At 45.3% G+C, this 72,089-nt stretch overlaps 1 protein-coding gene across 1 annotated transcript; it reads left to right on the top strand.

Moving 5' to 3' along the window:
- Positions 1–16,178: 16,178 nt before the first annotated feature.
- On the top strand, positions 16,179–65,401 carry ADRA1B (adrenoceptor alpha 1B). Its single transcript, XM_027604294.2, has 2 exons — positions 16,179–17,672; positions 64,306–65,401. The coding sequence occupies exons 1-2, from the start codon at positions 16,724–16,726 to the stop codon at positions 64,911–64,913; spliced, it is 1,557 nt and encodes a 518-aa protein (XP_027460095.1). The 5' UTR covers positions 16,179–16,723; the 3' UTR covers positions 64,914–65,401.
- Positions 65,402–72,089: the final 6,688 nt, after the last annotated feature.

Below are 72,089 nucleotides of genomic sequence, written 5' to 3'. Positions count from 1 at the left end.
AAGCATTTGTGTCCCTTTCCAAGTTGATGCCTTCCAGGCTGTCAGATAGGGCTTCCCCCATTTCATCCCAGCCAGTAAAACTCCATTTTGATTCTCCTACAAAGAGGGGGATGGAGGGATAAGACAAGAAATTCCCCAGAAACTACCACACCCAGCTGCAGGTGTGGACTGTGCTAGAGCCGTGTCCAAGGTGTGGTGGGAGGAAGGAAAAAGCAAGTCTGCCTGCAAGGCCAGGGACCAGGTGAGGGGTGGGGTGTTCCTACAGGGACTTAGCCAAGCCCCAAAGGCTGAGTGAGATTTTAATAAGTGGAGAAAATTGGGATTATTAGGGGGGAGGCAGCTTGGAAAGAGTATTTCTAGCTAAAGAAACAAAATGGGTCAAATGGATAAGTACAACTTTAAGGGAGCCCTAAATAAAAAAGCCTCCCATCTTGATTCCAGATTTGGATCCAATTGACTCTGTCCTTCCAATTTTTTTTTTTTTTTTTAGGAAAGAAGGACAGTTGATTACATGTCTATTGTTTAAAAAAGAGGGGAAAGCCTTTAGGAAATAGGGGAAATTATGAAACCACCTAAACTCCCTCCACCTACTCAGATATAATCCCAGCTAATATATTTGTATATATGTTTATCACGTCTTTTTAAATCATCTGCACATATGTATATGTGTTGTAAAAGCAGACTTTAACTATTCATAGAGATGGCATCCTGTTTTTTTTTTTCACTTTCAATATTTTCTGGAAAGACTATTCATTAAAAATATACTACATCATGACTTTCCATCACTGTCCTTTAAATGGCTGCATTGCCTTCTCCGAATGCTTTAAACAATTCCCTATTAGTGGACATTTAGGATGCTTCCAACTAAGTGTGAGTGTGTGTGTGTCAATTTGATTTCATATCAAAACTGTGATAAACAGATCTTTGTGCATGTGTTTGCTAGTTACCTTAAGGTAAATTCCAAGCAGTGGAATTACTATGTTAAAGAATACACGTTTTCAAGTCTTTTGACACCTGTTATCGAACACCCTTGAGAAATGTGCCGATTTACACACCTACCAACACTGTATGAGATGATCAATTTTCCCTCAGCCTTTCCAGGCTTTTCAGATTTAGTTTTATTCCTTTCTATCTGCCCAAAAGGTAAAAATTAGACATCGTTGTGTAATTTACATTTATTGCTACACAAATTTGTATATGATTATTGATCATCCATGTATTTTACTTAAGATTTATCCATTCATGTTCTTTTCACATTTTTTATTTGGATGTTATTCATTTTTTCCTAGTTGATTCATAAGGATTTTTTTAAATATCTAGAATATTCATTATTTATGATTCATATAAGTTGAACATGTTTTTAATATATCCTTTGTGTTTTAACTTGATAATGTAGGAAGTTTTGTTATAAGTTTCATAATTTTGTTTGTATTCGGACTTGTTTCTTTTATGATTTCTGGTGTTGACTGTTAAAAAGAATTTCCCTAACCCTAAAGAGCTAAAAACATGTACCTATACTTTCTTCTAATATTTTTATGATTTAGATATTTACATTTAAATCTCTAATTTATCTGGAGTGTATAATTTATTTAAGGTGACAAGTAAGGCTCTAGCTTTATTTTTTCCAAATATTCAAATTTGACACCATTTGTGAAAAATAGAAATGTCACCTTTATTACATATTAATTTTTATGCATAGTTGGACCTGGTTTTAGATTATCTATTCTATTCTGATGATCTGCCAGCCTAACCCTCTGCCAGTCACATTGTCAAGCATTTTAATCCAGTAGGGCAATTCCCTGCACATAACCTTCCTTTTTCCAAATTTTCTTGGCTATTCTTAAGCATTTATTCTTCCAAAAGCACTTTGGAATCATTTGTTAAGTTCCCTCCAAATCTCATTGATATCTTTTTTATGTGATTGCCTTAAATTAATAGATTAAACTGTGGGACATTGACATCATTATAATACTTCCAGGCGCATAATATATCATTCCATTTATTCAAGTCCTCTTTCATGCTGCTCACTGAGGTTTTGTCATTTTCTCCATAGAGGTCTTATACATTTCTTGTTAAAGTTACTTCTGGGTATTACATGTTCCGTTACTATTGTGATCGAGATCTTTTTTCTATTGTATTTTATAGCAAGTTCATGCTGGCAACTAGCAAGCCATTGATACGTGTGTGTATAATATATATACAAATATATTTATATATTTATACTATTGGATCTGTCTGGTGGTGCAGGAGCCATGAGGTAATGAAACTTTACCCGAGAAAGACAGAGAGAGAGATGTCCTAACTTCCCTATTTCTCTCCTTGCTGCCATGCCCCCTACTGACCAAACCCAGCTGGAAGCAAGGGAGATAGCAAGGGACCCTGGGAACTGTAGCCTGGAGGATGGGGGGTCAGCCCCAGCCTTATAAAACAGCACAGAGCTAAGTACCTTCTTAGGACTATCAATTCTAAAAATCACATCTGCTCTCAGATAATGAGTGTTTGACTCCGCCATGATGGACGCAAGAATGTGCATTGGTTTGAGAACAATATTGAGAGAGGAGGAAAAAATAGTTTTAATTGGATTATTGAAACAAGTGTATTGCCTGCTGAGGTTACTACTCTAAAGGAGAAAACCCACATTTGGATGTACTGACATTATTTTTAAAGTAAGCACATTAATGTAGATTTATTTACTATGTAAACCGTGTGTGCTTTTCCAACAAGCTCCCAAGGAGTGGAGACCAAAGATGGTTCACTCTCTACAATAACCCAGTCAAATCTTATTTTTCTCCCTTCTGCCTTAGAGCAGCGTGCTCGCCTTCCTGAGAGGGAAAAGTGAGGGGACTTCTCAGCAGGTGCATCCCCTCCTGTCTCCAGCACCAGCCAAACAGGCCAAATAGAATACCGGTAGGAACAATACTTTAAAAATGAATAAAGACTTGCTAAATACCCACATGAACTGATGAACCTGCTGTAAAATGTAATTTCAGCTCTGTAACATTCAACTGTCTTAAAATCATCCAGATGTTACCTTGTAAAAAATTCCAAAACTTTTCTAGAAGCTTCTTGAGGGATTTCGTGTTTATCTCGGCTTTCCTTAGTATCTAGTAGATGCTAAAAGAATGAAGTGAAATTGAACCTACTTTTTTTTTTTTGGACTGGCAATATGATTTTTGTGTTGACACTTAGTTCTTATAATAACATCCAAAATGTGTTCTGTTCTTATAGTGCTGCCGCTAGGACTTCATCTGGTCAGGGGAGATGTTGCCGGAGTCTCCCTTGAGAAGTGTGGGGGTGCTGGTGGTGAGAGAGACACACTGGTTTCTTTTTGGGACCGCTATGCGGCCAGGTGGAGAGCTGCAGCAGGTGCCTTGGCTCTGATAGGAGGTGGGGAGGCAATCCCAGCCCGCCCGCAAACACGGGGGCAGAGTCCCTTGTCCCCAGCCCCAAAGAACACGTGAACATATTTAAATACAAACGACTGGCAGGCTGACTCTTGAGGCCCTTCCACACTTTAACATCTCACCCTGGTGACAATTCCCCATTCCACAGCTTATCCGCCTTGCCTAGTCGATAGCATCCTGGATGGCAGAGTCTGGGCTTTTTCCATGTTTGTATTCCCCACACGATCTAACATAGGCTGGCACCAAGCTCAACCAACGTTCGTGAAATCAATAAAGGAGCAGATGGAATAGGGCCTCAGTGTCCCCATCTATACAATGGGAGCCTTGAACGTCGCCTTTTAAACAGTCTGTGTGATGGAGCAATTCCTCTCAGTCTCTCTGCTTGTGGAAGGTGAGAGTGGGGGTTTTCCTTCCTTCTGTGCCACCCACACGTGTCTCTTCCCCTCCCGATGAGTCATCTGGGAGCCAGACACCATCGCTTTCGGACAGAACACATCAGGTACTTGCTCGGGAACGGCAGGGCCATAAATCTGTGCTGCGTCCCCTGTGGTTACCTAGGGAACACTGGGACACGGCCAGGAAGGGGGATGCTGCAGAGACAGAGAGGGCTCTGGCCAGTGTCCCAACCCTCTCGGCAACAGCCCAGCGGGCACTTCCCAGTCTCTAGTCTGGAACCAATGTCCTGCCCCCTGCAGAGGGCAGAGGTGGCCCCCAGCCAAGACCCCTGGAAAAGCTCCGAGATCCCCCTACCAATGTTCAAAGAAGCAGAAAGGATCCATCAGCAAAATGACTGTGACAGGAACCAGGCCAGCTGGTGTCTGGTCCCGCACCTCAGTCCCTCACTGCCACACAAGCAATCACACACAGCAGATCCCCCTTCCATTCTCTGCAGGTGTGAAGATTAAATGGAACAATATATTAAACTGCTTGGCCTAAGTCCTGACCACAGCAAACAATTAATAGAGGCAGCTGTAAATTTAATCATTATTATTGCTAGTGGTAGCACTAGTGGTAGTATATTATCCTCACTGTAATCTCCCAAGTATTATCCCATTTTACAGGGGCAGAAATTGGGCACAGAGAGATCAAGTGACTCGTTCAAAGGCCCTACTAAGAATTGGATCCAGGGGCGCCTGGGTGGCTCAGTCATTAAGCGTCTGCCTTCAGCTCAGGTCATGATCCCAGGGTCCTGGGATCGAGCCCCACATCAGGCTCTCTGCTCAGCGGGAAGCCTGCTTCTCCCTCTTCCATTCCCTTCTGCTTGTCTTCCCTCTCTCACTGTCTCTCTCTCTCTGTCAAAATAAATAAATAAAATCTTAAAAAAAAAAAGAAGAAGAATTGGATCCATTGGTAACAGCCTACTAGCTACATGGGAATTATTCTTGTGACTCCTGTGGGAGTGAGTGAGGGCAGATGACATCACTGAGTTCCATTCATGTCCACACACCAGACAGGCGCCCTCACTGTGGTCACATGATGGCTGGAACACCCCCACACCTTACTCCAAAACTTCATCCCCTCATCTTCAGATCCCTTGCCAAAAGGGTCTTTGAGCTCTCACTGGCTCTGATGGGGTCAAGGTCTCCACCCCTAGAGCCACAGGGGATGGTCAGCCTGGGTCTGGGAGGTGGGGAACTCGGGGGACAGCTGTGGGGACCAGGGGAAGTTGAACAGAGGCTTGGGGCCCAAACAAGATGCACTTGTGTGTGTGCACGTGCAAGCATGTGTGCGTGTGCACAATTGCACATGCGTGTGCATGTGTGAGTGGAAAGTCTAGAAACCATTTGCCAAAACATTTACAGTGATGTTCTCTCTGGATAGTGGAATAAAGGGCGATTTCCCTTTTGTTCTCTGTACCTTTCCATAGCTTTACCAGAGGAACAATTTACTTTGCTAATTTCTTCAAAAGCTATTTCCTTCTGTGTAGTGATTAAATAATGCAAATAATATATAGTTATTTTAAGTATATTTCTTTTTGAGATTCTTGGGCTAGACATCAGAGGACTCAGTCCTGGTTCTAGCTCTAAGTGACCATGGTCACGTCATTTGTTTGGCCTTGGTTTCCCCATCTGTAAAATGAGGGAAGGGCCACACAACCTCTCCAAGCACCTTCCAGCTTATTCTGAATGCCTCCCTTCTGTATACGCCCAGCGAGCAAATCAGCTGGGTTCAAGGGGACCAGCTTGAACACAAAGAGAATAATTGTTTCTAAATAGATATCCATCCTGAATGCAAATGGGTACATTTATGGAGTTGAAAAAATGTCTTCACAAGTTGAATATACTCCCCAGAGCCCTAAAGAGAGCATCCCTCCTCAGCAGAGACCAGCTAACTTACTCAGCCATGGAAAAGGCTTCCTACCCTTAGAAGGAAGAATTGACATTACAGAGTGGACCTACTATGTGTCAGCCCCAATAGAAAGTGCAATACACACACAGTCTAATTTACACTAGTAACACTTGTGGTTACCATCATTTGCATGACAAATAACTAGATACTGAAGATGCTTGAAGTGTTACTTATTGCCACACTGTTATTAAAGGCTTGTTTATGACCCACCTCCCCATAAAGATCCTTGAGGGGAAGAAATGCTCTTTATTCATCCTGGACCTCACTTCAAACCTACTGGATCAAAATCTCTGGGGCTGGGACCCAGGAATCTGCATTTGAAGGCTCATTCTAGCTGCCTCACGCCCAGTAAAGCTTGAGCATCACTGGCTGTCTAAGCAAACTTTTGCCTGCTCAGTGGCTCCATACTTCTTCTTTTCTAAATCCCTAGGCTTCCAACAGAGCAGCACCTGGAAGGGGTAAAGTTGGCAGTCCCCTAGGCTGAGCAAAAGAACATTCTAAAGTTTTCAGGTGACAATAAACGACTGAACTTTTATACCTGGAGCTGCTCCAGCTGTTTCGGGACAAGTTTTCCAGCTTAACTTGAGAGAAAACAGCTCTAGACTGAATACCTTTTTTTTTTCTTTTCACTGCTTCATTCAAACTCTGGAATTTAATTGAAGATCTGTATTCACTGGAGTTTGTTCCCTGCCCTTTTCCCCACCTTCTCTTCTTCCCCTTCTCGTGGATCGGGTCCTTTCCACAATATCAGGGGCAGGAGGAGATTCATATGGGTCCCTGCCTTTCTAGGGCATGAATGGTCAGCCTCTGATGTGATGGTTTATAGTCTGTGAGCCTCTTCCTTCTGATACACAAGGAAAATTCCTGTTGACACTAATTGTACCAGTAGCCAAGAATTATAGGCCAAGAGCCCATGGCCCTGCCTGCAGGACCACGCTGGTCCCTTTTCCTTCTGCACAGCAAGCTCATGGGGCCAACAGCCTACCACACCCCACTCCCGGAGCCCACCAGTACCCACTCTGGCTCGGTCTCCAACAACGCTAGGAGTTCTCTGCATGAAGAAATACTTCCACCAAACCCTGGGCTCTGGATGTGATAGAGTCACTTTCAGAAGTTGCATCTCAAAGGCCAGATAGATATTTCCCCCTACCTGATAGGATTCTTGTGTTAAAATGAGCTGGGGCATGTAAAGCCCATAACACACGCCTAGCACACAGTAATTTCTCAACAAGTGGTAGCTACTGTTGCTTATATGATTGTTATTCTTTTTTTTTTTAAAGATTTTATTTATTTGACAGAGAGAGACACAGTGAGAGAGGGAATACAAGCAGGGGGAGTGGGAGAGGGAGAAGCAGGCTTCCCACGGAGCAGGGAGCCCCATGCAGGGCTCGACCCCAGGACCCTGGGATCATGACCTGAGCTGAAGGCAGACACTTAACGACTGAGCCACCCAGGTGCCCCATGATTGTTATTCTTCCAGCCAATGTTTTTTCAGGGCTATTTGTATGAGAAGAAAAAAAAAGGAATCAGTTACATCAATTGGCAAGTGAAGGGTTGAAAGTATCACTGAGAGATCAGCTAGGAAAATCTATACCTAAATACTCCAGATACTGAGAAATCTGGTGTGTGTTTTTAAGATGATACAAAATATCAACAATAACTAATATTTACTGGGAGCTTTCTAGGCGCCAAATTCTCATTTAATCCTTATAACAACTTGATGGGGTAAATACTATTAAAATCCCCATTTTACAGATAAACAGTTGAAAGCTTAAATAAATAACTGCCCAAGGTCACAAAGCTAGGAAGTGGCAGGAACTAGAATTTGATCTGAGGCTTAATAAGCTACTTCCTAAGGTCCAGACGGCATCTCTCATGCTCTTTGGAGTCTATATATGCACTTGCGTTCTCTCTCTCTCTCTCTCTCTCTCTCAATCTAGCAGTTGGTTGCCATCATGGAATCAAAAACATAACCTTTGCAGTACTTAAAGACAATTATTGGATCAGGTCTCCCACCCTTCCATTTGGAAGAATTGAGACTCAAGCCTGAGCTCACTTGAGGCTCCCGAGGACAAGTTAGCAGGAGAGATGTAGTCTTTGGATCCAATTCCAGAGAAGGACTCATGTTTGCATTGTGTGGTAGCACACAGTCCAAAATGACTTCTGCCTCTCTAGATCTCTGTCCCCAACCCACCGAGGTTTGCCCAGAAATTCCTGTAATTTGGTTTAGCAGTGAGGTCAGCCTGCAGCCAAATTTGGGTTATCTGGGAGATGAAAAGCATCAACTTTGAGTCAAACTGCTTCTGCTCTAATCTCGTCTCTGGGCCACCTTTAGCAAGTTTATTGATGTCTCTTATCCTCAGTTTTCTCATCAGTAAATTGGAGCCAACAACATCTGCCCCAAAAGTTCTGTTTAGAGAATTAAGTAAGATGATGCCTGTGAATTAGCTTGGCACATGCTTGGTGCAGAACTGTACTCACAGTTAATTAAAATAGGGCCATGGGAAGAAGGCAATGCTTACCTTTAAATGGAGAGCACTCCAAAGGGGTAGGAGATATTTGGAAGCCCCTCCAAAAACTTGCAATTCATACCATGTGGCTAATAGCCATTTTATCAGGTGCTCCTGTCTAGACGTTTCCACAAGATCTTCCCCATATCCCCTACCCACAAGCACTTACCAGGGAAGTCCCACAAAAAGCAAGGAAAAAAAAAAGAAAAGAAAAAGAAAAACAAGGCTCCTCCTCGTTCTCCCTTCATCTTTTCAGGACTCCTGAGGCAACCTTCCAAATTTGTCGGGTTGGTGTCCAATAAATAGCTGAGAAACACTGGGCATTTCCGGTCCCGGCATTCTTCAAAGCATGGCAGAGATAGGCAAAGAAAACTGCCTCTTTCTCACACTCCTCCCTCCTTTGCCATGCCCACAGGACCCACGGGGATGCCACACTCCTTTCCCAAGCATGCCCACCCTCACCCTAGGGCCCTTCGCTGTCATCTCTGTCAGAGAATGGAAATGAGAATGCAGAAATTGTCCTCTGACATCACTTCCTCACCTTGCTCCCCAGGGGCCCGGTCTGTCCTCTCCAAAGTTGGGTTCTAATACCAGATATAATTTTTAGATGCCCCAAGGAAAAAGGTTCCCACCACTTCCTTTAGACCTTTCTGAACTTGGTGGCCATAGCAAGTGAAAAGCCCCCAAAAAAGGTTGAATGGTTTGGTTCAGAGAGCACAGAAGAGGAAGAGGAAGGAAGGAGAAATTTGAGACCTATGTCATGTATTTATTTGTTTCCTTATTTAACTCACATTCATGTTCCAGGTCAGACACAGCTCTCTATGCATCCTCAGATGCATATTTCCATTATTCATCTTAGACCGTGAGCTCCAGGAAGACAGGATAAGGCCAGCGTCTACTCACTTTACTCAGTTCAAGTGTTGCTCCATGATGAAAGGGAAAACACTGGATTCGTTCTGTTGCCCAAGGGTGAAAGAGGTTACATCGAGGGGAGAGAGGCTCAGCAAACAAAAATAAGAAGTAACAGTCTGCAGATTAACTGAGCAAGGGGTCCTGTCAGGAACTTGGCATTGAGGAAGCTCCTATAAGGAATTCAGGAAAAGAGTGGAGTAAAGCAATGTGTCCACAGCACTCAGTAGATCCTCAACAAGGTCCAGGACCTTGAAAAAGCTAAAGAACTAAAGAGCTAAAAAGAACCAGTGGTAAGGGGTAAAGAACCAGTGGTAAGGGGTAGCCGTTTTCTTTATGAAATGTGGGGGGCGGGGGGGTAAGATTAACACATGTAAAATCACAAAGGACATCAGTAATAATAATACATGTTTTTGATTGTGTTTTTTATGAGCCAGGTCCCATCCTAAGGGTTACAGACTACAGCTCCCTTAATGCTCACAACGACCCAGTATGGGCCTTATCTCAAAAAATAGGATGTATTATCTGCAGGCCTCAGGTGAAAAAAATGGAGACTGAAAGAGGTTCCGTAGCTCACCCAAGGTCACACATCTCATCAACTATCGCTGACATTCAAACTCAGAGCCTGTGCCAGACTGCACAGAGGCAAAAAACAAAACAAAACAAAAAACCAGTGGTAAAAAACAGTCATGGGGATGGGGTCAAATCTCTGGGCTACTAACCCTGGCTCTGCCTTTGGCAAATCCCTTCTCCTTTTTGGGCCTTTGTGTTCCCACAGGTAAAATAACAGTATTGAACTACATCAAGGGTCAACAAACATTTTCTATAAAGGGTCAGAGTAAATATTTTATGTTTTGCAGGACAGACCGTCCTATTGCAGCTACTCAGCTCAGTCACTGTAGCATGAAAGTACCCACAAGACAAAACATAAGCGAATGAGCCTGGCTGTGTTCCAATAAAACTTTATTTACAAAAAAAGGTACACGCCAGGTTTGTTTCACCGGCTAGAGTTTGCTGACCCCTGAACTAGATGCTCTCTAGGGTCCTTCTGACTCTGACATCTCAGAAGTGGGTGATCCTGACTATAACAGAAGAGCCAGAGGGGCCAGTGACTTGAAAGTCAGCTGTAAGGAGCCTATTGCCATAAATTTTGTTTTGTGATGTTGTACGTTAACCTTTGACGGTTTTAGCAAATGTGGTTGGAAAGTAAATCCTGGCAGTGGCAATACACAGGCATCTTGGGAGAGCTTTAGCCCCAGTAAAACCTCCAACAGCTCCCTGCCCTAGGTCTTTGTTATGGACAATGGCATGGGTCTTGTGGAGAGCACAGTGCAAACACAGCCACCCACCTTCAAACCAGATCACAACCTGAAGGCTCTTTCTAGAGAAATCTTGGGACCACCACAGATTCTTGGGCAAAATGATGGGCAAAGCTCACAGCCATAAAGGGACAACCAGAGTCATTTGAGAAAACAACACACACTCCCCTTGGCCCTCGGGTCTGCAACACCGCGGGTTGGCATCGGCAACCTGTTTACCTTGTCCCACCAGAGTTGCTGCTGGGGCATAAGGAAGAAGGGACCAGTTCCCCGGTTCCAGAGTCAGCGGGTTTTCACACTCCACGTTCTGGCACCTTGTGCATTCGCACCCCAGCCCCCAATTCAGGGTTCCCGGGTTCTCCCGGAGCATGTGCCATAAATTCAGCCCCTGGATGACTTGGCAATTAATCATCACCAGCCTGCTGCAAAAAGGACTGCTACAGAGCTCTCTCTACCTTACCGGGAAATGCTGTGCTACCAGAAGTTCTGGGCCGGGGAGCCCATACCAAAGATTGACAAATTGTAATTACCAGAGAGGACAGGTTTGCCCCGAGGGAGCTGAAATCTCTCAGTCCTGGGACCCTCTGACCTGCTGCCTTTGGAGGCAGAGGAAATGCCTCTGCTGTAGCCAGCGTCCCCTGCCCAGGAGAAAGGGGGCTTCTCATCTCTCCCATCTGGGCTACATCAAGGGAAAAAATTCTCCTTCACATCCCCGAGTCCTCAGTCTACCTCATGAAGCAGATGCCTCACATGTCCAGTTCTTTTTCACGTGTAGTCTCCTTCACTGGGTGCATTGTATTCCAGCTCCGTCACCTGCTAGCCCTGCAGCATTGGGCAACCACTCTGAGACTCAGTTTCCTTATCTATAAAGTGTCAATCATAATAGCATCCACCTCACAATATTATTATCAGGATTAAATCAGATACTGTATATAAGGCATTTGGGGCACAATGCCTAGCACCTAGTAAGCCCTTAGTAACTCTTGGCTGATACTATTACTATGATTCTGTCCTAGGCACTTTACACACATTATCACATTTAATCCTCACCTCAGCCCAATCTGAGTTAGGGACTGTGAAGATCTTCATTTCACAGATGAGGAAACTGGGGCTGAGAGTGATTAAGTGACTTGCCCAAGGACACACAGCTGATAAATTAGTGGAACTGGGACATAACCCAGGTCTGTTTGATGCTAGAGTTCACTTTATTATCTTGCCCAAGGTCACATTAATAGCTATTAAATGAGGGAAACAGGGGCGCCTGGGTGGCTCAGTCAGTTAAGCATCTGCCTTGGGCTCAGGTCATGATCCTGGGGTACTGGGATAGAGCCCCCTGCATCACTGGGCTCCATAATCAGCAGGGAGCCTGCTTCTCCCACTCCCTCTGCCACTCCCCCTGCTTGTGCTCTCTTGCTCTCTCTCTGTCAAATAAAGAAATAAAATCTTAAAAAAAAAAAAAAAAAGCAAGGGAAGCAGGATTAGAATCCAAGCCGGCTCTCAAATCCTCAGGAGAGCAAGTCCTGGTCTGGAAGGCAAGGAAGCCTGACCTAAGGAGTCCCTCTGCAGAGCCCACTCTCCTGGACAGCTCTGCCTTGCCATCCCCCCGCCGACCTCTGCTTTGCTCAGGACCCTGATCACATTCTGTTTTCTGCTGTAATTTCCTTCAGGGCTAACACTGAACCTTCTGTCACTTTTTTTTTTTTTTTTTTAATCTCAGTCTGCTGCAGAGAGAAGGATACAAGCTTTGGAACCAGACAACAATGCTTCGAATACCAATGCTGCTTACTCAGTGAATGAACCTCTCTGGACTTCAGTTTCCTCATTTGTAAAAGGGAGACAATTCTTACCTTGCACTGTTGTGAAACTTTGAGTGAATGCTCATGGAGTGCATAGCACAGTGCCTGGCACATAGCAGGTACTCTCTGAAGGCTGCTTCACCATCGTCATCCTCTCTCACAGACCCTAGCTCAGGGCTAGGTCATCGCTTGCTTGATTTAATTCATCTTTGATTTGCCCACAGCACCTAGCATGGTGCCTTACATAGAGAAGATGTTCCTGTGTGAGGCTGGTTGAGAGAGCTCTATAGATTAGTTCTGTTGCCCAAGGGTGAAAGATAGAGATAGAGTTAGCGGGTGAGAGACCTCCCCCTATCGAGTCTCTAAGCTGATCTCAGAACTTCCCATAGCCCTGGTCTCCGCACAGGTCAAACTCAGTGACAGCTTCTCCTAGAGGGCTCACAGAATGGGAGTTTGCAACATCAGAGGTTTCTAATGTAATCAGATGGATAATGAAAAGGTTCTTCTTCCCCAAGCCTCGAGTGAGTCAGAGCTCTATGCTTGGCTTTGCCCCAGGGAGTACCGAGAAAATGAAATATCGTCTGTATCCTCATGACACCTAAACAAATGGTCAATTCCATGGGTCAAATATCAGCCAGAGGGGTTAAGAGGCATATCCAGTGAAGGGAAGGGAGGAGCAGCAAGGAAAGGACCATTAGCAAAGGTTGCTTAGTGGGGTCCTGGTACATGGCTGCTATTAAGGCTAATACCTGTTTGCCTTATGGTGGGATGTTTGTTTTGCCTTTGTGAAAGATACCAGTAAATGACAATATATCTGAAATCTACATGGATTTTGAACCTTTTGATCTGAAAGATACCAGTAAATGACAATATATCTGAAATCTACATGGATTTTGAACCTCAATAATCTCTTCCACATTCTGATACCTGAACCAAGTCATGAGTGGCTATTGTGTGTGGCTTCCCTTTGGGCAGAGGAAAGAGCACTGCTCTGGGGTCTGGGGAAATGGAGTTTGATAACCAATTCCACACATGACTATCTATGGGAGTTTACCACTTCCCTCTACCTCCTAGACCACCTCCAAAATGGGAGAATGGGCAAATGAAATTTCTGATAGCTCTTGAAGAGTTAAATCGCTATAAACCTGTGAATCTCTTATTTTAAAATCTTCAGATACAACTTAAGCAAATTTAACTGAAGCAGGGGAAACAAATCTGTTTTCAGGGTTGTCTCTATCACACATTTCTTAATCTCGAGGAACCCTTGAAATTGTGTATTTTGTGCATTTGGGAATCTCTGCATTTTGGTGGGAGAAGATTAATGCCTTAGATTAAAACCTTAGATAGGTGTGTGATAACCATGTATTTATATTTTATATTATATGTATTATATTTTATATTATCTACAAAATGTATTTATATTTTGTATTATATGTTTATATAATAAAAAAGAGGTTAAGAACCTACCTCTAGGTTGAGGAGTTTAAATGTAAATCACCCTGAGTGACTTCCTGGTTCCCCACCCCTATAACCCCAGGTTATAGTGTTTATCAAGGGCAGACAGTGGGAAGCCCTAGATGCCAGCTTCTGGACCAGAGGAAAAGAAGGCATCAAGCTTTACCTTTCAATCTGCAGCTGTCACTACGTTGGTCTGCCACAAGTCTAACAGCCACATGATCTCAGGAATGTACTAACTCTCTTGGAACCACGGTCTTCTCATCTGTCAATGGACAGTGGTTACGCCCCTCTCAAAGCATTGTTGTGAAGAATAAAAGAAAATGAGTAAATGCTTGGCTCTCAGTAGAAGCTCAATAAATGTGAATTCTTTCCTAGCACTAGTCACTCAGGTCCCAAAAATTTACTACTTGGAAGACAGTTCCCTCTTCAACAATCAATCCACTCCCTTCCTCAAATGTAAATTGGGAGAGTCACTTTGGAACACAGTATGGAGGTTCCTCCCAAAAATTAAAAACAGAACTACCATATGATCCAGCAATTCCACTTCTGGTTATATAGCCAGAGCCAATGAAAATACGATATCAAAAAGATATCTGCACATCCATGTTCATTGCAGCATTGTTCACGAGAGCCAAGATATGGAAACAGCCTAAGTGTCCATCAATTGGTGGATGGATGAAAAAGATATAGTATACATATACGATGGAATATTATTCAGCCAAGAGAAAGAAGGAAATCCTGCCACTTGCTACAACATGGATGAAACTTGAGGGCATTTTGCTAAGTGAAGTAAGATAAAGAGAGAGAAATACTATATGATATAGCTTATATGTGGAATCTAAAAGCCAGAGATTGGGGACAGTGGAATGGGAAGATGTTGATCAAAGAGTACAAACTTCCAGTTATAAGATAAATAAGTTCTGGGGATCTAATGTACAGCATGGTAATTATAGTTAATAATACTGTATTATATACTTGAAAGTTGCTAAGAGTAGATCTTAAATGTTCTCACCACAGAAAAGAAATGATATTTATGTGACATGATGAAGATGTTTGCTAACACTATGATGGTAATCATTTTGCAATATATATCAAATCAGCACATTGTATGCCTTAAACTCATACAAAGTTATTATGTCAGTTATATCTCAATAAATCTGGGGGGAAAAATCCACCCCCTCCAGTGCTTCCAGGAGAAAAGTGTGACACAGCTGCTCAGTGCTCAACTTTAGATAGACCTGCAGTTGGATCAAGTTCCTAGCTTCTCTCCATGATGGCTATGTGGACTTGGGCAAAGAGTTAAACTTCGCTGTACCTTGTCCCATCCACAAAATGGAAATGATGATGAGAATAGCCCTTCTTTCTTAGAATTATGAGAAAATGCAAAATGTATTTAGCGCACTGTTTGGGACATAATAAGTGTTGAATAAATGTCAACTACCATAAGGCTCTCCCTCAGCCCATATCTTCTCTCCTAAGTACCATATGCCCACCTTTAGGAGCATGTCCCTATAACTGAATGTCCAACATGAATATCAGACAGAAAAGGAAAAAAATCAATAAATAATCCAGATTTTGCAAGTCCCTTCCCCAAATGCCTGGAGGTCTCTTCCGCAGCCACCACCACCACCCCCCTCACCCCATATAGCCTAGTAACTCGTCCCTCATTTCTTTCAGGTCTTGACTCAAACTTATCATTTCAGTGACATTTAAAATTTCAAATACCGCTCCCCACAGCACACATACACACACACACACACACACACACACACACACACACACACACACACCCCATTCCATTTCCCCCTCCTTGCTTTATTTTCTGTTACACCTGTCAGGATAGGACACACCTCATAATTGGCTTATTTATTATCTGTCTCCTCCCAGTAGAGTGTAAGCTCCTGGAGGGCAGGGGTCTTTGTCTCCTTGGTTCAATTGCTATGCCCCCAGTGCAGGCAGTGGGGACTCGTTAACAATTTGTTGAATGAATAAGTGAGTGAGTGAGTGAGTGAGTGAGTGAGTGAGTGAGTGAGTGAGTGAATAAACGAATGAAGAGAAGCCTCTGGACTTTATTACCAGACCAGAGAGGTTTCACCAGGAGGTAAAGGCGGGAAGGGGTGGGGAATGTCTCACATCTGACTCAAATCCCTCTCACCGGCCTAACCTTGCAATCCTTTTAGGCTCCACACAAGTTGCATATCCCCCTAAATCTGGGTGCTGACTCCAGACGCCCCCCATTAGCGGCAAACACCCCACGCCACTTCTGAGACTGAAGGGAGACTAGAAGGGGTAAGAATCCCAGCGGGCCACCTCAGGGTGGGGGACGGGGGTCCCTACGCTCAGGTTGCTCCTAACCGCTTTCCTAGCCCGAGGCTTGCGTCGGTTGGGGGGGGGGCAGCGAGGTGGCGGTGGGGAGGGCGCGCGTCCGGCCCCCCGGGGCTGCCCAGGGCGGCGACGTCGGGGCTGCGGGCGCCTTCGCTGGACCCGCATTGCCCCCTAGTGCCGCGCCGAGTCAGGGCGCCGGGCTCCCCCGCCTGATGTCACCGCCGTGCAGTCAGCCCAGAGGCGGCTCATTACAAGCAGACCCTCCTCGGCGCTGGCTGGGCTGGGCGCCGCTGCCCGCACACGCGCCGCGGGCCGGGCCGAGCCGGGCGCCCCCTGCCCGCGCCCCTCCCCCGCCGCTCCCCGCCCGCCCGCCCGGCCCGGCGCGCCTGACGTGGACCATTAAACTTGGAGCTGCCGCCTCTGCCCCTCTCGCCGCCGCCTCCCTCTGACAGCCGGCGAGCGGGAGGCTCGGTGCAGGCAGGCAGGAGACGCGCCGCCGGGCTGGGCTGCCCCGGGCAGGGGAGATGACTCCTCGCCCGGAGGGCGCCTCTGGGAAGAAGACCGCGGGCGAAGCAAAGTTGCAGGGCAGCTGAGGAGCTTGGCCGCAGCCCTTCCAGCCCGCTCACCCCAGGCTATGGAGGGCCGACTCTAAAATGAATCCCGATCTGGACACCGGCCACAACACATCAGCACCTGCCCACTGGGGCGAGTTGAAAAATGCCAACTTCACTGGCCCCAACCAGACCTCGAGCAACTCCACACTGCCCCAGCTGGACGTCAGCAGGGCCATCTCCGTGGGCCTGGTGCTGGGCGCCTTCATCCTCTTTGCCATCGTGGGCAACATCGTCGTCATCTTGTCGGTGGCCTGCAACCGTCACCTGCGCACGCCCACCAACTACTTCATCGTCAACCTGGCCATTGCCGACCTGCTGCTGAGCTTCACCGTGCTGCCCTTCTCGGCCACCCTGGAGGTGCTCGGCTACTGGGTGCTGGGACGGATCTTCTGTGACATCTGGGCCGCCGTGGATGTCCTGTGCTGCACAGCCTCCATTCTGAGCCTGTGCGCCATCTCCATCGATCGCTACATTGGGGTGCGCTACTCCCTGCAGTACCCCACGCTGGTCACCCGGAGGAAGGCCATCTTGGCGCTCCTCAGTGTCTGGGTCTTGTCCACGGTCATCTCCATCGGGCCCCTCCTTGGGTGGAAGGAGCCAGCGCCCAACGATGACAAGGAATGTGGGGTCACTGAAGAACCCTTCTATGCCCTCTTCTCTTCCCTGGGCTCCTTCTACATCCCTCTGGCAGTCATTCTGGTCATGTACTGTCGCGTCTACATCGTTGCCAAGAGGACCACCAAGAACCTGGAGGCCGGAGTCATGAAAGAGATGTCCAACTCCAAGGAGCTGACTCTGAGGATCCACTCCAAGAACTTTCATGAGGACACCCTCAGCAGTACCAAGGCCAAGGGCCACAACCCCAGGAGTTCCATAGCTGTCAAACTTTTTAAGTTCTCCAGGGAAAAGAAAGCAGCCAAGACCTTGGGCATTGTGGTCGGTATGTTCATCTTGTGCTGGCTACCCTTCTTCATCGCTCTACCACTTGGTAAGTTGGGGACTGGCAGAGGGGAACTGGGTATTTTCAGATCTCCGGTCTGCTGCTGAGCTTACTGTAAAGTTTTTTGTGGGTTTTGTTTTTTTATGCAGTCTGTGTGTGTTTGGAGAGTGGAGAATACTGTTTGTTCTGCAAAGGCTTTGCAGACTGGGTAAGCTGGCTAAGAACCAACTCAGGTGTGAGTGGAACAAACTAAGTAAGGTGCTAGTCACTTGAAATAGAACGACAGGAGGAAAATCTGGTACGTGGAATGACTCATTCAACAGCGTCGGTTTAATAATTAAGAAGGACACTGGACTTGAACATCACACCAGCGTTATCTCAGTAGTAATGATGTGCCGGCTAAGGCAGCGTCACTAATGCAGCATACAAAATAGTTTGTAGTTACCGCAGTCGCGGCATTTGGGAAGCAGGCAGGCAGCTCGTACGCAGAAAGGCAGTTTTCATTCAGCATTTCCAGGGCTCTTGCAGAGACCCACGCTCCCCATGAGCTTTGCAGAGGCTGCGTCCTCCCCTCCTCCCTTCACTGCTTGCTCTCACCTCAGTGTACTGCCTTCGTTATGAGTTAGGAAGAACATTTTAACAGCCACGTCGCCCCAGTCAGCCTTTGAGTTATCTAAAGCTTGAGAGTTGAAAGAGAAGGAAGAGAGGGTCACATGTTTTCAGTTTTTACCCGAAAATGTTCCTAACTCTGATGATTCATGGAATACCCAGATTTAAATTACAGTGGTCCCTCACCTTAGGCTGCCAGACACCAAATCGTGCTGGGATGAAATTGGGTTCTTCCTCTCCTATACAAATATGTCCATCTTCTTTTGTTTAGAGGTCTCACTAAGTTGTTCAAAAAGCTTCCTGATTTTTCCTAAGAAGACAAGGTCTGGTTAGGAGGTAAACTTAGAGGAGGGTACCGTGACATGCTGTCCACATGGCTTGGGAAACACTTGTCCCTTTTCTGAGGCACTGATCTACTGTGGTTTCCTCTCCCATCCCTGGGGGACACTCCAGAAAATGAATGGAGGGAGGCGATCATTCCAAAGTCATGTGCCATGATATCAGAAGAGGTAACGGCTGCCACATGCCATGGACCATATATGCCTGCAATGACACCCGGGGCTCCGTTAGAACCGAACATAAGCAAATCCCTCAAATAACTAAAATTCTGCAGACACACTGCTTTCACCAGAAAAGGGTAAATGGAAAGAAAGCAAATTGACATCAGGAGTTTCCATTTAAAAAAGATAAAGGAAAAAAGGTGTTTAACCTACTCTCCATGTTGTCATTTCTGAGGCAGGCTTGCAAGTTAATGCCTTTTAGAAATATTTTTAGTCTGTTACGTGGGAAGCGTTTGAAGCTGTACCTCCCCACCCCACCCCCAGAGTGGTCACATCTCACTGCAGAGAAGCTTTCTTTTTTTCCCAAGGTCTTAGGGTCCTTTTGCAGCCTTGTTGGGTTAAAGTGGGTAACAGTTCACACTGCTTTGGGCTATATAAAGATCATGGTTGTATGTGGAAGTGATTTGGTCATGCCTTAGCTATGGACCACCAGTCTGTGAGCCTCAGTTTCTCCATCGGCAAAATAGGGCTAATTACTATTTGCTTCATGGGGTTTGCACTAATAATGCATGGAAAGGACTTAATGCAGTGTCTGGTGAACAGCAAAAGCTCAATGAAAGTTAGCTTCGTACTACAAACCAAATCCCAATTGCCCCTCAGTTATAACTGTGTTTCTCCTTCTCTATTCACTGGCCAATCCCACACCTATTATTAAAGGCTTAGAACTGAGTTTTTCTCCTTTCTTCCTTCTGCCTCTGCCCACCCCCCCACCCCCCCAGCCTGCAGAGGCTATGACCAGAGCATCCTCAGGAAGGAGAAGGCCCCAGCAAGATGCAGGGAATGGATCAAAGATGCAAGCTTTCACTTTAGGGGGCAATGGAAACAGGTCCAAACAGGTGAAGAGGCTGCCTGCATGCCGAAATGGAAAGAGCACTGCCCTGGGGATCAAGGGCAATAGAGTTCTCATGTGAGCTTTGCCATCAGTCCACTCTGTTACCCTAGGCTTGTTGCTTTACCTCTCTGGACTTCAGATCTCACTTCCAGGGAACAAGAGGGTTGGACTAAATCAAGGGCTCTCAAACTTTATTAAAGATCAGAATCATCTGTGGAACTTGATAAACATTCAGCTTCTTAAACATAATCCACAGGTAATCTGATTCAGCAAATCGGATGGGTTCCAGGAATCCTCATGTTTAGCCCACCAGGTCATTCTGAGGGGGTGGTCCACAGACGAGGCTTTGAGAATCACTGGCCAGAGGATCTCTCAGCTCCCTTCGGACTCCAGCCTCCTGGACCCCAAGGTTTCAAATGCTGCAAAGCTTAGCCCTTCCCCAGGCACTCGGTGGTGCAGGATGATGTGGCTTCTCTGTGGGTCCTGCTCTTCAAACTCACCCTCAGCTTCTTCTCATTCACCCTATCTCTGCTTTTCCTCCCTTTCTGTTCATGACTGTCTGAGACCATAACCCCCGAATATCTCAGGTCCTTGGCTTCCATGGCCTGCTCTCAGAGCTTGTTTCTCCTCCTCTTGTTTCTGCCTTGAAACCTGTCTGAATAGCCCTGCCACCATCTCCCAGAGATGTCCCCAGGTGCTGTCCCTAAGCTACTCTGCCTGCATCCTCTCCCTTGGTTGCCCAAGCCTTGGCAGGTAAGAAATACGGACTCCAGGCCTTGGCTTTGGGATGGACTTTGAAAGGTACTCAAGAGCTTCAAACAGATTAGGTGCTTAATTAGCATGTTCTTAATCATTTAGGAAGACCATCCCAGCAAAATGGAGATGTGGGTTTTTCTGCTTCCCCTGAATTCAAGTAACACCCAAACAATGGGAGCATGATGTAGAACAGTAACTCTTTTGGAGTCTGAATAAGATTCCAAATTCAAAATTTTCCATTAACTGCTTTTCGCTCACAAGGAGAGAAAGCAGATCTAGGGGGAGATAGTCATTGGCAAACAGGGAAATGCAGGTAGAAGGAACTTCCAATTAGCGACAGACTTCCAGGTGCCTGGATGGCATGAGATTTCCATAGCTGTGTTTGTCTTCTCTGTGGGAGAGAAGGGTTGGGATCCCTCCTGGGAAGGAAGGAAAATAGCCATGCCCTCCGCATGGTCCTGGGCAGGGGCCCCATTTGCTTTCCTTCCTCCCTTATTTTTATTTTTGGGAACAGGGTTGGGCTGCCTGTGGGGCTGGGCCCCTCATCTCCTGTGGAGCTCTCCCCACCTGTAACACCCTCCCTACCTCCTCCCCTGTGGCCTCAGACCAAGTCAGGCCAGGGACCAGCTCTCACTTACTCGGGAGCAGGGATGGACTCCACCAAACAAGGACCTCTTTATTCAGCCCCTGGAACTGGGCCATGGAGGGACAGGAAATAATTGGAATATAATACAGCAGCGTTTCTACTCAATGGGCCATATGCAAGATGTCCAAGGAATCTTCCGCTGCCAGGCATTAGAGTGAAGGCTGGCTCCTACCCACCTGGGGAAGACCTGGTCAGGGTCTCGGAGTGGCTGGGCTACTGAAGAATGTGCGTTGCATTGTGGGGATAGATTGGAGTTGGGGGGCGGTGCACGGATAGCAGGGAGTGCTGAGCAGCCAACTGGTAGCTGGGTTTAGTGCATTGTTTAGAAAACACTGGAACCTTGCCTCCCTCCAGATCTTTCTTCCGTCTTTTAAAATGCTGAAAGGCACCAGGAAGCCATTATTGAACTAACTGCTTTCCCCTCCAAATAAATGAAGGTCAATTTCAAAGAAACAGTTGTGTTCTCATAGTACTGGGACCAAATAGGAATCCCTCTTCTCCACTGATTTGTGTCTCTAGTCCTCTCATTCAAATCGGGGCTGATGAATTCCTGCACAGGGGAGGGTGAGGGTCTCAGAGATGACTCAGGACAGGGCCACCCCCACAAATACACAGACTAACCCTTCAGCTCTGAGGTTTTGAAACACAGGGATTTGAGGTGCTCACAAAGAAAGCAATTGGCTTGAGTGAGGGAGAAATTTTTATACACAGGGAATCCTTCCTGGAAAAGGAAAGTCCTTCTGAAGGAAAATACATTCAACCGTTTATGAATTCATTAATAAAGACTTCTAACACACCTACTATGTGCTACATGGCTTTTGTCTGCAGGATGTTTACAGCCTCGTGAGATCATATTTTTATGAAGCAGGTACTATGTGCCAGACATTCTTCTAGGCTCTTTGCAGACATTATCTCATTAATCCTCACAGCTGCCCTGACAGGGGAGAATAATTGCTCCCTCTCTAAAGATGAATACGCAGGAGCTCAGAGAGGTTAGTCTTCTTGCCCCAGGTCACACAGCAAGTAAATGATAGAGCCAGGGGTTGAATCCTGGTCTGTCAAGACAGGCACATAGCTGTTCCACTGACTGCAGCTAGGAGATGTCTGGCCTTCTTGTTCCCTGGTTCCAATCTGCTCTCATAACAAATGTGCTCCGAAACTCCAGAGCCACCTTGTCAAAAGCTGGGTATTGTACTTCTGTTACAAAGCCCTGTCTTTCTTCTGCTCCCCACTCACCCCTGCAAAAAGACTCACCCAGAAAATGTCAGGGAAGGTCATCCACATTCTAGCTCAGGGCTAGATTTGCTCCACACCTCCGGCACTGTGTAGGATGTGGGTCTCCCGACGCTGGGCCTTTCATCACCCCAGCCAGAGGAAAAAGAGGGACCTTGCCCTCCATCTGAGAATCTAGCTCTACGTCTTGACTCATTCATTCATTCATTCATTGAATAAATATGTATTGGATGCCTACTGTGTCTGGGTATTGTGCTAGAAATACAGTGGTGAGCAAAACAGCTATGTTCCGTGTCCTCAGAGGATTTAGTTCTAGTGGGAAACACAGATCATTTGAAAATCACATGCACACAAATAAACACGACCACAAATTGTAACAAACAACCTGAAAGTAAAGGGGTGAGATGCTATTAAAAGTAAATAACAAGAGCCAGCATATCACAGGGGCTCCTGAGTGACATGGTGTGGAGGAGCTAACTCAGTGAAGGCTGCAGGTAGAAGGAGAGGGTCCGGGCAGAAGGAAGGGCCTGCCTGAGAGACCTGAGGCAGGATCTGGTGGGGAAGTAGCAAGGCTAGGAGGGGGGTTGCAGGTGCAGGTCAGGGCTACAGGTGTGGGCAGAGGCCAGGCCATGCAGGGATTTTAGGCCCCATCAAGGACTTAAGATTTTATCCTAAGCTACACTGGCCACTACTGAAGCATTTGAAGCAGACAAGAGATAACATCTGAGTTATGTCTTGAAACAATGAATCAGGCCTCTGTGTGGAGCATGAGTCCGAGGCATGGCGGTTAGGAGGCCACAGGCCCAGGGAGAGCTGATGGTAATTTAGACTTGGCTGGGGGCAGTGAAGGTGGAGAGAAATGGACAGATTCAAGGACTTGGGGAGGGGTCGGTTATATGATTTAGGAGGGGTAGTGAGAACAAGAAATGTGTCTGGAATGACTCTGAAGTTTCTGGGTGGTACAGGTATAATTCGTTGAGAGGCCAGCAAAACACAGCCCAGAGGATTCCTCCCAGGACCTTCCTCAGACCCCAGCCATCAGGGTTCACGGGACAGCATGCTAGGAGTGATCTGCCAGACACCCTTCCGAGTAGACAGAATGTCCCAACCCAAAAGCTGGGCGCCGTGACCAACAACTGACCAGCTAGCTATTCATCAGAAACATCTGGCAGAGGGCTCTTCCCAAAAGCACAGATCCTTGGGCTGCACCACAGACCGAATGTATCAGAATTTCGCAAGAGGGGGTGGAGAATCCCAATTTTTAACAAGTTCCCAGGTGATACCTATGCAGCCAGCCTAGCACCAGTCCTCCCCATGCCTGGGAACCCCTGGAATAAGCGCCCCATGGAGAGCCGAGAAAACTTGCTTATGCTTACCCCAGTGCAGCCAGAAGCACCTCCAATCCTGCCCACGTTGGGCTAGTTCACGTGGAGGAAGGCAGAAGGCTGGCAGGAAGGAAAGTGAATTCTTTCAACTAGAGCTTCCCCGGAGAAGAGGAAGAGAATGAGTACTGCAGACACAGCTCTTCAAGGTAATGGGTACACTGCTCACCACTGAAATCCATGTATTGCCCATAATCCTCACAAACCCATCTGCAGAGCAAGCATCATCATCCCTGCGTTTATAGGTGAGGGAACAAGAGATCAGGGAGGTTTGGTAACTGGCCCAAGGTCAAACAGCTAGTAAATGGTAGAGTCTATCAGACTCCACATTTGGCACTCAGTAAGCACTTGTTATCTCATTCCTGTTGTCACTGCAGCACTTTCTGAACATTTGTCTGTGGTCTGGTGCCCACGGACGTAACATTTTTACTGGCTCATGACAAAATAAGGGAAAAAAATGAGAAAAAGTCTGTGTTTTTCCAAATGTATTCAATATAAATGACTGTCCTTTCTATTTTGGGACACTGAAATAGCATCTCTTTGATGGAATGGTGGTAATAAGTAGTGATGATAGTCATAGTCCTATATGTATTGTGTGTTTAATGTCCTATTTGGCAGAATAACAAGTTGTAGCCCTATGTCTATTTCCACCAAAAATGTTTTTGAAATTTTACTGTGATCTCCTAAAGTCCTGGCATCATGGAAGATACCCTGGTGGTGACACACAATAAATATTTGGGGGAGAAAGCGAGAAGTAAAGGAGGGAAGGAGGGCATCAGGGAGGGAAGGCATGGATAATGAGCTAGCCTCAGCTTTGCAGTGACATTCAAGGGACTGGGGCAGAAGGGCAGGAGGGGGAGGGATGATGTGTGAAGGGTACAACAGGGTGGGGGACCATTTGTGGAGGCACTGAATCCCGCTAGGGCAAAACAGGCCACAGAAATGCCAACGGGTGTGGGTGTAGCTGCAGCGCCCTCACAGATGGGCCCGTTCTGATCTGTAATGCAAGAAATGCCTTTACCTGAGTGAGTGAGTGAGTGTGTGTGTGTATGTGTGTGTGTGTGTGTGTGTGTGTGTGTGTGTGTCTCATAAAAATAACTGATCGCTGCTGGGCCACACTGGGAAATTGCTTTCTCCGGCATCTGCAGGATGTTTCCGCAGTCACTGTGCTCCCGGATCACGTCTGATAATAATAATACTAAGAGATCCCATTTATAAGGTCTTGCCGTGTGCCAGGCTCCCTGGGCTACCCAGGGCTGGGGCGTGCTTCTGTGCATTCTCTCATTGACTCCTCTCCAAAGGCTTACAAAATGCACACTGTTATTGATCCCATTTTACAGGTAAGGAAACTGAAGCTTATCAGAGAGGGTGAGTGATTGGCCTCAGGCCGCCCAGCTGATGAGGGATAGAACCTGAATTCACATCTGGGCAATCGGATAATGCTAAAGCGTTATCCCTGGGAGTACTCTTAAGCGTGGAGCTCTGAGCTACAACTTATGGAACCCCAAAAAGGAGTTGGGGGAAACTAGAGTCTATTCAGAGAAGGAGGAAAGGAAGGGCAAGTGGCAGCCCGTCATTTGGCGACCTAGAGGCATCATGTCCTGGCAAGAACATAAAGAAATATAAAAATAATTGGGTCTTTCCCCTAGCAAGATAACTCAAAATTTCTCTTTTATTATGGCACTTCAGACATTTTGCAGCCTCCCAACTTATGATTGGTAATTTCACATACTTTTTTAAGACTTTTATAAAATTTGGGGTGCCTGGGTAGCTGTGTTTAAGCATCTGACTCTTGATTTCAGCTCAGGTCATGGTCTTGGGGTCATGAGATTGAGGCCTACATCAGGCTCCACGCTCAAGAGAGTCTGCTTATCTCTCTCCCTATGCTCCTCCTACTATTGTCTCTCTCTCTCAAGTAAGTAAATAAAATTTTTAAAAAAAGACTTTTATCAAATTTAGGAAAACATAAAACTTGGAAGACTTTTTGGCAGTTGAGTTTAGTTTCTGGCTGGATATATTTCAGACCATGATTCACCTCTGCCACCCACATACATGTGGTCCCAGCACCACAGGACTTATCATATCACGACTCAGCCTCTGGCCCTACCTCTTGATGTCACAAGTCCAGGTGAGTCAGCATCATGAACAAGGGAGTATCTCCAGAAGCTATTTTCCACCTTGCAGTAACTGGCTAGAGATGACAAAGCTATACAGAAAGAAAAGTCTGCAAACTACATATATTTATTGAATAGAACCCAAATGAAATATATCTCAACTCTTAATAGCTCTCAAAAATGCTGATGGCCCCTTTACTAACACCCATGTGAGGGGAAATATGATAGAGGCAAGTCGGTGTGGAAACCTAATCAATTGCACTTAATAGATCTTACTTTTGAAAACTACAAAGTCATACAACTCTGAGGAAAATTCCTGTGGTCCCTCCCAGGGCCTTAGAGTTCCCATAAAGAGAGGAACCGTGGGGCACCTGGGTAGCTCAGTTGGTTAGGTGACCAACTCTTGATTTCAGCTCAGGTCATGATCTCAGGGTCCTGGGATGGAGCCCCACGTGGGGCTCTGTGCTCAGCAAGGAGTCTGCTTCTCTTTCTCTCTCTCTCTCTCTCTCTCTCTCTCTCTTTCCATCTATCTCTGTGCCCCCCCTAAAATAAATAAGTAAATCTTTAAAAGAGAGAGAGAGGAATGCTGAGGCTAAGCAGGTGCCCTTCATCCACACTCAGGCGTGGCAGGGATGGCTCTCCCTAGCAACCTGGTGACTGATCGACTTACCTCTATCCTCTACAAACTGTGACTGTCTTATAAGCAGTGACCACATCTTTCCTCTCTGCCTAACACAGGTGTTCACAAAAGCTAACTGAATGAGTAAATCGGCAGCACTGTGAGTTTAGCGGGAGACTTAGGAGCGTACTATAACTCAGATAGAGTTCGCTGTCGTTTCCCAAATACACCTTGCATCTTCCTTCCCCTGTGCATTTGCTCAGATTGTTTCTCTCTACTAGAAATTTCTGTACCCTCTGAATATCCCAATCCTGCCTACCTGTGAAACCCCGGTTCTGTGGACACCTCTCTCATGGAAGCTTTCTTGGTTCCCATGCCTTTCCTGGCAGTGACCCCTCCCTCTAGCCCATGTTTATCATGCCCGCTACATCTGTCCATGGGGATTAGGGTGATGTGCATGTCGTTGGCAGCGCTCTCGGCCTGTGGACCTCTGGAGGACAGCGTCCAGGTTTGGCTCATCTCATCCTCCACGCCTAAAGACATGTACCCAGTAGACTCTCAGTAAAAATACCAATTGCAGCTCTGATTCATACAGTGCTTTCCAGGCTTTATCTACCATTTTCCCATCAGACAGGTATTAGGGTCTTGCCCATTTTATAAATAAGGAAATGGGCTTAGAGGCGTTAAATGACTTATCTCATTCCCAGAAACGATCACAGGCACATTGAAAGGAGATTGCCATGACTGCTTCTTAAAACCAAATGCCAATTTGGGCCTGGTCATGGGGCCAATGAAGTAAGATAGGATAGGTGAAGACCAGAGTGGACACAGGCAGGAGCTTAAAAATTGGACAGCGATTTCATTCTTTATTAAAAAGTTACCATTCCACCCACTCTGGGTGGAGACCTTGTCCAACCGACCCCATTTCCCCTCACCTTACTGGCCCTTGTCAAGGTCCTCTCACCTCTTGGAGGGATGTGGCCAGACCTGGGGACTTCATAGCAGGGCCAGATTAAGGCCTTTAGAGAGGCCCAAGGTAATGCGAAGTGAATGCTTCTCCCATCTCCAGTGTAATTCTAAATTAAAATACATGCACACACACGCACACACACATATGGGGCCCTAAGATAAATGTTGGGCCCACAACATTCTGGTTTATTCCATGAAGACTACTTTGATTTCTTTAATATCAAATTACTTCCCAAAAAAGTGGACATGTCACAGGTTTGCTACTGCTCTAAAGACTTACTGGGTCTGCTTGTCGGGTAATACAGCATTGCTTTACCAGATGTCCCAACCCCTATTACGTCTGTTACCAAAACATGATGATGATGATGATGATGATGATGATAATTATTATCATAACCCCCCTTACTCTCAAAACAAATTTATGACTCAAAATTTGAGTGATACGAGTACCTCTGTATGTGAAACCCCTGAGTAAGAGTGTTTGCAGAAGAGTGTGCAACAGTGCCTCAGGATCACTGAGGAGCCTGAGGGAGGGGAGAAGAGAGAATCTGGCACCCACAGCCTCAAACATCGGGAGAAAGAAGAAGAATGAAAACGAAGTGAGCAACAATTTCAGGAGGAAAGATGCAACTTCACATGTCTATTCTTTGTGGGCAAGAGGGAGTCACTGTAAATGTTGATTTGAAATTATTAGATCTTCATTCAGCTAACTTACCCTGGTTCCACAAGTGATGGAGGTAGTGTCTGAAACCATGGCTGGCTGACCTTAAATACTTAGTAAATGAAGGAATGGATCCATCTCACCCAAGAGAAGTGGTGTGACCGGAAGGACACGTATCTCTGGAATGCAGAGACAAGAGAAGAGGTAGGCTGAAATAATAAGATTTGGGGAGCAAAGGGGAGAGTGAGCTCTGAAGGACTCTTCAGACTGGAATATCTGTACGGGGAGGGGCACCTCCACTCCATCCATCACCTTCACTCCTGGCATGACAGAGCGTGAGTCAACCCAGGGTAGAATGCTCACTGGCAGGCCTGTGTTCCTAGGACTCTGTCAAGAGTACATCTGACCACACCCACTAGCAGCACATCTGAGCCCCCTTTGAGCCCCCAAGCACCCCTCTGTTGTGAGTACACAAATTGTGCTATAAGCTTGCATCAAGGAACAGTTCAGGCCAAATGTTCAGAAACAGAATGTTCTAGTACACACAAGGGGACCAATCCTCACAGAGCCCCATTTCACTTTTTCCAAGGGGTATCTGCTCACAGCGTCTTGCTCCCCTGAAGCTGGGATGCATTTGGGGTTTAACTTCGCATGATTTTTGAAATTCTTCTTTAAGATAGAGTTTCTTGCCAGACTGACGTGCATTGCTCAGAGGCTGAGCTCAGCACACTGGCTATGCCCCAGAAGGAGGTTAAAATGCGACCAAGGGCAAGCCGGGCTTACTGTCATTCGCAGGCATGGGCCCCAGGGCTCACACCACCAGCACAGCCGGGCAGAGATCCAGGGAGGCAGCTGGTGGGGGGAAGGAAGTTCCACCAACTGGAACAACAACAACAAAATTACATCTCCAATTTATATATTCAGGCCATAAATCGCCCCTGGCATCAAGAGAAAGTGGTAGGGCCCCTCTCCCTGCTTGTAAGTACACCCTGACAGCATCCATTTGTGACTTCTTATCCCCAACCCTTCAGAAGTTACCTTAACACAAGGGTTCTTGGACTTTCTTGCTCCCTGGGCCCCTCTGGCAACCTGATGAAGCCCCTTCTCACTATAGACACATAAAATAAGAGACAGGATTGCAAAGAAAACAATTATGTTGAAATGATTATTCCAATGTTGAAAAAAACAAATCTATGATAGAATAAAAAATGTTCTTCTTTATTAACATATTAAATAAACAAGATCTAGCAGCAAGTCAGATAAATAACCACTATAATTTTGAAGTAGTGACAAGTGCAAATATTTCAAGATATCTGCAACAAATGTAATATGATATCATAAATCTGACTTCTATTGGTGACAAATCCTGCCAATTCTACTACGGTTTGCTGCCCACATTCCTACTGAAGGAAATGCTAACTTTCAGCCAAAGGTTAGTTTAAAAATAAAAAAAGTGATTTTTCCCATCCAAGTTCACAGACCCCACCCCGCAGCCCCAAATAAGAACCTTGCCACATGACATAAAGATGTACTTCAAGATGTGAAGTTCTCTACACATTTTTCTTTCAAACAATGCAGTCTTAGGACCACAGGGAACTTGGACTATGCCATCGTGCTTTGTAATTATTTTGCATAACTATTTGTAGCAACTTTTTATCAACTAACTTCTTCTTTTTTTAAGATTTTATTTATTTATTTGGGAGAGAGAACATGGAGGGCGGTGGTCAGAGGGAGAAGCAGACTCCCTGCTGAACAGGGAGCAAGATGCGGACTGGATCCCAGGACTCCAGGATCATGACCTGAGCTGAAGGCAGACACTTAACCAAATGAGCCACCCAGGCGTCCCCTGTTTACCTTTACAAATGGTATCATTTTGTAAAAACTATCAGATAGTGAAGATTATGTTTTACACTCAACAGGGTTTCTTGGACATAGTTCTATATCAATGTATAGAGTTACTGTTTTCCTTTCCACGGCTATATCATAATCCATTTTATGGAGCATCCTATAGTACTTACCAGTTTCCCCACTGATTGACACTTAGGTTATGTTTGGCCTTTTACTACTACAAACACTGTTGCAATGAATATTTTCGCATATATGTCTGTGTCCACATATTCAGGATAAATTCCTAGAAATGGAATCACTGGGGCAAGGAACGTTTGGTATTTTAAATGGTTTAGCCTGATTGTGTTCAATTTTACATAAATAAGAAATTTAAAATATAGTAAAATGTAAAGTGTCATTAAAACAAATAGGTTAGGGGCGCCTGGATGCTCAGTTTCTTAAGCGCTTCCTCTTCATTTCAGCTGAGGTCGTGATCTCAGGGTGGTGAGATCAAGCCCCACGGGCTCAGTTGGGAGTCAGCTTCTCTCCTTTTCTGTCTCCCTGTGCCCCTCCCCCCACTCACACATGTGCTCTCTCTCTCTCTAAAATAAATAAATAAAGCTTAAAAACAACAAATAGGTTAGATCTATGTCTACTAATCTATTATTTAGGAGGGTAGTTCATGATATTTAAGTTAAAAAAGTAACTCGTAGAGTAACATGTAATCCCATTTTTCAAAGCCATTAATTCAATCACCTGCAGGGGTAGAATGAAGGGAAAAAGAGTGGATTATTAACTTTTTTATATACCTCTGAATTATTTCATGTGTTCCAACAAGCACATATTCTGTTTGTGATTGAGAAAATGTGATAGAATATAAATTGAGTTTCAGTAGAGTTATGATGGGGCTATTCATTTTTTTTATGATTTTAAGAGAAAAAAATATCAATGGCCAAAAAGAAAAAAATTGTGCTTTGTCATTTTTAATCTAATTTTACTTTACATACATTTAATATTTTTTTGATAAACATGTATATGCGTATGTGTGTGTATATGTACTATTACGTGATCACCAGCTCTAGGACACTTGAAAATTACTTTGTCCCCTTTCTCTGTTGGATATAGCTCTGCCCGCTGCCCCAGTTCAAAAATATGTTGTCAAGTTGTTTGTTGATTTTTGGTTTTGTGTATTTTTTTTCAAAATGAGAAGAATTTTGTCACTCTTGGTAGCGAAAAATAATTTAGACACAACAGCAAGATAGATATAAAAAAAGAAAGCAAAGGTCATCCATAATCCTTCTCCATATAATCATGTTTTAACGTTTTTCCTATGGAACTTTCCAGAATCTTCTATATGAGTGTGTCTGTGTGTGTACATACAAATTGGATCACCCAGTGCTTTTGTCACTAAGCATCAAGTGTCGACTTCTTGCCATTTCAATAAATCTGAATCTTTTGATTTTTTTATTTATTTTTCACATTTTTTTAAGATTTTTTATTTATTTATTTGACAGAGAGAGACAGTGAGAGTAGGAACACAAGCAGGGCGAGTGGGAGAGGGAGAAGCAGTCTTCCCGCTGAGCAGGAAGCCCGATGTGGGACTCGATCCCAGGACCCTGGGATCATGACCTGAGTCAAAGGCAGATGCTTAACGACTGAGCCACCCAGGCGCCCTATTTTTCACATTTTTTAATGCTGCATTGCCTTCCATAATGAAAGGTACCATAATGTATTTAACCAATCCAGTTATGACAATCAATTTATGTAAGGAGGTGAGACACACACAAGGTATCACATTCACAAAGTGTAGAGTGAGAAGTATATATGTCCCTCTCACTTCACTGGCCCCCAGCCATCTGCGTCCCCTCCCTGGAGGCAGCTGTTGTCAATTTCCCACGTAGCCATTCAGAGATATTCTATGAAATATATTTATATGTTCTTTTTAATGGAAATCACATACTAAAAACACTATTTGGCACTTTGGGCTTTTTTTCACTAATAATGTACCTTGCAGATCTTCCTGTACAAGTACTTCCATATAAGTACAGCAACCTCATCCTTTTTAATAGCTGCATAGTATTCCATTGTGCTGCTTCCCCCCCCCCCCAGTTGGCCTCTATGGAAGGACATTTAGGTTGTTTCATAATTTTTGTTATCACAAACAACACTATAGTAAATATTCTTGTACACACTTCATTATTTTCTACATCATCTATAAGACAAAATCCTGGAAGTGGACTACTCTGAGTAAATTTTTACATTTTTATAAATATTGCCAAATCATCCTCCATAGAGATTGTACCAACTTGCCTTTCCATAATGGATATTTGAGAGTGCCCACACATTTACCAACAGTGTGTTATCAAGCTTTCTGATCTCTGCCAACTTGATAGGGGAAATGTGGGGGAAATGAGGCTAAGCATCTTTTTGTATGTTTAGAATAATCCATCCTCTCTTGATGTGCCTTTATTTTGAGTTTTCAGCTGTGACAAATATTCTTCTATATCCATTTTTCCTTTAGGATTTTTTGCACCTGCTCTTTAGGATTTCCTTAGGATAAAGTCCACTTTGAATGGTTAGATCAAAAAGGTAGATTCAGGTAAAAGACATCAAACATATATCATCAAATTACCCTCTGGGAAGGGTGTAGCAATTTGCACTCCCACTAAGTGTGTTTCAGCACAGCTGAAGAAACTGCTTTTTACTCTGATAGCTTCTCACTGCCAATGGAGAAGTTTCAGGCATACGCATGACAAGTCAGCTTCCCCTCAGAGGTGATAAGATGGCTGGAAAGCTTCAAATCCTTCCAACTAATTTGGTGTCCGCTTCCCAAATTCAGGGCTAGCAAGCTGCCCTCTTGAAAGGCAACACCCCATCCATCAGGGGGGCCAGAGCAGGCAGTGGCCTTGGAATGTGTGGTTTTTTACCCAGGATGTGAGAACAAAAAGCAGTCACCCACAGTGTGTAAACAGATTTGATCTTTCACAAGGCTGCCAGGCCCACCACTGTCCACATCAGTGGTTCGAGGCTCCAGGGCTCCTGATTTAAATCTATAGCAATATAAAAGAAAACACTGCCCCCCCACCCTCCAGGAAAACACGAATTTGAGGCATTTGGAGGATGAGTTAGTAAGGAAGGATTCCTCTGGGCATCCAAACTTGCCCCACCCCCTACCATGGGAGCCTGTGCAGATCCAGGGAATGCAGTGGTCAGTCTATATTTAGACCTGAGCGTGGCAAATGCACCACATTTTAGTTGCAAAATTTAAATTGGCTCTAGAAGATCCCAGCCTCATGAACTGAAAATTGAATTGAGCACTGCTCAAGAAGCAAGGAGATGGCCTATTGAGCAGACTCGGCTGGGAAAGGAAGCTTTTCGAGAGGCAGTCAATGGGCTCTGGTCAGCCAGGGGTGAAATTTAATACTGGCCTTGAACTGCTGATCTGGAAGGAGAGGCAGGGTTATTTTCAGACTGTACTAAATCTAGAGGTGTTGGAACCAGCATCTAGGACAAGACAGAGACGGGATGAACTTTGACCTACTGCCACAGGGCCAGAGATCAAGGAGACGCTAAGCCAGGAGCTTGGGACCAGCCAGGGATTCTCGGAACGTGACCAGGAAACACTTTCCTGCCACCATTCTTCTGCCGCTGCCATCTCACCCCCTCATCCAGTGGAGAGGGCTGGTACCTTCCCTTCTCCGGGACAGCCTCATGGTCCTTCGTGACTCCTGTTTGAGTGGCAGCTTCTAGTACTAGAAAGAACGAAGGCATTGAAATCAGACAAACCCAGGTCTGAAGTCCTGGCTCTGCACTTCATCTCTCTAAGCCTCAATTAATTCATCTGTAAAATGTGACCAAAATCATCTGCTCATTGATTGTGAGAAATAAAAAGGAAGGATGAAAAGGACTCAGCTGGGTGCCAAACACTAGTAAATATTGCATAAACATCAACTACTAAGGTATGTGAAGGCTCTAACACACTATCCACTTTGAAGGAGATATTTTATAAGGTCCTGTCAACATTGTCACGATTATGACAAATTCTGTAAAGGAGCTATGCCTTTTGGGAAAACAAAAATACGATTGATTCCTGCACATTAAAAGGCTGGGGGAGGGCGCCTGGGTGGCTCAGTCGTTAAGCGTCTGCCTTCGGCTCAGGTCATGATCCCGGGGTCCTGGGATCAAGCCCCACATCAGGCTCCCTGCTCGATGGGAAGCCTGCTTCTCCCTCTCCCACTCCCCCTGCTTGTGTTCCCTCTCTCGCTGTGTCTCTCTCTGTCAAATAAATAAAATCTTTAGGAAAAAAAAAAAACGCTGGGGGAATCCCTCTGCTAAGAAAGAGGAAAAGAATAAAAAACTGAGTAACTAGAGTACCAAGTGTGATGGTCACATGCTCAGAAAATATCAGAAGATATTTACATTTCTACTCGTGTTTCGTTCTTTTTAAAATTATTTTGATATTTAATTATGAGATATTTCAGTCATTCCAAAAAGTACAAAAAATAAGAGAGACACCCATGACTCCTCCACCCAGATTTAACAAATGTTAACATGTTGCTGAATTGGCTAAGTATCTTTTTTCTTCTTTTAAGAAATAAGATGTTACAAATACATCTAAAAGCCCCCACTTGTCTCCTGGTTCACCTCTCTCCTCAGAAGCAACCACCAAGATACATGTATGTGATTAAATAGACCCTCTTTCTCAAATGTGTACTCTTAGAAGCAAGAAGAGCGTTCAAGACTGAGACTCTGGATTATGTCAGTCCAAGTTCAAATTCTGTTCCTGCTCCTTTACTGGGTGACCTTTGGCAAATTGCTTGACCTCTCTGTTCCTCCTTTCTACTCTAAAATGGGACAACTAACAGATCCTCCACTGGGTCTTTGTGAGGATGAAATAAGATTACTCATGTAAAGCAATGGTTCTTTACCAAGGATGATTCCCCCCCTCCCCCCTGGCCCCCATGGGACATTTGGCAATGTCAGGAGACATTTTTCATTGTCACAACTAGAGTGTGTTACTGGCATCTAGTGGGAGAGGCCAGGGATATAGCTAAACATCCCACACTGCATAGGACAGAAAACTATCTGGCCCAGGGTGTCAATAGTGCCAAAGTAGAGAAACGTTCATGTAAAAGCATGCTGTCACTATTTTCTAAGGGCTCAAAAAACATTTGTTTAATGAACATAGCAAATCATATTTTTTTTATTTATAAGACATTATGCTGGACACTTTTGCATACATTATCTCACTGATATCCAGGGAGATGAATCTTCTTGGTAAAAAGAACAATAGAAGGCAAGTACTGTTGCTTCTGTATGTCTGAGAATATCTGTCCTGTTAAGCCAGTGATAAGCTTTTGAAAAAAGTGTAAATTTTGAGGCTAATAGATGAATTAGAAGTTGTTACTTAGAGCCTAACCCCTCCTTGCTCTCTGTGAAGAACAAATTGTATCAGCACATTCCGCCACAAAATTGGTTCATTTAAACCACAAATATCCCTTCAACCTAAGCAGGCTCAGAGACTGGCATGGCAAAAAATAAATAAGGCATCATAATTAAGTGAACATTTTTGGCCCCTGTTTGCAAGGACTGGCTCCCGGTGGCTCAAAACATCATAGAAGCAGGGTAAAAACAGGGGGAAGAGCTCTACTTCTCTGCTTCATCCCAGACTCTGGAGGACTCAGAATATTATGCCCATGGCCATCCCAGGGATAGGAAAGACCATCTGTGTTGGTCAGAGAGCACCCAATACGAGTGACCTTATCCAGTGAGTTTCCAGTGTGGTCCCCAGTCCAACAGCACCAGCATTGCCAGGGAACTTGTTAGAGATGACAATGCTTGGCCCCCACCCCAGACCTACTGAATCAGAGACTGGGGTTGCAGCCCAGGTGATGGGATGGGGTGGGTCTCCTGAGCCCCACAGGTGATTCTGGTGTGCACTCAAGTTTAAGAACCACGAACCTAATCAGACTGGATCCCCCCCTTCCCCAGGGGTCCGTTTCCTGTTGCCCATGGCCCTCCCACTGTAGCCACACAGCTCATCAGTTTAGAAGTGGAGAAGCCGCTACTCCCTGGCACTCTCCTTGGGCTGGATGCCTGACACACAGCCTGTAACTTTCACGACAGGAATATGAGGAAGACACCAGTATCCCTTTTTCCAGATGAGAAAATCGTGGCCGAGAGAGCTTAAACAGCTTGCCCAGGTTCGTACCTACAGAAAAGAGCTGGAACTGGCCTCTGTGTCTGCGTCAGCCTGAGGCCAATCCCATGCTCTTAATGATGCTAGCACACTGCCCATTGATGAAGAAGAGAGAGAGAACGCAAACACATCAGCCCTGTCAGGGTCAAATGGTGAGCCCTGCCAGTTTTTTTTTTTAGTGCCGCTCAGTCACTTGTCCTGGGGTCTACCTGCCCACAGATAATACCCCCCCAACCCCAAGTGCTTAGTTTAACCCCCAGTGTCCTGATACTGTCCGCTAGAGGCCAAGGCTCCCTGCACGGCCACCCTCTCCAAGCCTTTGCCTGATGTCCTAGGACTTCAAATCCCCAGTCTCCCCCTCACTAGCTGTGCAACTTTGACACTGACTCAACCTCTCTGTGCCCCTGTTTCTTGTCTATTAGATCAGTTATGATAATGCATTCATATCAAGGTTTTAAGAGGATTAAATGGGGGATAATAAATGTGGAAGTATCTAGCCCAGTGCCTGGTACATAGTAGAAACTAACTCTTGGTTTTTTTCCCCATCCTGCTCTACACACTAACAACTATCAAAACTACTCACTCCCAGGATTGATTTTCTTGAGTCTCATTTATTGGCCAATTAGCTAATATTATGAGCTAATCTTCAGTAAGATGTTAATCCATAATAATGGTTTCCTGTGTTTCCACAATACCATTGGCATTTCAAGGAGGGGACCTTAGTCTTCAAAATTGTGCCATTTGGGAGTGATTAATGGTGGAAATATTAGGAAATATGGGAGGCCAATGGGGAGTCTTTCTCCATCCTTCATATCACTCGAATACACCTCCAGTGTACAGGGAATCCCAGAGAAATGGGAAATTAGGTAAAAAAGGGAAATATGCCTTCAAGGTTGCACCTGGCTTCGAAGAAAAAACAAATCAACCACAGGCATCTGAATATCAGGATAGGTGGGAGCCATGCAAAAAAGAAGTGAAATCAAAGACTAATGGGTCATTTGCCAACATTTAATACAATTGCTTGGGATCTGCGTAGTTGAATGTAATAAAGCTTCATTAAAAAGTAGTTATAACAACTAATAAGACCTTAATTAAATTAGCTTTAACTGGGCAAGCTGCTTGTGAGGTCCTAATTAGGTTATTTGCTTCCATTGGCCTAGTCTGCGAACAAAAGAAGGTTCTGTTACATCTTCAGTGATGCCTAGAAAGCCAGATCTCTGGCCTCGTGCAGGAAATGCTAAGAGGCTTAAAATCTGGGGGCAGCCAGTCTCCACCTATCTCAGTTCTCCAAAAATCATGGTGTGTAGCCACAGTGAAGTCCCTTAATAGGTCCCACTGCTTTTAGGAGACAGTTTTAAAGATGCAAAGGGCATTTAAACACAGAAATTCCAACAATTTCATTTTGCAGAAGAGGAAACTGGGAAGTGATTTGTTGAAGTTCCCCCGGCAAGGAGCTAGGTTCTGCCGCCCCCCCCCCCCCCAAGGTCTGGAAGAGACACAGAATTCGGGCCTGCTGCTACAGATTTTGACTGGGGGAGGGAGACAGAGACAAAAAGTGCAGGATTCTCAGAGGCTCCGATCACTGAAGCAGTGTGTGGGGGGGGGGGGGGGTGAGAGGGATTCCACTCCCAGGTAAATTGCTGACCAGCTTACAGTGTGGGTAGAGCTCTCCCCAAAGCTGTCCTGGCATTGCGGCCGCAATGATCTCCCTGAAACAGATCCAGTCACGCCAGGATCGTGCTGAACTACCATCGAGGTAACTTCTCAATTCCTGCACATGGCGGGAAAGTCTCTTCACCACTGGGCTCCAGCCTACCTCGTGTCTCCAGACTGAGATCTGGGCTCCACAAACCAGAATCCCAGCTCTGCCCCTCACAAGCTGTGCAACCTTGGCCAAATGGCTTAGTCTCCCTCAGCTTCCACTCTCTGCCTATAAAAAACGGGAATGACATTTTACTTATCTCGTCAGGCAAATAGGAGAATTCGACGACACTAAAGCGGATAAAACACACGTGACCCATGCTATTACCCCCTCCAACCAAACAGGAGCAGTCTCCCTTCCCTGAACTCGCCCAGTTTATCCCCCCTTACACTTTTGCACATGCTGTTCCCTCTGTCTGCAACACCCCTCTCCTTCTCTTCCATGTTATAAATTCTTCCAATTCAAATGTCCAGCTCAAATGTCACTTCCCCTTTGCAGACTTCCACAACTCTCCAGGCAGAGGCTCCTTCTCTCCTGGGCTTTCTCTGCTCTCAGCCACCGCCCCCCCGCCCCCGCCATCAGCCCCCGGTCACCCTGGGCTGGAATGGGTTTTTGATGTCCAGCTTCCCCATGAGACTTTGATTCCACGGAGCACGGGCCTGGCACACAGTGAGAATGCAGTAAGTGATGAAATCTCGCAGGAGCTGTGAGGAGGAAGACTGGTTCCTGGGGTACTTCTGTTCCCTGTCCCCAAAGCTGAAATAAAAACAAATTCTGTGTAGACACACGCACACACACACACACACACACACACACACACACACACACACACACACACCCATACACACCAAGATATTAACAGTAGTTGCCTGTGGTCGTTTTTTTCTTCTCATGCTTCTCTACAGTGAATATGTATTCCTCTTGTAGTAAGAAACAAAACAATAAAGCCAGTTCTTTAAACTGAGTGAGCTGAAAGCATAAAGGAGATACACAAAGTGCCCATTTCCCAAACACGTCCCTGAAAAAGTTTGGGAGTTAGCTGAATTTCAGTGTGGTGCAGTTCTAACAGAAGGCATCATAGTCTCCGAATTTATTCTCTGTAATGTCTGTGACAGGAGCTAGTTTGGAGCTGTGAGATTCAGACCAGGAGGCACGTCACTTTCCCGGTAAATTAAGGCAACTCTTTTGGGAACTGTGAGTTTTTACGGACAGGAGAGATTAAGTATTCGGCTGACCAACACAGTAGTCCCTGGCCACATGGGGTAAATCAAATTTAAATTTGTTAAAATTAAATAAAATTAAAAATTCAGTTCCCCAGTCACAGTAGTCACGTTTCAAGAGTTCAGTAGCCACACGTGTCTGGTGGCTGCCACATGGAACAGCGCAGATTTGGAATATCTTCACCATTACGGAAAGTTCTACCAGACAGCACTGAGTGTGTTTCTCAGCTTGCTCCACACATGGTTGATGATGTCTCAAGTTAATCAACACATCCATTTGCCCAATGAATATGTTCTTTCTTGTTTAAAAACAAAATATAGGGACGCCTGGGTGGCTCAGTCGGTTAGGCTCCTGGGATCGAGTCCCACATCGGGCTCCCTGCTCCCCAGGAGTCTGCTTCTCCCTCTACTTGTGTTCTCTCTCTGTCAAATAATAAATAAAATCTTTAAAAAAAAAGAAAAAAAGAAAAAGAAAAACAAAATATATTCATGGCAATGTAAAATGATGCAGCAACTTTGGGAAAAGTTTGGCAGTTCCTCGACAAGTTAAACCCAGAGCTGCCTTATGACCCAGCAATCCCACTCCTGATACATACCCAAGAGAAATGAAAACATATGCTCACCTAAAAACTTGTACACAACTGTTTACAGAAACATTGTTCATAATAGCCCCAAAGTGGAAATAAACCAAATGTCTATCAGCTGAAAAATGGATGAACAAATTCCGTATATGCATTCAATGGAATACTATTTGGCGCAAAAAAAAAAAAAAAAGTACTGACTCATGCTACCACATGGATGAAGCTTGAAAAGGGTATGAGAAGGAAAGAAGCCAAACAAAAAGGTCCTATATTGTCTGATGCCACCAAACGAAATGTCCAGAACAGGCAAATCCACAGAAAGAAAATAGTGGTTGCTAGAGGCTGAGGGGAGGAGGGATGGTAGTGATTGCTAATGGGTACTGGGTTTCTTTCAAGAGTGATGAAAATGTTCTGGAATTAGATAGTGGTGATGCTTGTACAGCTCCCTGAACACACTAAAAACCACTAATTGTATACTTTAAGATGGTGAATTTTACGATATGTGATATGTCTCAATAAAACTGTTATTTAAAAATGGGGTGCCTGGGTGGTGCAGTTGGTTAAGCCTCTGACTCTTGATTTTGGCTCAAGTCATGATCTCAGGGTTGTGAGATGGAGCCCCATGTGTGTGGAGCCTGCTCAAGATTCTCTCTACCCTTCTCCCTCTGCTCCTCCCCTGCCTCTGTAAAAAAGAGAGAGAGAGAGAGAGAGAGAGAGAGAGAAGAAAAAATTTATTTAAAAAAATATATTCTTATTGGGAAACAACCTAAATGGCCATGAATAGGCAAGTGAGGAATTAACTCTGACATATCTGTACAATGGACTTTGATGCAAGAGTTAGAAAGAATGAATTAAATCTGTATACTAATTAAGAAATATCTTCCAGGGGCGCCTAGGTGGCTTAGTCGTTAAGCGTCTGCCTTCGGCTCAGGTGGTGATCCCAGGGTCCTGGGATCGAGCCCCACATCGGGCTCCCTGCTCCACGGGAAGCCTGCTTCTCCCTCTCCCACTCCCCCTGCTTGTATTCCCTCTCTCACTGTGTCTCTCTGTGTCAAATAAATAAATAAAATCTTAAAAAAAAAAAAAGAAACATCTTCCAAACAAATTGCTCAGAGAAGAGGGAAGAAAGTCTTATAGTGGTGCATGTAGTATGAAATGTTATCCCAAAAATACAAAAATTCCAAACATTCTATTTTCTATGAGTATATATGTATGAAAATACATAGAAAAAAAAAACTAGAAGATGATGCACCAAAAACATAACAAAGAACTTCCTCTAAAGGAGGAGCTCAGAATTAGAGGTAATGGTCAAAAGATATGTTCTTAATTTTTACGAAGAAAAAGAATTCATTATTATGTGTGTAACTAACAATTTTAAAGCCCTCTATATTGAAATAAAAGCATAACTTAGATCATCTCTGTGTCTGTGGGGGAGAAAGAGAAATATAATAAAGAGCAAGTTTCAAAGAAAAACACTACCTAAGTATAATCAAATACTTTGTTAATTGAGCTCTTCTATTCCCCCTAGGGAGAACAAACGGCTTTTAAACTTTACCTCCCCCCTGAAAATATCCACACAGGGCTACTTCCTCTGGTTTCCCTGACAAAAGAGCCCCAGACCTAAAGGTCCCTGACTCCCTAGCTCCAACCTGATTAAAAGTTGTTAGTTGGATGACTTCCTCTCTGTGTCACCTGTCATCATTTCTCACTAACCAGATCTATCTAGGTAATGCCTTGAAATTCTTTCATGCTTCCTATAGCCTGGGCCCCCACAGAGATGATTGAGGATGCTGCATGTGACCTACTTAGGGGATTTTTTTCCCCCAGGGGTTGGGGAAAAGAAGAGATTTGCTTTTCATTTGACTTTTCCCCATTTTTTTCAATCTTTTCTTCCCTAGATCATAAGAAAAAAAAAAGATAAAATGAAAACAAACACAATGGAAAACTTTCTCATTTTGCAGCTAAACTTCTGTGATGATTTTCTTCCAATCACTGTATTATTACCTGGGTGGCTGACTTCCTACCACAATTGGCTCTCATTTTCATTCATTCTCTCTCTCTGTGACTCTTGCTCCCCAGTTTTATTTTTCTGGGTTCTCTCTTCCTTACAAATGAGTAGATTTTATCACTCAATGAGGTTCTTCACCCAAGATCTGCCCATTTATTTACATCAGCATCTTATAGAGACCACTTTTACCTTTGTGAACTTCTTAAAGCACACAGGTCCTGTTCCCTCTGAACCTTTTGAACAGGTTTTTGGTGGGGTTTTTTTTTTTTTTTTTTTTTTGCTTGTTTGTTTGTTTGTTTTTACAAAATACTTCAAAAGATACCAGTTTACTTGGGATGCCCCATTTGTCCCAGGGGAGAGCCCTGGCAATCTGCTTTCTCACCAGCCACTGTCTCCTGGCCTGAGTGTTGTGTTCCTGTGTTTTCATTTCTCTAGTATCTGACCATAGGCAGGGTCCTGCATGCTGCTCATTCTTCTAGATTCAGATTCCATCTGCCCTGTCTTTTTCATTTTTTAAGATTATTTATTTATTTACTTATTTATTTATTTATTTATTTGAGAGAGAGAGTACACAAGAGGGGATAGGGTCAGAGGGAGAAGCAGACTCCCCACTGAGCAGGGAGCCCGATACAGGACTCAATCCTGGGACTCCAGGATCATGACCTGAGCAGAAGGCAGTCGCTTAACCAACTGAGCCACGCAGTGGCTCTACCTCTCCCGCTGCCCCTCCCCGCTGTTCGTGCTCTCTTACTCTCAAATAAATAAATAAAATCTTTAAAAAAAAAAAAGAGCTCAGTGTTTTCACTACATGCAATAGAAAGTCACTGGAGGATTTTGGAAAGGGAAGTAATATAATCAGGTTTATGTTTTTTAAAGACTTATGTGGATAAAGAGAGAATGGGTTGTAGAGGTTCAAGAGGGAAGCCATTGGGGAGGCCGTAGCAGTGGTCCAGGAGAGAGGTGAAAGCAGCCTGGGAGTGTGCTATGTTCTTACATATAAAAATCTAGACCAGGGGCATGGGGGTGGCTCAGTCAGTTAAGCAGCCAACTCTTGATTTGGGCTCAGGTCATGATTTCAGGGTCCTGGGATCAAGCCCCTAATCAGGCTCCACACTCAGCAGGCAGTTGGCTTCAGGATTCTCTCTTTCCCTCTCCTTCTGCCCCTCCCCTGGTGCTCACGTGCTCTCTCTCTCTCACTCTCTCACAAATAAATAAATAAATCCTTAAAAAAAAAGAAAGAAAGAAGAAAGAAAGAGAAAGAAAGAAAGAAAGAAAGAAAGAAAGAAAGAAAGAAAGAAAGAAAGAAAGAAAGAAAGAAAAGAAAAAAGGAAGAACTTAGACCATCTAAGAACAAGTGTTAATCTAGGGTTTACAGAGAATTTCCCACCTTCCTCAATCGGTTGACTTGAGACATCTTTAGGGCTTGCCCCATCTCATACTGAATGTGTGCCAAGGGTGTCTCACTTACTTTTCTTTAAATTTTTTAGCAAAGTGTGACATACACACAGGAAAGCGCACCAGTCCTAAGGGTAACATCCTATCTGCTTTCACAAAGTGACCACATCCCTGTAAGCAGCACCCAGAACAAGAAAGAAAAGATTATGCACACCCTCACCTGGGGGATCCCCGCATGCTCCCTTCCGGTCACTGGCTGGCGTTCCAAGTGTGTTTCGCCAGAATGAAATTTTCTCAGTCTTGCTTAACCCATGACCCCCTTTATCTAAACCGAAAGTCGCATGCCCTCTGCAATTAGAGATTCATATACCACCAGCCAAGATTCACGCTTTGTATTTTGTGTTGTGTATTATGAACACAACAGGGTTTCACATAAAATATTAGAGTATAATACTGAATATGCTTTTTTCAAATTTGACACGAATTCCCAGTCCCACGTTCTGTTAAGCCCCCTCTTAAGAATCACATGGTTCGAATTCTGGAAAGACTGCCAGTTGCCTTGTCAAAAAGAACAGTCTGGAAGTCCAGTAGCATAGACAGCAGACCTACATGAGTTTGTCCTGTAGAATGAAGACAGGATTTCAGGGCTTCGTTCAGGGGACAGGACACGACAGAAAACTAATATTTACTGAGCACTCATTACGTCCCTGGCACCGAGTGCAGCACTTCAATATATTATCTTATTTAACGTGCCCAACCCTTTGAAGATGGCATCATTGTCCCCATTGTATAAATAAGAAAACCGAGGCTCGGGAAAGTAAAATAATTGGCCCAAGTTGTTGGGGCTGAAAAGTGACAAGAGCTGAGCTTTTCTCTCTGTTCCTGTATTCCACACTCATTTCATTCCACCACAGCAGCTTCTCTCCTGCTTTTCTTCCTTTGATCTGTACCAAATAAATTGAAAATGCTGGTCTCAACACTTGGTTGCTGCAATAAGCCTCATTTCTTCTAATGGTTTCCTTTTTACATTCCTTTTTAATACGTTGACTTTCAAATTAACAGTGAAGCTATTCGTAAATGAAATGGGAACCCTGGCTATTAACTTTGCTTCTTTCCAGAAAGCAAGGGCTCTTTAAGCCTGATCAAGTTTAATGCTTGCTGTAAATCCAGGAAAGAAATGAATGAGCACAATTTACATCACCCAACCCAGAGCCTGGCCACATGAGGGACATGGGAGCCACACTGCCTCACCATATCATCCATTATTGAAAAAGGAGCCGACAATTAACAAAGCAATCTAGATTAACCATGTTAACATCTCTGGGAAAGCGATTCATGTTCTCTGGCTTTCTGGAAGCTGTTCCAAGCTCAAGCTGTCCCTGGGTTCTTAGGCTTTGCGTCACGAAGGGAATTGATTTGATCAATTTACATTGCTGTTGCCTAATTAGTAAGCATGGCCACACTTGCCCATCGGTTTCACAGAGATTAAACTTGGGATCCTGACTGCAGACTAATTTTTGTAGCTGAAAGTCACTGTACCTTTCATCCTCAATCCATACCAAGTTCCCCAGAGTAAATCATACAGGACTTTAGCCCAGAGCGGGAGGCAGGTTTTCAAAGTCCAGAGAGCTGGGCCTAGGGGGTCCTGCATGACAAGGCAGATTGTTTTGTGAGAGCTTCTCTGGTCCGGAGCGCCAGGTGTCACCCTTCACAAAGCACACTCATCCTCGCCCTGTCATCTGAGTTGCCTCTCTCCTAAGAAAGAAAGGAGGTACAACTTTCATCTCAGACCTGAAGAAAGGAACCCTCACAGGAATGACTACTCAAGGTCACAGTTTCTCAACTCGGATTAGTCATCCTTTTTTTAAAAAGTCACTTTGAGGGGCACCTGGGTGGCTCAGTCGGTTAAGCGTCTGCCTTGGCTCAGGTCATGATCTCCAGGTCCTGGGATCAAGCCTGCATCAGACTTCCTACTCAGCAGGGAGTCTGCTTCTCTCTCTCTCTCTCTCTCTCTCTCTCTCACTTGGCCCCTCCCCACCACTTGTTCTCTCTCTCTCTAATAAATAAAGTCTTTCTTTAAAAAAAAGTTATTTTTATTGAGATTAGTTTTGTCTTTATTGCAAGAAGTTAATGCTCATTGTAGAAAATTTAAAAGACATAAAAAACCAAAAAGAAGACAATAAAAGCCACCCAAAGAAGCTCTCACAAAGCCACCCTTCCAACATAATCACTGAAATATTTAATGCATACTTTTTCAGCCACTTTTCTATGGGTATAATACAAACTATTTTGTAACCTGCTTTGTCTTCTGATATAGTATGAACATTTTTTCAATGATACTCACTAATTTAATCTTTACTAGTTGAGTTGTATGGATCATGGAACCAGTCACTTATGTTGGATATTTGCGGTTGTTCCTAATTTCCAGTTACAATAAATAATGTGACATCAGATCCTAGTATCTAAATAATAATCACTGATATTTATTGTGTCTCAGGCATTGCACTAAGTGTTTTATGTGCATTACTATCTAGATGGATAAATAACATTACCTCCATTTTACAGATGAGGAAACTGAGGTCCAGAGAGCTTAAGTAACTTGCCCACGGTGACATAGACAATGACTCTGGAGCCAGTGCCCTTTAAGAACAATTTCTAGAATTGTAATTTCAGAGTAACTAAATACATAAAATTGTAAGTTCTCTGCATCATGTTACCCAATTGCCCTCCAGCAGGCATATCCCAGTTAATACTCCCACCATCAGAGTCTAAATGCCCGTCCGTTTGCCTGGTCACCAACACAGGGCACTATTAACGTTTACTCTTCATTAGAGAAATGAAGCCCAGACTCCCTGTAGTTGATCTGTGCTCTTTAGAGCATGCGTGCAACCCAGTTCCTGACTGAGACATCGATTTTCTTTAAATCAATGGTTCTTATCCTTTTTTTGGTACATGGAATCCTCTGAAAATCTGACAGAATTTATGAAGCAGCTACACAGAAAATGCACATGTGCCCATCAGATAACCACTTATTTTACAGGGATTCACGGACACCATTAAGAATTGCCGTGCTTATTAGAGGATTGATACATCAACAGCATTGAAACTCAAGCTAACCCACAGGACGAATAGACCCAGTCAAATGCTGGTTGACCAGATGGTTCTTTTAAACAATCCTGCAGCATACAAACCCAGATCAGAAGAGGCTGCAGTAAGATGCCCAGGCATGACAATTTGCCACGTTGGGGTGGAAGCAGGTACCCAGGTCAAGACTCTCTCCTGAGGTCATGCTGTCCTCCAGCGAAGCAGCAAGAGCTCAGAGCAGATGGGGGACCAGCCCCGGCCCGCCTCCACCAGGCATTTCGGCAGCCTCCAAAGAGCAAGCGCAGGATCCTGCTGCCAAAAGGGCTTCTTCCCAGGCTGCCGTTTTTCATGATCGCCCCCCACATTCTGCTCCTTTATGGATTGGAAAGCCTCATCCCAGATCAGTCAGACCTCCACCGACCCTCCCCAACAGCTCCTGTCGCAAGCAATTGGTGAGGACAGGAGGGGAAGGGACATGAAAGCCAGGGCCTCGCCCTTCCATCTGCTGGGAATGCCACTTGGCCAGGCAGGCTTTTCGGGGAGCCGTCCTTGGCCTGAGCACATGCTTCTGGAAGTAACGGGGCCATTTTCCATAATGGTCCTCTTGAGGTTCAGTGACATCTTCAGAATTGGGAGGGAAAATCCAGTTGCAGCCTGGAGGGAAGGAGGTGGACAAAGGAATTAGCATCTTTAAGTGAATTGCCCTTTTGGGTGACCTCGTGGATAATTTAGCTCCATCTGGATGGACAGGTTGCAGTGCCAAAGCACTGTGAGATACACACAGAGAATGCAGGCAGCTTCTCAACCTAGAACCTGAACTGCCCTAGCTTTGCCGCCCAGCCATGGCCAGCTCTGGGGTCTCATTTTGCACAAGACCACCACATCTTTGTCAGAAATATGGGGCAGAGTCATGATGGAAAAAGGGACTGTTCTGCCTTTTACGGCTTCATTCCATCTTTTGAGCTGTATCTATTTTTCTCCAACCTATGAAAACATTGCCCTAGTCTCTCACTTTTGCTCTTGGCATTGCCCCTCTGCCGATGATGGAAGAATCTGTGATTTAAACATCCCTTTCTCCCCCCACCTTCTTGGGCCCCTGGGACTTACTTACTTTTTATAAGGCAGGATATGGCAGAAGGATGACTTTTCAATTCTAAATAATTACAGTTCCTCCTGGATTTGGCAGGGAAGATGAGTCATCTGAAAACTAGTCTATTCACACCCAAACATGACTCTTCTGTTTCCCCCAGCACCCCACACTCCCCTGAGGAATCTGCTCCACTTTTTAAAATGTTCTTTTAGTCCTCAGTTTCTTGGTGGCCTTCCTCACACAGTCAAAACAGCATATGAGGGGAGAGCAAGAGCTTGTGGGTTGCAATAAAACTCTACTATCTCATAGCCCTGTGACTCTGAGCAAATTACTTCTCTTCCAAGCCTCAATTTCAACACCTGTAAAATGGGGACAGTAGCTGTATGTCCCACACTGAATTGTTTTGGGTACTGAATGAAATAATGCACATGAGGGGTTAGATACAGCGCTTGCCACCTATAAGATCTCAGTAGGTGGAACCTGTTGTCATTGTGGCTAAATTCGGATCACCACCATCTTCTGTCTTTTCTTTGGAACCATCATAAGGATTGAGTCCATTTCTAACTATCATGAGAGTCAGCATGCATTCTCCACCTTCCCTATGATCAGGACACTGTGTAGGAAGTCACGCCTCCTCTCAAGGACAAAGTACCCTTAAGTTACAAGCTCTCTAAAACACACTTGCTTCGTTGCCATTGCAACCTCACTGCACCCCTCCCATAAAGAGGACTCCTTGCCCTTCCAGTTCCTGGCTCCTCAAAACGTGTGAGGAGGGAATTGTTTTTTGCAGGAAAGTTCTCTGAAAGTGGCAAAGTCAAATAACATCTCCTTCCCAAACCATCACCCACACACGTCTCTCCATGCTTCCGTGTAACCAGCGCCTCTGGGTTTTCTTCCAGGCACCCTCACACCGAATGTTCCGGGGAAATAACGAGTCTCCGGTCTGTGGGAATCAGCACTGAGGTAGCAGAAACATCAGTTGCTCTGGTGTCAGGCCTGGAATTGAACTCCATCTCCACCACTCTGTAATCTTGAGCAATTTCCTAAATCACCCTAAGCTATAGTCTTTCATCCATAAAATGGGCACCTCGTGGCTTGGGGGGGACTGAATAAAATCATCCTTGAAATCTCCTTGCTTCCCCAGTCCATGTTAATCTCCTGGATTAAATTCTCAGCCAGTTCCAGGCACCTAGGAAGTGCTCAGTAAAGACTTGCTACGAAATGCAGCAAAGCAGGGGCAGTGATCTACAAATCTCCATCAAACGGAGTGGAGCATTTATTTACATGGGAAGAGATGGAGAAAATTGTGTTCTCTGAAAATCTAGATTTTCTGTGAAGAAAGGACCCGCCTTTGGGAAATATCTTAATTAGAGCTGAAAGTGGAAATTGAAACCCGTCTCCCTCAATCACTGTCCCCAACTGTTCCCTCCCTGCTGCCCTCCCCAAAGCCAATGTCAAAACAACTGGAAGAGAGAAGAGAAATGCTCACCTTAAGAACGAAAGAAAAGAAAAAGCAAAGAATTTGGAACTCTTGGAGCAATCTGGGAAAAGAAGAGCTAACACAGGAGGGGCAAGGAGGCGAGCCCAGCATTAAGCAGTGCTTCAGATGGTTGGTGCGGGTGATGTTCCTCTTGTGGGATCACTGCCTTGAGGTGAGATAAGCAGAGCAGGCTGTCAAAGGAAATGGAGCCCAAGAAGCAGGCGAGACGGGAATGAAGTTGGTCCCCCTGCCCCACACGAGGAATCCAGAGACTTTGAAGGGAGGATTTTGGACTTGACATAGTTAAGGAAAAGGGACACTCAAGATAATCCCACCTCGCTTTCAAGGGGCAGGAAGGCTCCCAGCTAACACCTGGGGTACACATATATAAACAGCACAGGCCGTAAATGTTGAACCCCTCCAGTCCTGTCTTCACACAAATTCCCAGAAAACATTCTCACATGGCCTCAGCAAACCCAGCCAGCTCTCCGTCCTTCAGGCGCTTCTACCTGGAAAGTTTCCTAGCAGTGAGGAGCCTTTGCGCTCTGAGAAAGGGCTGGAATTTCAGGGTCGTTTTGTGGCATGCCTGTGAACCTAGATTGAGAAGCAAGATAAAGTCCCGCTTTGCAAAAATCTGGAGAGTGGCATGCATTCAGCGGCAAAGACTAATCATTTTATTATACAGTATTCACGAGGCCAGCCGTGTGCCTAGCTCTCGAGATGCACAAAGGCAGGAGAGGGCTCTGGCGAAAAGACAGGACAGCCTGGAGACAGCGGAGTAGCATCATCACTCACTCTGTGGTTGAGAAGCTCTGAGGGCTGCAGGCCCCCCCGCAGGGAAGAACAGGTCCCAGCCCAGACCATGCAAGTGGAAAAGAGACGATGTGCTGTCCATGGGTCCCAGGCCCAACCTGAGCCTGCAAACCAGTTTGGAAATAGGGAACAGTTTTGATTATCACCAGCCAAAGGACAGAACAGAGGGATGAGTCAGAGAGAGGAGGGCAGGGAAGTCGGCAGACAGCTGCTGAGGGAAGGGATGAAAAGCCTCGCACGGAGCCTAATGGCCTAAGTGGCCCAATCTCACCATTTCACCATCTGATTCCCCAAGGCCAGTAATTGTCCCTGTTCTCTCACGGAGCCTTTCATCCAAACACACCGAGCCTCTCCGCCCGGCGGCCGGCTCACGTGTGCCTCGGAAGGAAGGCGCAAGTATGCGAGGCCTGTTTGTTCTGGGCTCAGAGACGCTGTGGCTGCAGGTGTATGTCTGTACCTTTTCCCCTCATTTTCATTCCACCTCTAAAACCAAGGGAACACACAGCTTAGAATCTGAGAAGGAGGGGGCCCGGTAGCCCCCTCATTGCATTACGTGAAGAAATGGGAGCCCAGAAAGGTGATGATCTGCCAGCTACTCACAGTACTTTGGCTGTTTCCTTCCCCTACATGCTCAACCTTTCTCTCTCCCTCCCCCTTCCCTCTCAATTTCTCTCTTGCTCTCTCTCTTTCATGACAAAAGCAATGTTCGTTCACTGCAAAAATAATCCTAAATACAAAGTGAAAGTCTTCCCATAAACCCATCCCTCAGAAATAACCACCAAGAACAATTTGGTATATATTCACCCAGATCGCTTTTTCTGTGAACATGCTATGCACACTCACCTCCCCCCCCACACACACACAGAGTTTCTTTATAAAAACAGATCATAGAAGGCATGGTTTCCTGAAACTTGCTTCTTTCTAATTAATTCTGTCATGGATATCATTCCTTGTAGACTTAGCTCACTGTTTTAATAATGTGTGATTTTTCGTTGTGTGATGATACATGGCTCATTTCAAAATCCCCTATTGTTAGAAATTTAGGTAATTTCCTATTTGGAGGGGACGTTCCTGCAGCTCCTTGTACTTTTCTCTCTCCTCTCCTTTAAGAGTTCTTCTGAAAGATAAATTCCTGGACATAGTGTACTTAGATCAAAAGCTATGCTCATTTTAGTTTTTTTAGACAATGCCAATTTTCCACCCAAAATCTACACTCCACCCAGAATATACAAAAAGGTCTGTTTCACACGCCTTTGCCAAGTTGAGCATAAGCAGTATTTTAATATCTTCCAAACTAATAGACCTGAAATATTTTGCTGTTGTTTAATTTACCTTATTTATTCTGTAAAGGAATTTTACTACATGTTCACTAATTCATTGGCTGTCTGTTGTACTAATTTTTGTTATTTGCTTATCCATAATGATTTGCTTTGTTTTCTACTGAGTTATTTTTTCTGAGATTGATCTGAAAGAGAGCTTTGTGTCTTAGAATTATTACTCCTTTTACTACTGTTTGAATTACAAATATTTCTCTCAATTCTTCCTTTAACTTTTTCAAAGTTTGTAACCTTATTGAAATGTCTAGGCAAACTCATCAATGTTTTTCTTTACAGATCCTGAACTTCTGTCATGCTTAAAAAGTCCTTTCCTATTTCAAAATTATAAAAATATTCACTTACATCTTCTAATATTTTAATAATTCTTCTACTTAAAATCTTGGATGCATCTGGGTTTATTTTGATTAAGAAATAAAGTAGGGATCTGGTTTTATTTGTTTCTAACTAGCCAGCCTGGTGTCCCAACACTGCCTAGAGAATCATCTCTTCTTTCCCATAAACATTGAAATGGCATATAAATTCTCATGGATAGTTGGCTCTCTTTCTAAAGTATATAATCTCATTGATCTATCTGCCTTTTCTTGCACTTCCTGCTCTGGTATTTTTTCTTTTAAGATTTTATTTATTTATTTGAGAGAGAGAAAGAGAGAGTGGGCACGGGCAGGGGGGAAGGGCAGAGGCAGAGGGAGAAAAGACTCCTCTCACTAAGCAGGGAGCCCAATAGGGGGCTCAATCGATCACAGTTCTAGGACCCTGGGATCATGACCTGAGCCAAAGGCAGACACTTAACCACTGAGCCACCCAGGCATCCCTGGTATTTTTTTCATTACTGTGATTTTATGGTAGGTTTTAATATCTGTAGGAGTGGGTTTACCCATCTTCCCAATACCGCCGTTCTTTATTTATTTCAATTAAACTGGCTATTTTTTTTCATGGTTATTCTTCCATCTTCCATATTCTTCTATATATATTCATTCTATATATATATTCATTCATTCTATATATATTCATTCATTCTATATATATATTCTTCTATTTTTTTCATGGTTATTCTTCCATATTCTATATTCTTCTATATATTTGGATCATTTAGTGCCCCCCCTCCAAAAAAAACAAACAAACAAAAAAACCGTCCTGTTGGCATTTTAATGAGGTTGTCTCGAATTTCCTGGTTAACCTGGGGAGAACTGAAGTTCTCTTGAATAGAGACTTCCTGTACTAAAGCAAGCTATGTCTCTCCATTTATACATGTCTCCTTTTTATGCCCCTTTATAAAGTTTTATAGCTTCCTTCACATAGGTCCCACTAATACTCAGTTTCTGAAAGCGTTCTTCAGGGAAATTGCTATTTCCAGTGAGGTCAAAGCATGGAACACACTCAGTTCGGTATCAAAGATGGGCCCTTAAGTGCTGTGGAAACCACTCCATCCCATCTGCTCTTAACTCTGGGCCTACACCAGGAGGTAGCTTCCCTCCTGGAAGATGAAATGTGCCAATCAGTTAGTCAGTGGGTAATTGATGGCACTGATTGCATGCCCAGTATAGGGCACAGACCCCCCTCTTCAAGGAGGTTTGATGCTGCCTAAGGAGACAAGGGGCACATCCCTTAAGAATGGCGTCCCATATTAATAATCTATGTGCTGCAGACTCTGTTCTGATGAGAAATAAAGAAGAGGACTAGAGCAGTCGGGGAAGTTTCCAGGAAGGAGATGGGAACTAAACTGGGTGTTGGCATGTGGTTACCACTTAAAGAAAGAAAGAAAAGGAAGGAAGCAAGGTATAAGCAAGGGAATCACTCCACAACCATTTATTCAGCACCTCCTATGAATCTGAAACTGGCGTAGTCACGTGAAGAGGAGGTTATACGCTCAACAAATGTTTTTACACATTCACTATAAGGCAAACTCAGTGTTAGGTGCTAGAGAAACCAAGATGAGTAAGATAGACCCTGGCCTTCAGGATCTTGTAAATAAGTGAGATAGACTCTCAGCTAAGTCCAACAATTGTTATGATAGGAATCTGTGCAGCAAATAGCAAAGACTCTTAATCTGGTGATGGTGCACCTCCTGGGTACCCATGGATGGGATTCAGTGGGTCTGTGAGCCCCTCAAATTAGATGGTGCTAAGTTATCTGCATAACCAGTATTGGCAGGTTAAGAACCACTGGAGTAGAGTGACATAAAACTCTTGGTTTCTAGATCCTGGCATCTTAATGGCCAGATAAAATATATGTAAGACAATTCTAGATTTCCCCCACCGCAGAGGTGTTCTAAGAGTTTCAGAGGCAATGCCCAGACTTGGACCAGGTAGATTTGGGTCTGAATCCCAGCTCTGCCATTTATGGCTGTGTGACCTTGGGTGAATTCCATTCCCCTGGAGACTTGATTTCCACATCTGTCATTGAGAAATGAGAATTAGACAACCCGCCTCTCCTCCTGCCTGTGGGGAGGGTGAAATTAGGTAAGGTGTGCGGGTCACCTGGATCTTAGCAGGTCTTCATGGACTGTTCATTCCCTCCTCATGCTTTTACACTTCCGAGGAAGCCACGTAGGGTGGGCTGTGGTTGTGTGTAGGAGGAATCTGAGCCAGGCCTGGAAAGGATGGAGAGGAGGAAGGGAGAGCGAAAGGCATCTCGGACCAGTGGACAGTGTGAATAAAGGGAAAGGAGCCAGAAAAGTCAACTCATGTGTTGTGAAGATTCGGTCCATTGCAGCCAAGTTGAGAAGGTCTTAAATTCCAGGCTCAGCAGTTTGAACTTTATCCTATAAACTATAGGAGCCACTGGAGGGTTTGGGGCAAGAGTGTCAACCTCATGGTGAGGTGGCTTTCAGCCCAGCCACTGCTCATCCGTGAATTCCAAGATACCCAGGAAAACAATTTTAAAAGTAAAATTGTAACATGAGCTAAAGCAATGCTTTTCACCTCAGGACCTGGTTAAAAAAGCAGATCCTGATTCAATGGATCACTGAGGTTCTGCATTTCTAACATGCACCCAGGTGATATGGAGGCTGTTTATCCATGAACCTCACTTTGAGTAGCCAGGGGCTAACATATTTCAGTTTTATTACTTGTATTACTATTATCATTCCTGTAACACATGTTGGCTGAGTGCCTGTCATGTGTCAGGCACTGTGCTAGGCCCTAGGGAAAGAGAAAAATCAGACATGAACTCTCTTTTCTAGAAGCTCACAGTCTAATCAGAAGTGATGAGGCATAGCCCTCAGCAACTGTAATTCAAGGTAGAAAGTGATAAATGCCGTATTTGTGGGTTCAGATAAAGTGCTTTGACAATTCAGCAAAGAGAGAGATTGTTCCCAGTTGAGGGAGAAATTGCCTGGTGCTTAAGGAAGTGAATAGAAGCTTCTTTTTCTTATTATTAAACAGTGAATAAGAACCCAGGCTTCACAGTTGGATTTTAATCCTTACTAGACACGTGACTTTGTTAATCTCTTAAACTTCAGTTGTTTCATCTGTAAAATGAGATACAGTAATAGCAAGGCTGCTAGAAGGATTGCATGAGCAAATGTGTGTAAAATATAGTACCTAATAACCGGTCCTAGGTCATTGTAAATGGTGGCTCTGGTGACTATTATTGTCTCGTTTGCTTTAAAACTTAGCATGGGTCTCTTGGCCCCAAAGATATTGTATTTGTTGGACAACTTTATGATCTCATTCCAGGGTTAAGTGGCAAATAAAAATGGAAAACCTCAAAGGGAATTTCCAAGTCCAAGGAAACCTCCTTTATAAAACTGGTGCTGAAAGATTAGCAGCTATTTCAAATTTTTTGAGTTTTTATTGTGCCAAACTGTTTCAGCTGGGGAGACTTGGCTTGGCTGTAGGTGTAGCTAAGTGCTCCTAATAAGAGCCGTGTTGAAAAGGAGTTCCACTCAATTTACAAGTTGATCAAAATGGGTTTACCACCCACTGGCTCCCCTGAGGTCATCAGCTTGTCTGATTCTGTGAAATAGGTCAAATCAAATCTATAATCCTAGAGTCTCAGAAAGTCAATGCCTGGGGGCATGTTACAAACCACCCAGCCCCTGGTGGGTGCTTTAGGTCCCCATGCCCTGGGGTATCTCCAAGGCCACCTGTTGGTCATTCCTCCAATCAATGTTTAATGAAGGCCTTGGACAAGTGCCACTTCCACCTGTATCTCCAGTTCTTCATCTGGAAAGTAGGGATAATCCCACTTTACTCACAGGCTACTGTAGGAATTAAATGAAATAGAGTCTAGGGAAGTTGGCTGACACATCACAGGGACCCAATAAGCACCGTATCTTTTGGTTTACTTCTTATTTTTTAAATAATATTCATTGGATTTTTCCCAATTACAAAAGTAATTCAAGTTTATGGAGAAAATTTTGGAAAACACCGAAAAGCACACAGAGGGGAAATTCACCCATGATTCTACCACCCAAGGATAAACACTGTAGACGTCTCCTTCTATGTGTATCCTTCAGTCCTTTATCCATATCCACATGCTTATTTTGTCTCCCCATGTACTATCTTGGTGGTGATTGACAGCTTCTGTCAAAGGCGGCTTGCATTCAAATTCTAACTCTATCACCCACTGGCTCTGTGACATCCAGCGACTTACCTTCCATTCCCCAGAATGTAATGGTCATGGCCTCCAGGAGGCGCATGCAGGTTGGCCACAGTCACCTAGAAGTGCTGTAGACGACCGTGTGGAATGGCGCCCCCTAGCGCTGCGCCGGGCACAGCCATGCTGGGCTGCTTGGGAATACAGGCGGTTGAAAGCAAAGGAAGATTAAGCATTTCCTCAGTGACTGGCACAGAGTAAAAGCTTGTCAAATGGTAGCCACTACTCCACAAACGCACCCTGTGGTTTTGAAGACTGGAGGCTCACAGAGGGTTGAGACCTTGTGTTCCCTGCTCTGATTTGTTGAATGACATTTTAAGGGTGACCCACTGGGACCACATCCAGCCAAGAAATACTTCTCCCTGAGTAGATCCCGCTCAGCCTTGGCGTTTGAGCCTTACACTTCCCAACCCCTCTAAATCGCCCTTGCCCTCAGGCAGGCAAAACCCAGTGGCATGGGTGGGCTCACTGCACCATCTGCTAGCCTCTGGGAGGTACCCCCCCCCAGCTCCCCCTCCTACACTCCCCACCCAGGTAGAAGTGTTCCAATGATGTGTTGTCCCATTGGATTAAAAGGCCTCAGTAGGAGCCACAGCGTTTCCTGGGCTGCTCCTAGGCCTCTGCTCAAATTCACTAGGGATTTGAGCTATTGTGCAGGATAGCTTGAAATGACAGCTAGAGGGGCGCCTGGGTGGCTCAGTCGTTAAGCGCCTGCCTTCGGCTCGGGTCATGATCCTGGGGTCCTGGGATCGAGCCCCGCATCGGGCTCCCTGCTCCGCGGGAAGCCTGCTTCTCCCTCTCCCACTCCCCTCTGCTTGTGTTCCCTCTCTCACTGTGTCTCTCTCTGTCAAATAAATAAATAAAATCTTTAAAAAAAAAAAAGAAAGAAAGAAATCACAGCTAGAGATGGCACAAGAAACTGAATCACATACTCAGTAGATCAGTCGGTCATTGAGCAAATATTTATTCAGCAGCTACCACGTGCCCCAGGCTGGGTTCTCCCGTGAGAAAATTTTTCCCTGTTCACTTTTCCCTCAATCCCTTGAGTTCCTCAAAGTGGAATTCCTCTTAGTTTAGCAAGTAGTTAATACCCCGCAATCCCAGCTAATCTCCCTTTTTGAAAAAGAGAGCAGGCCTCAGGCCCACCACTGTCTGGAGCAATCCAGAGATACTAATATCATTTTTTTCATCTTATTTTTCTCTACTATGACATTCTATTTATAACAAGTGGTGTCAATTTAAAAATAGTGACAGAAAGCTTCCTAAAAAATGTTTAGTTTAGACACCAAAGGTTAGTTGATCTAAAGAAATGCATTGAGTAACTAGTGCTGAGGGAGCTCCAGACTTGAGACAGAGTCTTTCCCAGAAAAATGAGTGAATATTGCATACAATTTCAGCATGTTTGAGAACCATAGGGTGCCCATCCTCGGGTCTGTGTTGGACAGAGCATAGGGTGGGAGTTCCCACACCCGGTCAGCACAGGACATCCTGTGCTCTTTGCCACATTCCTCATCTTTGCAGCAGTAATACTGCGTTAACAACAGTGTTGGTAGTAATAGTAGTGGCTGTGTTTGAAGCCGTCAGAATAGTTGTGCTTATTGGGTGCTTTTGACATGCCCGGCACTTACCGAACCCAAGTTTGTCTCCTCCACACAGAAAAGAACTATCACTGTCCCCATTTTCCAGGAATCTGAGCCTCACTGAGCTCAAGTAGCTTCTCCAGAGTCAGCACTTGAACCCAGATCTACCTACGTAAGACGTCTGAACAGGTCCCTAACCACTGACCTGCACTGCCTCAATCAATGTTTGTTGAATCACATGAATGATGCTTGAACATATTCTGGCAGTCTCTCTGCTAGTCACCAGCCGAGTGACCTTGAGCAAGACCCTCACCCTCACTGAGCTTCTGTTAAAGAAGGTTTCCTGGCCCTGTCAAGCCAGGATTCTAAGATGCAGGGCAAGGAACATCACAGCATTTCATGAGCAAGAGAAGTGGCGCTAGGCTCAAGGACATGCACTACGAGCTGGTGGCCTTGTCAGAAAGGCTGACACAGCCCTGACCTAAAGCAGAGAGAGCAGGCTTCCTGGAACCACATTTCCTTGCTTCCCTCTCTTCACAGCTTTTTGGGTCCCCAAAGGTCTGTTTGGGTGCCCAGGAGATAAGATCCCTATCACTGATCCTCTTTCACGCCAAAGAGGCTCAGCACCTCCCCTAATTAGCTACGGCTTCTTGGCTGCATCGGGACCACCTGGTGTAGCAAACAAGACCCCTCAGCCCAGTAGCTTCTGTGCGGCTGGGGGGAGGGGCGGAGAGAAGGGGCAGAAATATGCTTGGAATCCGAGAGGCCGCCGGTCCAGCCTTTGACACACACTGCCCCCCTGTGGTAGGTGTAGAGAAGAGGGCACGTCCCAGCAAGGACGGGCAGGGCTTCCATCTCTGGCTTCAGGGAGAGAACCCCGATCAAACCAGTCAACTAAAGGAGGGAAAGTGAGGCCCAGGAAGGGAAAGCAACTCACTCAGAATGATACATCGAGTTACCAAACATAGGTCCCACATATAGATTTCCTGTAATTAGATTTCCAGCCCAATCGGTGATTGACAAGAATAAGAATTATTTGGTTGGGGTGCTTGGGTGGAGCAGTCAGTTAAGCATTTGACTCTTGGTTTTGGCTCAGGTCGTGATCTCAGGCTCATGAGATGGAGCCCCAAGTCCAGCTCCGCTCTAAGTGCAGAGACTCCGTCAGATTCTCTCTCCTCTCCCTCTGCCCCTTCCCACTAGAGCTCTCTCTCTCTCCCTCACAAAAATAAATAAATAATCTTAAAAAAAAGAATTATTTGGTTAATTAGCGTTCATGCAAAGTTGATTGGGTGGCAGGCTCCTGGTACCCTGAGTGCTAATAAGGATTTTACATGATTTATCTTCTTAATTCTCAAAATAACCCAGAGGCATTGTACCATTATTAGCCCCATTTTACTGATGAGAAAACTGAGGCTTAAGGACACTGTAAAAACCTGCCCAAGGTCACTTGGCTGCTGGTGAGACAGCCTGGATTCTATCCTAAGGAGTCCAATTCTAATAAGGAAAGAGACTCCCTATCAGAGGTCACTGAGGGTTTGCTCAGGGTGGGCATGTAATACTGGGGTCTGCAGGAGGACAAAATAAAACAGAATGCAAAGGGAACAAGAGGGCAAAGCCATTATTCAGCTTTCAGACAAGTGAGGATTAAAGACTGACCAAAGCCAGAGTTGTAGAGAAAATATCACAATCATACACAGCCAATGGGAAGGTAAATTGGTTACAACTAGCTCAGAAGGCAATTTGGCTAGCTGTCAGCACTTAAATGTGCCACTGACTCAGTGATTCCTCATGTAGGAGTAGATCCTACAGAAACACTCAAACATGCAAAAAGCAAAACGCATAAGGCTTTTCATTACTATAGTTTGTAACAGCCAAAATTGGAAATCACTACTTAACTATCATTAGAAAAGAATTAAGTTTGGAGAAAGTTAAACTAGTATATGTCCAGACCGTAGGATGTAATGTTCTGATGTGGGGAAATGTTTTATATACATATACATGTGCATAAATTAAATATAAATAATATATATATTTAAATTAAATATAAATATATTTTTCAGATTTATTTATTCACTTTAGAGAGAGAGAGAGTATGTGAGCGCACGGGAGGGAGGGGCAGAGGGAGAGGGAGAGAAAATCCCAAGCCGACTCTGCGCTGAACTCAGAGCCTGACGTGGGTCTGGATCTCACAATCCTGAGATTACCACTGAGCTGAAACCAAGAGTCAGACACTTAACCGACTATGCCACCCAGACACCACTGTCTTATACATATTCTAAGTGAAGAAAGAAATTTGGGGAAAGGTACGTGTATGACCCCATTAAAAAAAATCTAAAAGGATGAAAATAAAACTGTGAATTCTGGGTCCTCTATCTGAATGGAGAAGAATTTTTAATTTATATTATGTAGAATTTTTTGTAATGTAATTTTTTTAAATCAGTATCTATCACTCTTTATTTTAGGTAAATGAGGTGGTTGCTATATATATATTTTTTTAAGATTTCATTTTTAAGTAGTCTCTACACCCAATGTGGGGCTCAAACTTACAACTCTTAAGATCAAGAATCGTATGCTCTACCAACTGAGCTAGCAAGGGGCCCCAAGTGAGGTTTTTTAATAGACTATTTTTTAGAGCAGTTTTATATTCACACCCAAATTGACAGAAAGGTACTGAGATTTCCCTCACACCCACTGCCCCCACACAAGCACAGCCTCTGCCATTATCACCAGCCCCTACCAGAGTAGTTCGTTTGTTACAATGGATGAACCTCACGACACATCATTGTCACCCAAAGTCCATAGTTTACATTAGGGTTCACTCTTGGTGTTACACATGCATGCTATGGGTTTGGACAAATGTATAATAACATGTATCCGCCATTATAACATCATATAGAGTAGTTTCACTGCTCTAAAAATCCTCTGTGTTCCCTCTATTCATCCCTCCATCTGTTATTTTTGTAATAAAAATATACAAATCTGGAGAGGGAAAGAAAAGAAATTAAGAGGTAGTCCTTGCCCAGAAGGAATTTAAAGTCTGAGTGGTGAACGAGGACTCAGCCAGCCCTGGGATGGCTTTACAACTTTAACAGGCAAACAGTAAAATAACAGAATAAGATGTGATTGTATACCTTCTGTGGAATAAAAAATAAAGAAGTCAATGTGAGTTGGGAGGGGTTCATCAGAGCAGAGTTCCTGGAGAAGGCTCCTGACTGGGCCAGGATATAAAGTATTTTTAGAAAATGGCCACTATTTATTATTTATTATCCCCGTGTCAATTATTATCCATTTTACATGGATATTTTCTTGTGTCCAAAATAACCCTGTGGGACAGATACTATCTCCAATTTATGGATGAGAAAATGGAGGCCAATTAACTTTTCTAAAGTCAACAGCCAGTACACCAAAAAAGGGGACTCAAAACTAGGTCTGAGTGATCCCACACCCTGTATTCAAGCCACGGGATCACATTGCCTAAATCGGCAGAAGGATGATGACACAGGCAGGCAAAGAATGGAATGCAGAGAATGACCTTCTCAGAAGAACTAGTAGCTCAGGGAGCCCAAACTCACAATGTGGCTGTAAATAAATGCTATGAAAAAAGTCAGCATCATCCCCGTACTTTTGGCTGAATACTTCTCAGAGCCATAGTCCTTGAAGAATACTTTGTAAGAAAATAAAGGCAAAGATCCAGCCCATCTTTATCCTTGATAAGGGGTTTCCAGTATGACGGAGGTGAAGAAGAACCAGAAAGAAATGCCACGTGGGCGTAGGAGGACAGAGTAACATTTATGCCGCTTTCGTGGTACCACAGGTATTCTGTTGCAATGACCTGTTAACACGTCTGCCTCCCCACTGGTCTGTGGGCTGCCTGAGGGCGGAGGCCACACCCCAAGTCATCTCTGTATCCCCGCAGCTTGGCCTCCTGCCTGGCACTTAGCAGAAACTCAGTATTTGTGGAATGAATGAATGAGCAAACGGATAGATGTATAAATATGGAAATAGCTACTACTCTCATATGTTGGTGTCCCGATCCATAAAGTGGGACCGACAATAGCACATGCATCAAAGGATTATGGTGATAATTAAATGGGCTGATGGTATGAAGGTTGAGCACAAGACCTGTACAGAGCACACACACAGTATAAACAGTGGTTCTGAAGAATATCAGCCATTGGCATTATGGCTGTTAGTGTATCCTTTAAAAGAGCCAGTCTCTAAGGATGTATCCCCATGAAGCCATTTATATTTTACTGTCAAATTCAATGAGGTTAGCAAGCAATGCTACGAGTCTGTTTTCAGGAAGCTGCCCTACTCTTGATCTCCTCACTTTTGCATGACTGTCTATGCATCCCCAGCCCTGGACCCTAAGTGTCCTTGTTAGGGCAGTGTGCCTGCCTGTATACACGCTCCATCAGCATTCACCCTCCAGGGTAATGCACAAGGTTTCCTCTCTTTTCCACCTTCTCTCCACTTCTCCCAAAATTTATTCTCCAGTTTTGAATCTGTCGAGACCAGTGTCTATGCCCTTCAGACTCAGTGACAGAAACAAGAACATCCCCATGGACAGAGACAACTCATCTGGTCATGGGTCCTAAGTGTTCACATGCCAAATGTCCACTTCAGCCGGAGCTTTCCATACAGCGTCTTAATCCAAAGGAGTATCTGGGAGGGTGGGATGAAAACCTAATGGTGCCGGCCTTGTAGCAGATAAGACCACGAAGTGGCACCCTCATCTGCCTCCCCAAAGCCAACCAAGAATCTAGCCCACTCCCACGTTTCCCCCTGAGTTGGAAAAAGAATCAGTGTAGCAGGTTGCTTGGCTGGCTCAGTCGGTACAGCATGCACTTCTTGATGTCAGGGTTGTGAGTTTGAGCCCCACGTTGGGTAGAGAGATTACTTAAAGAAACTTAGAAAAGAAAAGAAAAGAATCAGTACCTGTATAATTAGCACTTACATTCATGCATGGGTAGCCCTCTTTCCTTTTTTTTTTTTTTTAAGAGTTTATTTAGAGGAGGCAGGGGTAGAGGGAGAAGGAGAGAGAGAGAGAGAGACTCTCAAGCCGACTCCACACTGAGCATGGAGCCCAACGTGGGGCTTGATCTCAAGATCCTGAGATCACGACCTGAGCCGAAATCAAGAGTCGGACACTTAATCCACTGAGTCACCCAGGCGTCCCTGGATAACCCTCTTTCTAAGTTTAAACCCTTGCCTGGCTTAACCCTGCACCAGGAGCCCAGGGACATGGTTTGAAGTAACAAAAAAGGAAGGAAGGAAGGAAAGGAGGGAGGAAGAGAGGAAGAGAGGAAGGAAGGAAGGTCCTATAAAGTATAATTGCATTTATCAAAACATTTAAAGGTATATATACAACAGGAAAAAAAATCTGAAGGTGTATGCACCAAATGTGATCTCTCTGTGTTGCGGGGTTATGTGTGCTTTCAAAATATTTTTTTTTCTTTTTGCTTTTTTGTATTTTCTCATTTTTCCACAAAGAGTATTATAAATAGCATTTTAAAAACATATTTTGTGGGCGCCTGGGTGGCTCAGTCGTTAAGCATCTGCCTTCGGTTCAGGTCATGATCCTGGGGTCCTGGTATCGAGCCCCGCGGCGGGCTCCCTGCTCCGCGGGAAGCCTGCTTCTCCCTCTCCCTCTCCCCCTGCTTGTGCTCTCTCTCTCTCTCTCACTGTGTCTCTCTCTGTCAAATAAATAAATAAAATCTTTTAAAAGAAAAATAAATAAATATAAATAAATAAATAAATAAAAACATATTTTGTATTCAAACAGAATTTAGTTTAAATCCCAGCTATACTACCAACATGCTGTGTAACCTGGGGCAAGTCATTTACCCTCTCCAAGTCTTAGTTGCCTTACATTTAAAATGGAAATTGTTTTTAATTTAATTTGCCATAAAATATTTTTAGCTCTGAAATTAGAGGGGTGAGTTAATCATGTTTCTCCATCATAGCACCTCATTGTATTTTATTGATTGATTTCCTTTTATTTCCATTTCCCTCTGCCTACACCCTTAGGCAACTATTTTGTGTTTGACATTATTTGAAGTTTTTTTGCAAAATGTGTGTGGTTGTTTGGTGTGTTACTTAAATAGTATTATGTTGTAAATCTCCATTCTGTTTCCTATTCGTTCATAAAGAATGATGTTTTTAAGATCTTTCCATAGTGCCATATGGACATGCCATCCAGGGCTCTAAGTGCAACATAATCGCTGTGCTAGGCATCTACCCCAGTCTACTTTTCCATAATTCCCAGTGAGGGACACCTAGGTTCTCTCCAACTCTCTGTCACCATAAGCAGCACTGCTCTGAATATACTCATGCATGTCCCCTTATGGACCTGTGTGAAAGTTCTTTGAGATCTATGCCCTGGAGCAGAACTGCTAGGTCAAGAAGTCTGTATATATAATTAATGAGACCAAGTGGGGCCAGAGTCTCCAGAACTGCTTCACAGCCTGTGCCCCCACCAGCCATGCAGAAGGCTCCCCCCTGTCCCCACAACCCTACCTACATCTAGCACTCTCCAGCTTTCTGATTTTTGCCAGCCTAACAGATACGTTGTATCTTGTTGTGGTTTTCATTGTAATTTATTTGACTCCCTAATATTTTGAGCATCTTGGTCTATGTTCGTTAGCCCTGAGGTTTCCTGTTTTGTAAATTGCCCGTTCATTTTCTTTGCCCACATTTCTACTGGGAATGCTCTTTTTCTTGTTGATTTACAGGAGTTCCTTATATATTCTAAACATCGATGCCCTGGCAGTCTTAAACATTGGAAATATCTTCTCGCATCTTTGCCTCACAGTTTATCTTTTTGAAGTGTTAAGTCGTGTTTCTTTCACCCCCTAGATCAAAAAGATCGTCCTTTACGTTGTCTTCTTTTACCTTTAAAGTTTTACCTTTCACATTTAGGTCTTTAATACCTCTCATATTTACTATGGAAATAAATCGGCGTCTGCTTCAAGGCCTTTCTGTAGGACAAAATAATATAGCTAAGCGCCTAGCACAATGCTTCCGACCTAAGAGCTGTGCGAATGCAGGTGATGATGATTATCGCTGGGGTAGAAAGTGGTAAGCGTTGTCCCGGGAAATCGAGAGAAATGGGAGCTTAGGTGCTGGTTAGCTAGACCAGAAAAGGTTTTAGGGGTGAAGCGGAAGTCATCGAGGTTGGCCCTAAAAAGGAATGTCGGATTCGCTCACTGTGAGATGGAAAGGAGAGCACTCCGGGCAGAGAAGGTGGCCTGGGCAGAGCCGTGGCGGCGGGGGTGCCGCGCGTTCCCGGCGTTTAGGCGGAGCGCGCGGAGAGGGCCCGACTACTCACGAACTGACGTCTGTCTTTCTGCCCCTGTGCCCACCCACCCCCCTCCCCGCTGCAGGCTCCCTGTTCTCCACCCTGAAGCCCCCCGACGCCGTGTTCAAGGTGGTGTTCTGGCTGGGCTACTTCAACAGCTGCCTCAACCCCATCATCTACCCGTGCTCCAGCAAGGAGTTCAAGCGCGCCTTCGTGCGCATCCTCGGGTGCCAGTGCCGCGGCCGCCGCCGCCGCCGCCGTCGCCGTCGCCTGGGCGGCTGCGCCTACACCTACCGGCCGTGGACGCGCGGCGGCTCGCTGGAGCGCTCGCAGTCGCGCAAGGACTCGCTGGACGACAGCGGCAGCTGCCTGAGCGGCAGCCAGCGGACCCTGCCCTCGGCCTCGCCGAGCCCGGGCTACCTGGGCCGCGGCGCGCCGCCGTCCGTCGAGCTGTGCGCCTTCCCCGAGTGGAAGGCGCCCGGCGCGCTCCTGAGTCTGCCCGCGCCCGAGCCCCCCGGCCGCCGCGGCCGCCACGACTCGGGCCCGCTCTTCACCTTCAAGCTCCTGGCCGAGCCCGAGAGCCCCGGGGACGACGGCGGCGCCAGCAACGGCGGCTGCGAGGCCGCGACCGACGTGGCCAACGGGCAGCCGGGCTTCAAAACCAACATGCCCCTGGCGCCCGTGCAGTTTTAGGGTCCCCCCCGAGGGGGGGGAGGAAACCATCGTGGGGGGGAGGGCGGGAGGGGACGTCGGCTCCTGGAGACGCGGGCCCGGGGTGGGGGAGGGTCCGGGGGGGGAGGGGGGCAGCTGCTTTTCTGGCAGGGGCATGGGTGCCAGGTACAGCGCGGAGAGCTGGGCCGAGCATGCTGAGAGCCTGGGGGACCCGACGCCGGCCGGGATTTCCGTCTCTCTCTCTCTCTGTACATATCCAAACGAGTCCCTTGTACATGTATTTAACCGTGGGTACACGTGCGTGTGTCTGTGCGGTGTCCGTGTGGTCTGCATGTGTGTGTGGGGGGGGGCCGCCCGCGCGGGGCCAGAGCGAGTGTGCGCCCGGAAGGCAGCGGGGGCGTTGTTTGTCTCGTGACTTCATACCTCTCAAGCCCTTCCTTGTACTTCACTTAATGATGGCACTTGGGCGGGGTTGGAAACAAATTGGACATTAAAGGTCATTTCTCCTGTGCGCCTTTGAGCAGTTTGTGAACGGGGAGGTGGGCAGGATCTGGAGTTTCCTTTTCCCATTCAGGTTTGTCCCCCGTCCGTCTCCCCGGTCCTGTGGCCAATAGTTGTGCTGGGGCCCCTTGGCCCCCCTTCTACCCTTGCCGTTATTGCCCTCCAGGGCTAAACAGATCTGACCCTGTGGCTGAAAGTGAGCTGGTGGATTGGTCCCATAAATCCTGCTTGCCTGCTTTGGACCGTTAGTAGTATCTAATCCTTCTGCTGTGGACAACACGGGGCAATGTCTGGCTTGGTCCTAGGGACCCCAATCCCAGCTGGGGCTCTGTGGCCAGGAGAGTAGGCAGGCCTGTCACTTGAGAGGGATGGGACTCAGACAGAGAGATGGATTGGTTCCTTTCACCTCCTCCCTGCACCCCAAGGCCAAACACTCCATTATTTACCTGGGTCCAGGGAACCTGATAAAGAAGTCCAGACTGAAGGATTTTCTGGATAGGATATGGAGCCAGGTGACCAAGCAACATACATGAGCACAAAAAGCCTCATAAGCTCTGCTCACTGAGGAGCCTGCCTGGGAAAGAAGCACTGAGGAAAGTCACACAGAGAGGAGGAGCATGCCTGGGAGAAGGTAACCCCCATTGACTTACTGCATGACCTCAAGAGAGTCACATTCCCTTTCTGGATTTGGTTTTCCATCTGTGTAATGATGGTATTGATTCTAAGTTATTTTCTGTCTCTAAAAGCCTCCAATTTGCTAAAATAATAATTATTATTATAAATATAAATATAGGATGGGGAACAAAACGGAGCATTTTTCTTCCCTGAAATTCAAAAAAAGCGTAACAGGAACACATCCACCTCAATCCCTTTTCTTCCCACTTTGCTTTCCCTTTGCTGAGCTTCATACTTTTTCAAATGGCAGGAGACTTTTCTAATAATGTTAGTGCATCAATCATTTCTTCTATTGGTGATTGAATAGAAAATGCTTAGTGAAAAGGAGCAATAGTTCATGTAACTGAAAAGTGTAGGGGTATCAGGCATGGCTGCATCCAGGAGCTTAAACAAGATTGTCAGCTTGCTCAGAAGGCTCTAACTCTTTCATTTAGCTTTCATCTTTTAGCTCTGCTTATCTTTCCTCATTTCCTTTCTGCAAATAGCTTTTTCACACCATTCTTACAACTTGAACCCCCCCAAAAGGAGAAATATCTCCCACCAGTTCTGTCTAAAAAAAAAAAAATAGAAAGAAAAAGTCCTGAGAAGCTAGATGTTCTGTGTCAGAGACCCCTTTGAGACTCTGATGAAAGCTGTACATTCTCCTTCCAGAAAAAAAATGCACTATATATATATATATATAATATTTTTATACAATTTCGAATGACTCATCCCTGTTTAAGATCCCATGAACTAAGCGTGATGATATCCCAGATCCACAGGTTATTTGAGCTAAACTGAATTTTCAGAATTATCTAGACCAATCCCCTCATCTTTACAGATAGGGAGACTGAGATAAATAACTTGACTAAGTGACACTGAACTAGGACTAGGACCCTAGAACTAGGCCTCCCTGTCCAGTACCTTTTATACTCCCTTGTGCTGCCATGTTGGGGTTGAGTACATCCTCCAGTAGAGAGCAGATGTCTTCTTGCCTCAATACAGATAAGAGTCCTAGGAAAAGAAGAGCCTGAACCCAATTTCCAGGGAAGAAGGAGCAGTTTGGAGCAGTCCTCTGAAAACATTTTGTTAGCAACACAGATCTTTCAAACAGGCCTTACACAGATTCCTGACATAATTGTGGACCAGAGTAAAGAAAGAAAGGGACAACAGAGCCTCAACCCCTTGATTGCCCTCCTCCTCAGCCCCTCCCTCTGGCCTGCCGCAAGCACCCGAGGGTTCCACAGAATGAGGTCTGAAAATCACTGGTTTAGTGCAAGCAAGTTGGAGTCAGTAGGACCTGGGTTCAACTCTTGGCTCTGTATCACCTTGAGCAGTTCACCCCCTGCCTCTTCTGGCCTGTTTTCCCATCTATCAAGTGGACATGATCATCACAGCCTATCAGGAATCCCAAAGGATTCAGTGAGATAATTGTGGTATAAACACCGAAGTGTGGCTCACTGGGCAGGCGCAAGTTGTAATTTGGACCACAGATACCTGAAGCCATAGGCACCAAAGGCATTTCCTGAGCTGCTTGGTTCTGATGACCTCACACATCACTGGTGTTTGGAGGCCACTCAGGAGACACAGGAAGGCAACAGCAACCTACTGCCCTTTTCCAAAAGGAAAGGTGGCCAAGCAGTGGTACACATCCTCACAGGGTGCTGGGTTCCAGATCGGACTCCAGTCAGAGTCTGTATTATGCTACCTCTTCAGGTTACCTCACTGTGGTCAGACTGAAAGAGGGCCTGGAATTCAAGAGCCCTTGGGGAAAACAAGTCTTCTCTACTCTGACCTCCCCACTGGCAGCAAAGCAGTCCTACTGAATCCAGCCACCCAAACACTCCTGGGTCATTGTCACCACTGAGACATGCACAGGAATACACCTGCCAACCAAAGTGAAGAGGGAAGTGGCTTGGCAAAATGGGGTAATAGTTCTCCAGATCTGGGTCCAAAGCCCACCTCTGCCATTTAGTAGCTCTGTGACCTTGAGCAGCTCATGTTACCGGTCTAAACCTCAGTTTTCTTAACTATAAAATAATAATAGTACCTACCTCAGAGGTAGATCAAATGAGTTCCTGAGTATAAATCAACCCCATGTCAGTCACTTGGAAACATCTGATGAGCGATAGCTATTAGCAGAGGTATTACCTATTCAAGCTTTACTTTGACATATGAAGTTTAGGAAATCTGAATAAATGGACAAAGAAAACAAATTCTGTGTCATTCACTAAAGTCCAGGGTTTTAGGACTCAGGGTCCACCTTGAAGAAGAAAGACAGATTTATAACAGAGTAAAAGAATTTTGTGTCCTACAGCATGAACAAACACTTTACTCAAAGAGGAGTTCAGCCCAAATTTGAAAGGAAAATGAAATTTAATAGAAGTTATAGAACATTCCAGGGTGACAAAGCCAGAATGGGTGCGTGAGGGACGTCTGGATGTCTTAGGGCTAGTGCATCCTATGATGGGGAGCAAAGGCAGGCGGCGGGGAGGGGCCTGCGGGGCACACAGAGCTGCTCTGAACACACACTTGGGTTCAAGGCTCAGCTCTACTACTTGATCCAGGTGCCTTGACCTCCCTTGCAGCCAATTGCCCTGCATGTAAATTGACAATATAGTTAGCACGTACCCCACAAGTTTGGGATGAAACAAAACATGAGTTTGGCCCAGAGTAGGCACTATTTTTAGTACTTGTGGGTGACATTATATATTCCCCATTCCAGCAATTCTCAACTTTTCCTGCATCAGCAGCTCCTTTAAGAATCTGATGAAAACCAGAAAGAAGTGAGTGTAACAGCCCAACTTTCACCTACAATTCTTGCCCCCCAAATCTCCCAACGGACATATGAAACCCAGGTTATAAACTTCTCAACAGATTTGACTCCCTGAAAATATAGAAGAAGTCAAATCCAGAGAGAGGTACACACAGAAAGAAGAACGTCTTCGACCCAGCCCTCATGGAGCTCAGCCGGGATGAGAGGTGGGCAGGCAGCAGGCAATCCCATTGGAGTATATAACCAGAGTCGGGGATCTAGAACCTTCCTCACTTGGTGAGACCCTGAGTGTCAGGCTCCATCTTCCGTCTGGAGCTTGACGGTGACGGTTAAGTGCCCTGGGTTCTTGGAAAGGGGTTGGATGGCACTTGGGCAAAGCATTGAGCATCACTCCTCCAGATGAGGAGTGATGTTGTCCTGGTTGCCGTCAGCCTCTTGGTGACAAGGAGTAGAAGAGCAACCACTCCTCACCCCAGATTCGGGGTTAACTTCTACCTGGTCCTGGAAGCAGACCTGGTGGCCTCTGGCTGCCCCATCTCCTCTCAGAAGGTCCCTTCAGGACCATCTCCACCCTACCTTGCCAGCCCATGGAATCTTTATGTAGCCTGGCTGAGAATCAGGGGAGGATACGGAGGGAGGCCTGGGTCAGTGTGGAGAACTTGCATCCTTCTATAGTTTCCCATCTTATACCTGGCCTTCTGAAACTTAAAAGCCAAGAACTTGACACTCTTTTCTTTGGCTTTCCCTAGAAAACCTTCCCCTAGGCAATGGGTGACTTAACTCCTGGGTGGTGTGGCTAGAGTCAGAACCTTGGTTTGCATGTTAATTTGCTAAAGTATGGGTGTTGGGAGGTGGGACAGGGACAGAGGTATAATCTGTTCCCCTTCCCTCCCCCTCTCCCCTGCTCCTCTCCCCTACTCTCCCTTCCCTGCAGCCAGGCTGCCTCAGCTATTCCTCAGGTTGGGGGAGTCCAACTCCCCACTCAGGGCCTTTGCGCTTCTGGTCCCTTTGCCTAGAGCCCATTCCTCCCTCACCTCCTTCACACTTATGCTCCAGTGTCACTTCTCAGGGGTCACCTGATTCCTCTGACCTTCCCACCGCCATTGCCACCTGGTCCGCGCTGGGGCATCCTCCACACTTTATTTTTCTCCATAGCACTTGTCACTACCTAGTGTGTTCTATATTCCACCTGTTGATATGTTTGTCTCCCCACACACACACTAGAAATGCACACTCCATGGGGGGTGGAGATTTTTGTCTGTTTTGTTCACTATTACAGTCTCAGCCTCTAAAGTGGTGCCTGACACATGGCAGTTGCTCAAATATTTGTTTTCAAATATTTTTGAATGAATGAGTAACTAATGTCCCTAGCATGAGTATGGACATGCTGTAAGAGCAGAACAGGGGGCTATGGGAGCTCATGGCAGGGGCTTCTGCCTCCAACCTGATGATGGAGGAAGGGAAAGTTCTGATCAGGGAAGGCCTCCTGTAGGAAGTGACATCTGGAGAATGTCAGCTGGGTCCCCACTGCCTGACACCCCCTGTGTTTCCGTTGTTAGTGCTCTCACACACCCCTCAGTGGCAATGGGAGTCTGAACGCCAGGTCCTAGGTCCCCATTCCTTTCTCGGCCTCTGTCTACTGACTGACAATCAGGAACACCGAACCAGAGACAACTACTAAGCCCTGCCAATCTGTGACTCCAGCTTTTCTTCTCCTCCCACAAGGCGCAATCCTCAGGGACAAGCTGTTTGGGGTGACAATTTTATCGGGATTAGTAAGACAAACAGCTTTGGTTCCTGCTAATGGCCTCATTCAGAGAAATGGCGTCCTCATAAAAGGCCTGCTCGGGAGAAGAAGACAGCACTAAAATCTGGTGACTGTCCTCACGTGCAGTGCAGCCCCTGTGGGAAGCATATTCCCGTCTCCATCAAATGCCGCCGGGGCCAGCAAGCACTTACACCATATACTCCAGGGACTCCTGTACCCTACTTCACTCACCCGTGTGTTCTCTCGTTTATTCCCCAAATGATCGTGGAGCACCTACACAAGTTGGGAGCCAAGGATACAAAGAAGAAAACCCAGCTTTGCTCTCATGAAAATTTCAGTCTGGAAGAGGACATTGAACTCAAAAACCTTATATACGAGGTAGAAAGAGTTCCAGTAGCACAAGGGTTAAGCATGAGAACCACAGAGTCAGACAGAACCGGGTGAGAATTCTGATTCACCCATTGATTAGTTTTGCCTACTTGGGCAAATCACCTACTGTCTCGGCGGGGCAGTTTCCATGATCTGTGAAACAGGCATGACCATACCTGTCTTCAAGGTGTTACAGGATTTCTCCTCCTTTAGTGCCCACAGTTCTTGGTCTCACCGCTTCAAAGAATGAAGAGGTAGACCAGATGAAGAGTGTTGGGCAGCAAAGCAACGTATATTGAGTGATAGTAAAGTGATAGTACAGAGCTCCCGAAGAGGGAGGGGATCCCAGAGGGTTGCCACCAGAGTTTCTAAGTCTAGGGGTTTTTACAGGCTTGTTGGCAGGCTGTTGTAATCTGATTAACCCTCCAGGTGCCTGTCACCCTGTCAGGTTTTTGTCATCTATCACATGGGAAAAAGTGGAGGGCTCCTTCCAGGGTGGTGTAAAATCCTTTGAAGGGTGGTTTCTTTTTAGGGCAGGGGCAGGGTGGCAGGGGGGGAGGCTTGTCCCTGCCTGCCTTTCTTCCAACTAGCCTTCATCAGAGGGTTGTTGTGAAGATCAGTTTCAGTAAGGCATGTGGTGTGTTTAGTACAGAGCCTGGCACCTGGTCATTGCTCAGTAAAAGGCTATTGTGATTACTCAGTGTCATTGGAGCCACATAAATAAAGGGCTTTGGGAATTTGAGGGAGAAAGAGTTCATGCCATCTGCACAGAATCAGAAAGGCTTCATGGAGGAAGTGGCATTCTGAGCTGGATCTGAAGACGTGGCTAAGTAGAGATGAGCAACAAGCAGGAGCAGAGGAACCCATCTGCTGCTCTGAGGAAGCTGAGGCCAAATGCAGATGTCTCTGCCAACTGAACACCCAGCCAGCCTCCACCATCAGACCTGTAAGTGATTCTTGAGTGAGGGCTGCTCGACTGAGCCCCATCAACCCCCAGAATTGCAACAGATAACAATAAGTCACCACGGCTGTTTCCCACCACGAGTTTCTTACACAGTAACGGATGACTAGAAAGGAAAGATTTCTACTTAGGCAGTCTGACCCTGGAGCCCCTGCTCATAACCATTAC

This window comes from Zalophus californianus, chromosome 5 (assembly GCF_009762305.2).
Source record: "Zalophus californianus isolate mZalCal1 chromosome 5, mZalCal1.pri.v2, whole genome shotgun sequence".
Classification (NCBI taxonomy): Eukaryota; Metazoa; Chordata; class Mammalia; order Carnivora; family Otariidae; genus Zalophus; species Zalophus californianus.
This window is presented reverse-complemented; position numbering and strand designations above follow the sequence as displayed.

Excerpts from the sequence above, each read along its gene's own strand:
- ADRA1B (XM_027604294.2), top strand. The coding sequence starts at position 16,724 with ATGAATCCCGATCTGGACACCGGCCACAACACATCAGCACCTGCCCAC. Across the intron at positions 17,673-64,305 it reads CTTCATCGCTCTACCACTTG|GCTCCCTGTTCTCCACCCTG; the intron begins GTAAGTTGGGGA and ends TCCCCGCTGCAG.